At 53.2% G+C, this 60,948-nt stretch overlaps 3 protein-coding genes across 5 annotated transcripts; all 3 read left to right on the plus strand.

The window, feature by feature from the left end:
- Window positions 1-17,176: 17,176 nt before the first annotated feature.
- On the plus strand, window positions 17,177-48,482 carry LOC119102828 (serine protease filzig). The gene is made up of 8 exons (XM_037226280.1): window positions 17,177-17,450; window positions 25,069-25,173; window positions 44,954-45,493; window positions 46,080-46,114; window positions 46,154-46,335; window positions 46,599-46,864; window positions 47,661-47,815; window positions 48,260-48,482. The coding sequence occupies exons 2-8, from the start codon at window positions 25,077-25,079 to the stop codon at window positions 48,419-48,421; spliced, it is 1,437 nt and encodes a 478-aa protein (XP_037082175.1). The 5' UTR covers window positions 17,177-17,450; window positions 25,069-25,076; the 3' UTR covers window positions 48,422-48,482.
- Window positions 48,483-55,970: 7,488 nt separating this feature from the next.
- On the plus strand, window positions 55,971-59,268 carry LOC119103715 (mitochondrial import inner membrane translocase subunit Tim8 A). Of its 3 annotated transcripts, none has more exons than XM_037227346.1 (3): window positions 55,971-56,009; window positions 57,500-57,612; window positions 58,921-59,268. In XM_037227346.1, exons 2-3 carry the CDS (start codon window positions 57,520-57,522, stop codon window positions 59,125-59,127), a joined length of 300 nt encoding a protein of 99 aa, XP_037083241.1. In that variant the 5' UTR covers window positions 55,971-56,009; window positions 57,500-57,519; the 3' UTR covers window positions 59,128-59,268. The 3 variants fall into 3 exon arrangements, with proteins under 3 accessions (XP_037083241.1, XP_037083242.1, XP_037083240.1); XM_037227347.1 differs by lacking the exon at window positions 55,971-56,009 and adding an exon at window positions 56,144-56,262; XM_037227345.1 differs by lacking the exon at window positions 55,971-56,009 and adding an exon at window positions 56,290-56,925.
- On the plus strand, window positions 59,175-60,519 carry Pex3 (peroxisomal biogenesis factor 3). Its single transcript, XM_037227344.1, has one exon. It carries the CDS (start codon window positions 59,198-59,200, stop codon window positions 60,269-60,271), a length of 1,074 nt encoding a protein of 357 aa, XP_037083239.1. The 5' UTR covers window positions 59,175-59,197; the 3' UTR covers window positions 60,272-60,519.
- Window positions 60,520-60,948: the final 429 nt, after the last annotated feature.

The raw sequence follows: 60,948 nt of genomic DNA on the forward strand, positions 1-60,948 counted from the left end.
TACTCAAAGAAGGAATATTTCCTTTGTTTGATAAGGTAGTAAACATGACTAAATCCGTTCTGTGACCTCTGGCATGGCCTGCACACTATATAGTCTCATAACGCTGGGGAAGAAAATATGCGGAGAAGTGCTGCGTTTGAAGCATTGAAGTTCACAATTAAAGGAATTCACTCCGTCTGATTGGTGCCGTGCATGATTTTCCAACTAACATACTTAGTGGTCTAAGGCTTGCAGCGCGTTAGTCAGAGAAAGCCAAACCAGGGCAAAACGGTAACGGGAGGCATGCTATTGGACGCGCTACCGGCTATGCTGTCCGTCGATCCTTTAAGAGAGGGAGGGGGTTAGGTCTGTTGTAGGACTGCTCTCCCTCAGAGCCCCCATTGGTTCCTACCTGTCCGGTCGCGCGCCCGGCGACGGCCAGGCGCCACCAGTGCAGTAATCTGCTGAGGACACCCCTGAATAAACCGCTGAGGTCAGTGACCTGCAGCCAGCCGCGTGGTTGAATGACCATACGACCAACTAGCCGTATGGTCAGTGACCTGCAACCAGTCGTACCTGCAGCCTGTGTGGAGCTCAGCTGACGGTTGAGCTTTGGGTGGCTCCGTGTTCAAGGCAGTTTTATTAGTGTTTTTTTCGTACCCGGCCAATGCTATTTGCATTTAATATTGTGCAAGAATGAATTTTAGCTAAGTGGCCGCTGGCTATGGCATTGCTGTTAAATATTTGGACTGGTGTTGAAGATAAAAAACGGTGAGTTTTGTGAAATTGGACGGAAAAGCTTCTAATTTTTTAACCAGGGAAGACTGATCAAGATTTACTTAAAAAACGTGCCGTCGCGGCGTTATCACTTCGTTTTTAAGATAGGCCAATTTATTTAATTGCAAACCTTCAAAGAATGACCGAAATGGAAACAGTGGAATTGCGCTGCCAACTTAAACTGCTGCAAAACTAAGTAAACAGCCAAGGAGAAATTATTAGCTGTCTGACAACGCAGTCAGCCGAAATGGTCATCGTGTTTAAAGACACGCAGGCAGAAAAGAAGAAAAAGTTAGGTGATGGCCAAGACGCAGGACTGAAAGACCTTTAGTTTGCTGTAAAACAAATTGACGATGATCTTGACTTTCTGAAACGGCAACAGAAATTGGTAGGACCAAGCAAAAACCATTCATGAACTGGGAGTTTTGTGCGGAGCCGCCATGGTAGCTGCTGGGACTGAGCTAGATGCTGAAATGCAAGCAAGACATGCAAGGATGAATTTAGGCAACGCAAGCACACCGAAGCACGGCAATAAACGTACGTTGCAAGAAAACCAGAAACGGTTTCCGCCGTGGAACTCGAATCAAAGGAAAACGAAGGTGGGAAAACGAGGGAGACAAGAACATGCGAGAAGGAAAGGAGCGGTAGCCCAGTTGCTGAAGAAGCAGAAACAACCATCCAACTCACTCTAGGTACTTTTTGAGAGAAAAAACAACAACAAAGGGCATCGACTTAACGTAAAGATGGTTAGTGGAGGAGAAAAGGTGGCAGACGCCGTAGGAAACGCAGATGGCGGTGATGCATGGACCAGAGTGGAGAGAAAGAAAAATAACCCAATGATACGAAAATGTGGAGCAATTCTGATCGGTGAAAGAAACGTAAGCCGGATGAAAGCAGCGGCGATGGGAGAGTTTATTTTCGACCAAAGCGTATCTTTTATTACGATGAGTCATGAGCTTCATGAGAGTTTAAAGAGCGCGGTCACAAGAAATAAAGCGAAGGAAGTAGACGTTGTGGTCCATATTGGAGCCGACGATGTGCTGAATCATAGCGCAGATTATGTTCTGGAGGGCATAAACAGCACTGTCAACCATGCACAGTCCTTGAAAAATATCAAACGAGTCTTCATGTGCTCGCTTGAAGAGAGACGGGACGCTGGCATTATTGTTTATGAAACAGCAAAAACCGTCAACAGTGAACTCAGCCAGCTGTTTGCCACCCATGGAGTAGGTTTCATAGATATGCGGCCAAGACTGATGTCCTGCCTTTTTGGAGGCCTGAACAAGACAGGTATCTATACACATCTGAAGGCGCCAGAAACGTATCGCAGCATATCATCAGCCAAGTGCTTGATGGTTCTTGACGTTGATCTCTGGTTCTGACCAATTTTAGGAGAACAAATCACTTGACTCGAAGCCTTCCGGAAATCTCAGTTTTCTTACAGCCAACGTGAATGGACTTTGTACAACCACTAAGCAAGTTGAACTTGTCATGACGTTGCACAGGTATAAGATATGTGCACCAATAATCACAGAAACCCATTTAGGCAAGACCGTCCATGATAACCAAATTTTCCAAGCCGGATATTAAGTACTACGACGTGACAGAAACTTACTGGCGGTCAACAAACGTAAGGGTGGAGGAGTCGCCATATACATGAAAAATAACTTACCATACACAGAGCCCGAAATTGAAGTCCCGGACGAGCTGGAAATTTGCTGGAACATCATTCGAATTTCGCAACCCGACAGCATCATAATAGCTGGAGTTTACATCCCTCCTGATGCATCAGTCTGTCGCCGAAAAATATTATCTGACCACCTTCTGGAAACACTTGATCGTCTTCGATGCTCAAGGGCAAAAGCAAAAACTGTCTTAGTTGGAAACTTTAACAGAAATTTTGATGCACAATTTTTAGCGCGTCGTCTAGGTCTCTTGCAAATGGTTACGGAACCCACAAGAGGTTCAGCCGTAGTGGACAAGATACTGACTGATTTTGATTCTCCAAGCGCACCACTAAATCTATCACCCATTGGCACGACAGACCACAAAACTATCGTCTGGTTGGCTGCAAAACAAGTAGAACAATCTCAAGGCTATTGCTTTGTACGGCCTTTGAAGGACTCATCCATCAGAAGTTTTGGCAGATGGATTTGCTGCCAGGACTGGCAAGATATAATAGCAATAACCGAAATAGACCAAGCTGCTGCTCAACTAGAACTGCAACTTCAAAATGCTTATAAGGAGCACTTCCCTGAAATTAAATACAAATGCAAGACAAATGAGCCGCAGTGGATAACAAAGCGCCTCAAGGAACTGGTAAACAAACGCAATAGGGCGCACAGTCGTCATAGAATGGACAGACTACAAAAAACTTTGGGCCAAAGTAGGCCTAGAAATTACAGCTGCAAAAAGGGTATGGTACAGGAAACGAATCCAAAGAATTGCTTCTGACCGAAGAGGGTGTTGGTACAAAGAAGTAGCCAGCTTAACCAACCGAAAACCAAAACCATGAAGCCCTGATCTTGCGGAAGCCAGTGACGATGAATCAAAAGCGGAATTAGTGAATCGGTTTTTTCGCAGAAATATGCACAACGTATGGACCGGTGCGCACAGAAGAGCTTCCCTGCTACCTGCCTGCCGATAACATTCTTGTTGAGATACAGCTGTGGCAAGTTGCTTTTCAGCTATCGCAGTTGAGAGAAAACATGGCTGTGCCCACTGGACAACTTCTAGCGCGGCTACTAAAGGAATTTTCGGTGGAGCTGGCCACACCACTTACTCATATTTTCAACCGGTCATTGCATGAAGGGTGCGTGCCATCGGTATGGAAGAAAGCAACAATCACCCCTGTGCCAAAGAAAACATCGCCCGAGTTGCCCGGGGATCTGAGACCACCTCTCTCTCTCTCTCTCTCTCTCTCTCTCTCTCTCTCTCTCTCTCTCTCTCTCTCTCTCTCTCTCTCTCTCTCTCTCTCTCTCTCTCTCTCTCTCTCTCTCTCTCTCTCTCTCTCTCTCTCTCTCTCTCTCTCTCTCTCTCTCTCTCTCTCTCTCTCTCTCTCTCTCTCTCTCTCTCTCTCTCTCTCTCTTTCTTTCTCTCTTTCTCTTTCTCTTTCTCTTTCTCTCTCTTTCTCTCTCATGGGATGTGACCGGTGTTAAGTTCAAAACTGGACGGAAACTGGAATAAGAACGATCAGAGGCCTCAACTGCTGCCTCTTCGGTGCCTTAGCCACCGCGGACTGTGATTGGAGGCTCAGCGGGCGTCGTCCGCGTCTATTGGTCACGTGATCTGTGTCCACGTTGAATGCATGGATGCACCAATCTGGCCTAAATGCCTCGCGGACGCCCCAGGGCCATGGGCGGAGAGTTCAGTACGGTCAGTACAGGCTGGCCAGTTGCCTGTGGACGTTTCTATGACGAAGACTTAGTGAACACCTTTGCCGGAGCCAGGGTGACTGACAGCATGGATTCTTTTTGTGTGCAGCTTGTTGCCCCGAGAACCGGGGAGTTTGCGAGCGGAAGTCCTGCAACATTCTCGCGAGCCATATGACACCTTCGTTCTCACACTTTTCAGCATCAGTGCGGAGGCGCGCCTTAAGATGACAGCAGAGCAATGCAAAAGTAAAGCGCCAACTTGTATTTCCTCTGAGGCCAACAGCCTGACACTTAGCTAAAAGTGAACTGCAGTTCCGTGTCCGGCGGTGATAATCCCAGGCCTTTCTCACCTGTTAGGAGAAGGGATGCGAGAGTGAAATAGGGGAGTGCTGTTGTCATGCCTAGATCTTTGCATCGTGGCATATTGTATGAATGCGTACTACAAAGGGAGCTCAGTTTTAGGTCCGCCTGGACTTTTCCTCCAACCGTCTTTTGTCGGATAGTTTCAATTGTGATGAGCGAAAAATACTCAGTGGTAATGGTGATGATAAAAATTCCGGCTGCGAGCAAAGGTCAGCCAGTCCTCGGAGCCAGGCACGGTACACACGTCACGGCACGGTACAGGTCAGGTCAGGCACGGTACACGCATCACAGCACGGTACAGGTCAGGTCGGGCACGGTACACGAATCACGGTACAGTACAGGTGAGGTCAGGCCAGGCACGGTACACGCATCCGCATGGCTGGCTTCTACCAAGGCGAAAACTAGACCATGGTGTCATTTTCATCTGTGTGCTTCTCGTTCTGAACCGCAACTCGAAAAGGTAGGCCGTTTGGTCAGTCGTAGGTGTTTGTTTTCAAATGACTCTATAAGGATATTTAAAAACATTCGATGTCACGGTAGGTTAGGCTGGTTCCAAATCAGTCCTGCTCGTACTAAAGCCTGGTCTGAGCGTTAAGTCCACGGCCTTTTGGAGCTATCAGAAAATGTTAGCAGCCGAATGCATCGAAGCAGGTTCTGAACTGAACTGTGCAGGTTCAACTCTGAACTGAACTGTGCGGATTCAACTCTGAACAGACGGTCTGCCAGACTGGTACAAGGCAAACCGTCAGTTCTGCGCAGGACCAATACACTATAGGCTGGTAATGGGATGGAACCGGGACCAAACTTGAAAAAGGCCTCTCTAGCTCGGATGTTGGATGGCGGTCAAGTGATGTATGCGGGATGGCTCCCTTGTATAGGTCCCGGAAGCCTGAGCCTCCCATTATACTGACTTGAGGCCCCCTCAGAACTACCGTGAGTCATTTCCCAATACGTATGAGCAAAAAAGGAACTCTGGGCCCGAAGAATGCAGAAAATTTCTCTGAACTTTTCGGATACTAGGCACACACGTAAACACATAATTCTTTTAAAAGGAATTTGATCCAAACCCTTTGAATGGATGGATTTCTCGGATCAGCGTTCACGCTAAGCAGTGCTTGTTGTGTGAACCCTGACCCCTACCATCCGATCGCGCAATTTCAGGCAACGGCAGAATTTAGTGGCGAAAGCTTAACGTGCCGCAATGCTCGGCACGGTCCGTCCTGTCCCCTGACGTCAGCTGACCTCTAGCGCGACCGTTGCCACCGGCCGCAGGCCATACCTGTAAGGACAAACAGCAAGCGCCTAAAGCGACTCGAACCCGCCCTGCCACGGGTGGGTGAATCAGGAGGCAGGCGCTCTAACCAACTGAGCCACCGGGGCGGACAAATTATTAATATGATGTTGATTTTACTTGACCTGTTGGGTACATGAGCGAGGAACACTATTCACATAGATAAGACAGTAGTAATAGCCTTATTCATCGGATAAAAGCCAGGAGAATAGATATGTAAATGGGATGATATTTCGGCAACATGCCTGTATCAAAACGTCTGCTATTTTCTTCGATAAAGGCATGTTGCCAAAATATCAACCTATCTATATTTCCATTCTCTTGGCTTTTCCCCAAGGAATAAGGCTATTACTACTGTCTTTTTTGGTTTTGTTTAAGTTTGCGATTGTTAGCGCATCATTGTGATGTGGATTTGCAACTTATATGCTTGCTGTGTGGGCAATATTGGTTTATTAGTCTAGTTTTGCTGGCACTGAAACATTTTTTTCGAACAGTTACTTGCATGAGCATGCTTAAGGCCACATGGTAGTGTAAAAACATTTTGTGATAAGCCAGCCGGGTCCACTGTCCCATGACTAAGTGCCGGCTACGGGTAAGTCTTCGGCTACATCACGTGGCTGAACGAATCGAAGAGCAAACGCGCTAATGTCATTTCAAGACCGCCACGGTAGAAATCAGGGAACTGTGGATCAACGAAGCGATCCCTGTTTATGATCTAAAATACGGGACAAAATTAATCGAGAGGGACTGATATCATATATCAGATATCACCGGAGCTATCAGCAAGACATCAAAGAAAGAAACTGATGTCGCGAAGGGCAAGTCTCAGCGCAGCTTTCCATTCCAAATTGCCTGCACAGTGTATCAAGAGCAGGTTGCCTTGAAGGACCGATGCAGGCACCGGCAGCTTATCCTGGGGTCATATGACCGGGATGCGACTGTGATTAGGGAGGCGCTTGAGGTGCGGAGGATGGCCAGACAGCTCCAGGGGCATCGTGGCTCGGTCGCCAGTGGGGCGGTGTCTGCTGGTGAATCTGAGTCGCCTTCCCCGCCGGCTGCTGATACCGCGCCGCCTGCTGAGCCGGCGCTGGCTGCTGGTGCTGAACTCGAGCCTGCTCCGGGGCCAATAAGTCTCAGCGCTGGCAAGTCAGCCGAGAACACGGATTCTGACACGGTTCCGTGCATCGTAAAAGGTGGCGACGACGCCGACGGTTCGTTGAGACCACTGTCTCTGTAGATTGTAACGTTAATAATCCGACTAACACCGCTCTGGCGGTTGACAGCTACGGTGCCTCGAATCGCGCCGCTGCTGCTATCATCAACGACTTCCAACAAAACAGCAGAGACGGACTGGCTACTTGAAATCAAATATCGTAGATCCTAAGAAGATCTGATGCGCAAGAAACAGAGCGGGAAAAGAGACTAGCACGTTTAAATGCTGAATCAATGCAACAGTCAGGTTTGACCATCCTCTACTCCGACAGCCGCGAAGGCAGGAGCTACAAGAGCCGCACGCAGCCCCGCAGATGCCGTCGAAAAACGCGTGGTTGTAATCGCTGAACCAGGTAGCCGCTACATGGCCCATTTTACGTCCGAGTTCAGCCGCACCCTGCACTTGTTCAACGAGCTGCACTCCGTGAGCCCGTAGTGCGACGGTCACATCCCTGTGCTAGGCTGCGATGGCACGGCCGTCAACACCGAAACGATAGGCGACGTGTTCCGGCTGCTTGAGCTGGGCACCGAGTCACCCGTACACTGGTTCATCTGCCAGTTACACGGCAACGAGCTGAATTTCCGCCATCTGCTGCTGAGCTTGGACGGCACGGCCGCGGGATCGAATTTTTTACTGAACCTATCGGCAAGACCTGTGCAGGAGAGGTCTGGAAGAGGGGAGTTGTGACATTCAAGCCTAGATCGGGGCCCGTGCCAAACCTGACGGTCGACCTGATTCAGTAGCTGAGCACCAACCAGCAGCTGCTGTACCTTCTGGCCTCCGGCGTTCAAAACGGCTCTGTCCGAAACGTGGCAGCCCAGCGGCGAATCGGACCGTCAAACCACGTCAGGTAAATGTGATAACGCATTTTCTTTTAACTTTTGACCATAAGTATTTAAACTTTATCACGCATCAATTGATATTTCATCTGACCACTTTTGAACATTTACTTAGCATCATACCTTGTGTTGTATTATATCGCATCATTTGCTCGTTGGTTCGTGCTTACTAGTATATTTATTGATATGTACTCCATCACATTTAAGAACTCCGGCTATCGGCATAATTACATACGACAAAGAGGCGCAATATTTTTTGTACGATCTAATGTTCAGTTCCTAACGAATTGCTCAAATATGTTCGCTTTTGTTTTGAGATGGTTGACACTGGCCGTTCGCCTGCTCCTAGCTTATATCTCTGCCGAGACCTCCAGCAGCGCCCTCAAGGACCTCGTCCAGTGCGTGGTCGGCCACTATGTGCCGGTATGGCTCGCCTTCCAGCAAAACAGCAGCTGCGACTTTTGCTCAAGCAACTTGTTCCGAACCATCGCGCTGCTCTGCGAGCTGCCGCAACACACACAGGCCACGGTCCAGCCAGTCCTCCAGCGCAACGGATGCAGGGCCCGTCGGGAACAGCTGCTGCTGAACATGGTGTGGGATGAGAGCCGCATGGTCCTCGAGCAGGCGGTTCCGATCGTCGCGCCGCTTGTGAGTAGCAAACCGAAGGTCTTCTTCAGCCCAGCGTCTTCGCCATCCTAGCGACAAACTTCGAGGCCGTGTGGTACACCGAACTGATCCCCTGGCACGGACCAGTCACACAGCCTCCACTGCGAGATCTCAGCGACTGAGAGCTGCGAAACAAAGTGCAGGTTCCACTGGCCATCTTGCCCTATCTGGTTCATAATAGCAGTGCGACCAGCGTTGCACCGCCGAGGACGTCTGGGTCTGGAGCTTGAGCTTCGGCAATATGAAGAGCCAGGCTCGGCCATGAGCAAGATGTGCACGGGGTCACCCTACCTTCTTCCCCTTCCCTACGCCCGTGGTACAGGCTGCAGAGCTTGCTACATATATTAAGCTGTACACCATGCAGTATTTTCTGAGACATATGCTACGCATGGTTTTGTTTGCATCACGTGAGTTATCTTATAGAAGTGAAGGTCTAGAGCAGTACTACCCAGCACACTAGTACAAGTTCATCCTCAGCAGCACATAAAGTCCACGCCATATGGCAGCCAATTGGGCAATGCCTGATCCGCATATTTGACCTTGGACCGGGACATTTTGTACGACGACTTAAGGAGCGTTCGATACCATCGTTTCCGTACCCAAAAAGTATTTTGTATCGCTTGCCGCCCACGGCTTGGTGTTATCTGCGGCGGCGGGCGCCGCCCAGCATTGGGTGACTGCAACACCGGGCGTCGGTTTACAAATATATTTTGATCGACTCGCGCGTCACGAATTTAAGTTTTTGGGAAGAACTTTTGCCCTGCCATGTACTTTTGAACTACTGCGCCAAGGAATTTCTCTGCCTGCCTTGGTTTTGTTACAGATGACACACCCTACTGCATATGCTCATCGGTTTTTCATGCAATTACACAAGTTGATTAGAGCCAGAAGCTGGAACGCAATATACGCCGTTTTTAAGTAGGGGATAGCCCAGACAAAAGTCATCCAACGTTTTCCTGAGCAGTGGTTGACAGATTTATCAAGCAATCGGTACTGGGTGGCATTCCACTCCCAATTTTATGTCCAAAGACGAGCAGCGGCAGCGGTAGCCGTCACATGTTTGACATCGTGACCCCAAGAGATCCACCAGACGGGCTCACTGGGGTCCAGGTTCCGCAGCACCTCAACAGGCTACAGGCCGTCGATTGTCGGTCAGCCTTGTCGACGTTGGTGCGTCCCAGCTCAGCTTTAAAGGCGGCATTGGGTTCTTAAACGTCCTCTGGCTTGTCCACGTGGACGTGGTTCTTGAGGTCACCCCGCACTCCCAGTGTGAAATCCAGGGGCGACCGGTCGGGTGAGTGAGAAGCTACGGCACGGCGGTCTTAAGCTGATGTAGTTCCAGGGGAATGCTCCACCAACAAAGCCAGTGAACCCCGTGCAGAGTGCGGGGTTGCCCCGTTCTGCTGGAGCCAATTCTCCGTCCTGCTGGAGCCACTGCTCCGTCCTGCTGGAGCCACTACTCCGTTCTGCTGGAGCCACTACTCCGTTCTGCTGGAGTCACTACTCCGTCCTGCTGGAGTCACTACTCCGTCCTGCTGGAGTCACTACTCCGTCCTGCTGGAGTCAGCACTCCGTCCTGCTGGAGCCACCACTCCGTCCTGCTGGAGCCACCACTCCGTCCTGCTGGAGCCACTACTCCGTCCTGCTGGAGTCACTACTCCGTCTTGCTGAAGTCACTACTCCGTCCTGCTGGAGCCACTACTCCGTCCTGCTGGAGCCGCTACTTGTCCCGATTGATCCCTGAAATCTTCCCAAGACCACCCAGAAGGGCATCGGAGCGGTAGTGATGAAGCGCCCTGTGGTGATGTTTATGGGATCCTCGTTCTCGTCATCACATAAACATGCTCCTTATAGTCACCATTTAAGGGCTATGATGACCCTGATGAATTACTTCATTGGTTTTGTTCACATGTTTTTTCAGTGAATGGTCTTTCGAATGCCGACGCATTCTCGGTTGTAAGGGAAATACACTTGTCTCTGTTGAGTAAAACGTGGGTCGTTTTTTGTCTGGGCCACCATACCTAAACGGTAGTTTTCACTCAGACATAGTCTGCTTGCTTGTGCTTACATGATTCGAAATCAGGAGATGCACACATCGCTTTCTACATTTGTGATGCAAGGACTGCTTTCTCAGAAGCAATGGAGCGTGCCGCATTGCAAGTAGTTACGACGAGGGCAGTCACGGCTCTCTACAGATTTTGTCCGAGCATTTCGATTGAATGGATTCCTGGACTGAGCGCCCACGCTAAGCACTGCTTGTTGCTTGAGGCCTGACCACACCATCCGAACGCAAAATTCCGGATCAACAGCAGAATTTGGCGGCGAAAGCATGACGCGTCGCAGTGTTAAGTACGGCTGACCCGGGGTGCCAGTAGTGTAGCGTTAAACACGTCTGCGTTAACCACTGCGCCTCTGGGTAACCAGAAGTACGGGGTTCGATTCCCCGCGATGTCCGTCCTTCCTGCCAGGGCGAGAGGCAGGCGACGTCATATAGCCCCAGCAGCTGAGTGCGTCGTTAAGCCCCAATGACACACTGCACGGTTGATCCTGCCCTCTGACGTCACCTGACCGTTAGTGTGGCCGCTGCCACCGGCCACAGGCCATCAGGCCAAATAGCAAATGGCTGAAGCGACTCGAACCCACCCCATCAAAAGTGGGTTGGTCGGAATGCAGGATCTCTAACCAACCGAGCTGTCGGGCCAATGGACAATTTAGGAAACAGTTTCAAGTGCTGTTCGGCGGTATCTTTTTTCGGTATAGATCTATCTGTCTTCGGCGGCGTATCTTCCACGGTAGAGATCTATCTATCTCCGGCGGTACATCTGTGTGGTGCATACCACACGAAGGAGCCAAAAAATGGAATCAACGCTCTTTTGGGCTGGTGCTCCTGAGTGAAAAATGTCCAAGTGGTCACAAAATTCGGGTCCACATCGGCTTGAAATTAAAAATCGCTCCTCATCAGCAAGGTAATTTTGTAATGAACCGAACAATCGAAAGTTTTGTTTTAATTTCGCCATCATGAACCCAGTTAAAGCGAAAAAATCCGGAGTAAATCAGTTTTGGGGAAGAATTGGTCAACTATGTCGCATCAGCCCTCCTACTCGAAACAAATTTCAGAAAAGATCACCTCTGGAGGTACCTGCATACCTACACCAGAGTCCTGCAGATGAGACATCGTCGCACCGACCTGGCACAACCGAGGATATTAGAGGCCCCCCCCCCCCCCCACGGACCTCGGGCACGCACATCGACTTCACCCTGTTTACTGATGGGTCGTCAGACCATTGGCGCCTGGTGCGCACACGCACCACGGCCGCGCCCGGCACGATGGCCGCCCCGGCCGGGCTGGACGCGCCCCTGCCTCTGTGCAGCTGGCCGGGCGTGCGGCGCGCGCTCACCCGCGGAGCCGGACCCGGAGGTCACCGGGCCGTGGTCACGCCGCGCCGCGCCGCGCCGCTGCACCGCCAACCGCGCTGGGGCAGCACTGCACCGCGGGCGCTGTGGTCCGGCCGGGTCGCGTGCCGCTGTGAGAGCATGGGAAGTGGAGTCGTAAAAGGGAAGAGAGAAGTGGTGGAAAGGCACACGTGCGCTGCGAGAGGGAAGAGCGTGGGAAACTCATACCATAAAAGTGACGGAACGTGTAAAAGAGGGAGAGTGACGGCATAGTTACGAAACCATGGAGTGCTCGGGTTAATTTGTTAGTGCAAATGGAACAACCAATTGGTCACCACCAGCAGAGTTCAGGTCACCATCAGCAGTGTTCAGGTCATCATCAGCAGTTTTCAAACCATCATCTGCATTGTTCAGGTCATCGTCAGTAATGATAAAGTCATCGCCAGCAGTGTTCACACAGTGTTCAGGTCGTGCACTCCTCCGGACGTTGTCCGGTGTCAATTGGTCCTGAAAATGACCTGGGAATATCTGACGTATAACCATGTATCTAACAATCTTCGATAATGCGGTGGCCAGAGCATCAGCGTGCGAATCGGAAGATCGAAGCTTCGGAGTTCGAGGCTGCTCGAAACCTTCAACGCTGTTGTGACACACGCCACAAAACACACGACCATACAAGCATCACTTACTGTTCCGGGTCGTCCATTCGCCTGACGACGGGCCGGGGCAGGTAACCCGGTCACGGAACGAAACGGCGTGTAAGCAATAACTCTACTCTCGGGACGCTAAGTGGTCTGATTACTTATCCCATCAGATTCGACTTGACCCGAGTTGATGGAGAGGCCCCTGATTGTCCGGGCCTAGCGTGCTGCTGGGTTGTTGACGGCTACGAAGTTTGCGGAAGGTTCGACGTGAGCGGAGATTTCGGAGGGGGTGGGAGGGGGGGGGGATAGTGGTTGTGCCAGGGCATCCGCTCCTCTTTGCTCAGTCTCGTTTCATGCTGCATACCCGCCACGCCCCGTTTGTCCGCGCAAGCTACATGCACCGGTCATGAGTGAGCTTAAGTGCCCCCTGACCCCGCGACCCCATCCGAACGCCGAGCACATACACGTACCCCGTATAGGGGTCGCTTTGCGTAGTAAGTCTCGGCGAAGGGCGCAAAGTGCATGCACTTTTACCGAACCATAATCTACTACCCTTCATTCTATGACCCTAAAATGGTCATTACTGGCCGAAAGAGCTCTAATCCGAACCGAACAGAATCGTGCCGGTACGAACCGCTTCTTAACCTGTTCGTCACCGACTACGAACTTGATCTCAGTGTCGTTGACCGCTTAGTCCTTTTAGCAGTGCTCGCATGGATCAGCCAGTCTCTGACTGTAGGCCTGTGCTCGACTCCGACTTTGAGTCAGAGTCAACTGTGGAGTTGGTCAAAATTTGGGTAAGCCAACGTTAAAGTGACTGCGTCAAGAACATCGTTGAGTATGAGCTGAGCCAGGTATTGTTACCATGGTCAGTTTGGAGTCAACTTCAGCTACGAAACGTAGGCGGTTACCAACCAACATATGGATGAGGCAGGACAACAAGAACGTATCACTTTGGGTGCCCAATTCTCAGTGCCCAATATCAACACTTTTTCAAGCAGGCGCAATGCATGCCTTTAGTGGCTATATGCTGTTCCTATTAGCTGGCGTCTTTACGATTCAAGTTGAACAATGTGAAAAGCTGTCTTTTCGAGTAACACACAAAAAAGCGTTCGGAATCAACTCCTCTAGAGTCGGCTCCAAGACTGGGCAATACCTTCATGAGTCAGAGTCAAAGCCGACTAGATTTCTTATCAGACAGCCAAAGGGAAGTTGAGGATTCAACTCCAACTTGTAAAAGTCGACTGCAGTCGGGGGAGAATCAACTGCCATCTGCATACTGCGAGTCACTCGGAGTATGCAGTACTCAGTACTCGGAGCATACTCACTGTGCCCAACCGTAGTCGAGCGCGTGCCTATCTAAACGTCGCCAATGTTTCTTAAGTCCAGCCGCATGATCATCAGCTTAGACAGATAACAAATGTACCCTCGTATTTTATACTGGCAGATTTCAGGGTCCGCGGAACTCCGACAGGCATGGTCTGAAACAGCACAATACAATAGAAATAGGGGAAAAGGTGGCCTAAAACATTATCAATGATATTGGAATGACACAAAATTGTCAACTTTAATTCATTCCGTGAGTGATTCCAAAGAACATCTTTTCAGCCATATCACACGCAAAATGACTGCAGTATTGCCACATCTGCACAGTTTGATTTACGTCACGGCACTGCAACGTCATGGCTCACCTTCGTCCGTCATGCTGGTGCCGCCCGAGTACGCAGAACTTCATGGGCTCGCGCCACCCGAGTACACTGAACTTTATGGGCTCACGCTAAAGCCAAAACCTTGCAGAATTATTGCAGCGTTAAGGACGAACCCCAGACAAAAAGAACGAGTCATGTAAACAAGAATGTGACGTCCTACCTTTCTAGATACCCAGTTGCCCGAAATATAGCTGTTTGATCGGTACAACCACTTGAGCACAAATAACCTCACTGCGGGGTTATTGTCATGTCCCACTCACGGGGTGCCGGTAGTGTAGTGGTTAACGCGTCTGCGTTAACCGCTGCGCATCTAGGAAACCAGAGGTATTGGGTTCGATTCCCCGCGGTGCCCGCCCTTCCTGCCAGGGTGAGAGGCAGGCGACGCCATATAGTCTCAGCAGCTGAGTGCGTCGTAAACCCCCAATGATACACACACACGCATGTCCGACTCACCATGTCGCGGATAAGCCGCGGTAGTCTGAACCGTTAGGCTTCATCCATTGCAAAATATATCCTTCCAGGCCCGATTCATGCATCGGTCCAGGGCTCTTAATCATTCTATGATTTCTGGAATCCTGCACGGATGACCCCAGCCTCATGCGCTCTGGTAGTGCAGGGCCCAATAGACAGGTTGATGAGAGGCTTTTGAACCACATCAGTTCCTTTCTTCGTTCGGATACAGTGACGTGCTGACTGAGATGGTAGTTTGACTGACTGTTGATATCAGTCAAACTACCCATCTATTTGACTGACTGTTGACTGACTGGTGGTGGGTAGCTTTGACTGAGACAACAGTTTGAGTAGTAGAATCAATATCACATTTGTTCTGCTGCAGCTAGCACTGGTCTACGTCTGCGTGGAGCGGAGCGGTTCGTTGGTAAGTGGCAGATATTGACCAGATTTTGCCTCTTTAGAGGGTGGATTTCACGGTCTGGGAGTATTCTGGCACGCTGGCCAAACTCAGCGTGAACGCAGAGTTAGAACAATGCGGACACGCACTAAAAGCCGGGAACATCTTAGAAGACCATACTTTCGCCTCACAGCGACTTCTTCTAGCCATCAGCATTGTTTGGGGCCAAAAGAGTAAAGATATAGGTCACGTGCCGGTCATTAAAATCTGCCAGTGTGTATGGGCCGAGCGCGTGCACGACACGACATCTTCGCATGTAAGGCATTGCTTTTTCTGGCACGAACAGAGCGCTATGACATATCAGCGCTGAAGAGAACGCGAATAGTCATAGAGAGGGCCCATTCTGAACAGAGGTCAGGGGCAGGCATCGCAGGAGAAGTAGCGCCCTTAAGCAGCACCTTCAACTAGCACAACACGAGACGTATGCATGAAAGGATGTGTCCTGAATATATCTCCACTAACAAAAGCCAAATGCATGCACCATTCTGGAAGCTGTGGCCATCGACTTATGTCTCGTTGAACATGTGGACGCCTCAAAACGGCTGCATTCAGAAGCAGGCACACAACTGAACATAGCATGCCATGCATATCTGTTTACAAACATCCAACTGCTCCCAGCAGATGGGCCTGCTGCAGCGAGACGTCGACGTGCCTACGTGTAGTATGTAACGGGTGAGCTGTCATCGATTTGAAGGTTCCGGGCCCCGTGTTCAGTGCCGTCTGCGCTAGGTGATCAGCTCTACTGTCGAAGGGTAACAACCATATTCGAAATTGTTTTCTGCGATGGCGTATGTTTATTATGAATGTTGTCACATTTTCACAAACCCACAAAAGTAAAGTTTACAACGTTAACAACGGCCGTTGGGAATTAACTGCATCCCGTAAGCTGCATCGCACAAATCAAAGCGAGGCTATAAAAAATAATGATCTAAGTATAATATAAGCCCGTCCACAAACTGTTCTTAAGAAAAGATTTAATTCTGCTGCATGTTCAACCCGCCTAATCTACACGCAGCTTTGCAACAATCTTAAGACCGGCAAGGCGATCAAAATAAGTCACTAGTTTGTGCAAATTTGTCCACATCAATACGACACAATACGAAGTCACGAGTGAACGTGCCTTCGCCTAGGCCATTGAACATCGGTCTCACGTCTCTGTTAGAGAGACGTGGACGTTGACCACCGAGACCTATGGACGCTAATGGTCGGACAAGTACGAGGCTCAATTACTGATGTATTCTTCGACTTCACTTTCACCTGGTTGAGCTACACTCGCGCCGACGTCCTGTGGCCTTTTGTGGTGACATGCTTTAGGGTGCACCAATCGCAGAGGCCACTTTGCGTGCTTCCTGTCAGAAGAGGATGTCAATGCAAATGCCATAATTCTAAAGTTAGATATCACAATGCAAATACATGCGACAATGAGAGTGCCAATGCCTTGGGGACGGGGTCGGAAAATCAAACTAAGCTTTTGATCTTTGGATTTTTTTACGTCGTGATGGGTGTTTCACTATTGCCGTATCCATTTGCGGCCATCACACACTGCCTCACTTCCTGCCATAGCGGCACCTTAATCACACGGAACTTTTTACAAGCTGTGAGCTTAATTGCCTGGTATGTTTTTACACTGACACGGTCTATAGGAACAGTCTATTCTACCAGTCAGTCGATTTTACAGGAACGCCTATTTCAATTAATTCATCAAAGAAAATGCGCATAAAGAAAGCAAGGAACAACTGTCGTCGCCCCGGCGCCGACACTCAACACCGTCCCCCACGCAGCTGCGTGCTGTATGTCCCAGACCTTGTTTGCCCGATGGGCGACGACGTAGCGACCTTGCGCGACCGGGGCCGCTTGGGGCAGTTGGCAGGGTCTGCGTCGGCGCGGCGCGGTGGGCGCGGTGACGGACGGCAGCCGCCCCGCGCGCCGCCGCCTCACCGCCCCCGGCCGTCGGCACAACCTACTTTTCATCTGAAGCGGCGTCGGCCGGCCGGCGCCAGTGCCCGGTCCGCCGCCGCCCGGTCCGGTTCTCGCGCACGCCGCCGCCGCCGCCGCCCAGTGACTGTCGGCGACCGCGCCGCTGCGCGCAGAGTCAGCAGCTCCCGTGCCCCAGTGCGCGCTGCCCGCCCGGCCGTCGGGGACATGCGAGGAGCCCGCGGCGGCGCCCTGCCGTGAGAAGCGAGCGGCCCAGCCGAGCCGGGCGGACGAGTGCGCCGCCACGGGACCGACATGCGCCAGGCGCCCTCCGGAGCCGGCCGCACCTAGCCAGAGAAGGCGCCCGGCGCCCGTCAGGTACGTGTCAGCAGCGGGCCCCGGTCAGACCCGTTAGCCGAGTGGCGGCCGGCCGCGGGTCAAGGCCGGCCCGGCGGCCCGCCGTCCTGCGCCCAGACGCGGCTCCCGGCTGGCGATACCATCGCGCCGTGCGCGGCCCCGGCCTCCTCGGTAAGGGTTTTGCGCCAGCCACGCATTACCTCCGCCAGGGGTCATCTATGGCCCAGCTGTCGCGGCTTAGGCGCTGGCGGGGTGTAACATTCCTCAAGAGCCAAACAGGTGCCCGCACGGGGACGGTTCCGGCCGCCGGCGGGGCGCGCCGCGGCGCCGGCCGGCCGGCCCGTCTTCCGGCCGGAGTAATTGGGTCGCCGTGCACGCGGCGCGGCGTGCACGCGGCGCGCCGGCCGCCCAGCGCGGCGGTCGCCGGGCCTGGCGACCGTTAGCGAGGCGGCCGCGGCGGCAGCGCCCGGTCCTTCCGGAGCTGCCGCAGACGGAGCGAAAGGCGGAGACGGCGCCGCGAGAGAACTGTGCCGCCGGAGAAACCGCCCCGTATGGCCGGCTCGGTAGCGGCGGCGTAATCGGCCGGCTGCGTGTCGCCCGCGCCTGGCTGGACCGGGGGCTGGATGGTGTGCGCGGATGTCCGTGTTTGTGCGGGTGTACGATTGAGATGCCTGCCACAAATGCAAGAACCGGTTGTTGGAGGCTAAAAGGAGTTTTGCAATACTACTGTAGTCCGCGGCACAGCGATCCGTAACAATGATTACTGCTGATGCAAGGAATGATGATGATGATGACAAGGAATATTGCATGTTGTTGATCTTTCATTCGGTACCTGCCTCGAGTTCAAAGTTTCATGCAATCCTGGTAACGTCGGTACTCTTAGCCGGAATACACATGAGCTACAGGATCACAGCTTAAGAGTGCATTATTGATAGTCGTCTGTCTCCGACCAAGAGGCACATTTCCGTTTTTTGCAAGAGCGTGCGTAATGATCTCCTGTCAGATAGGTCAAGCTGGGCAGCGCGGACTGCAGCTACAGGCGCTTTCTCTGCAACCCTGGTCATAGCGCATAAAATGGCCGTCCGGGCCACTGTCTCTAACAGTGCGTGCTCGAGGATAACAGCTCCTGTAGGAGGGACGCGCGGCATGTGCCCGGCTTGAGGTCCATTGTCAGCGGTCGACACTACGGCACATGTGCTGCCGTGGCCGGCACCGGCATTGTCCGTCTGTCGGCCGGAGCCGGGCACCGCACGCGACAAGCACGCGCAGTCGGCCAGCAGCTGACGCCGGTGGGCCGACGTCGCCGCGCGCGGAACCCGACGACGGTCGGAGGAGGAGAGTGCTCTTTCGCGGTCTGTCAGTCGCACCCTGACAGAAACTGTTCGGTTATCCCACGCTCCAGATCAAAGTGCAAGTGTCGACTGCTGTCGCTGTCGTGAGTCGTTAACCACAGGGAAACAATGGAGTGCAGGAAAGCTCTATGGCGTCTTCGCTTGATTGATTATCTGAACCAGGCAGGACGCAGCGATCCTATCGTCCGTTACGTAGAAACTTGTTCCTTCTTGACCCATAGAGGTAACAACTTCCGCATGATCGTAAATCCTTTTGTGCTGTTGTATTCCCATTACGAACGATTGTAAACCTGAGGTTCTGAAGTACATGGGGAGAGAGAAATAAAAGTCAAGTTAATTTGAGTATAAACATGATCGTCATGAAAGATGCATTTGGGGCTTGAGACCCTCTGACTCATTTCAGTAACACAACACCCCGCTTGATTCCATCCCACCCTATAGTACTGACCACCAATGTTGTCCTGAGCATGTGGGAATAACTATTCACTATAAGGTCGATAATGGTGTATAAAAAATGGATCTCAGTGTCTCTGGTAAGGTGCCTCAGATACCCGAAACTTTGGACAAGTCCCGCCGGCTATGGCCGAGCCTGTGACAGTAATAGATACCACAAATAGATTCATCACGGATAGTCATTATAATTTGAAAACGGTTGCCACAGGTCCTGGGCGGACATCGCGTCATCTTAGGTCCTGGACATCATATGTCATCTGGAGTCTTAGACACCACTTCACATGGACAGTCACGGGCGGCCCCGCGCGGTGATTTCATGGATTACCACCCACAATTGCTGGTGCTGGACATCACTGCTGCCGACCTGGCTCAAACCAGACCGGAAGAGCAGCGCATTGGTGATGATGCGAAGCGCCGCCATAGGGCTCTGTGCGACGGATTAAGGCCGGCCCAGGAAGCTGTAATCTCCGTTCGCGCGTCCGCCAGCTCGTCATCCTTTCTCTTGAGGAAGTGAAACCGACGCCGGGGCCAGCGTCGGGCAGCGCAGCCACGGCCGTCAGGTGGCCGCGTGCGAGCTGGCGCTGGCCGGCCGGCGCGCGACACACGCGGCGCGTGTGACACCTGGCCCGGCGCGTGACACGGCCGCCGGTGGGGGCCGCCGCTGTGCGCGTCTCAACTGGACTGGCGCGACGGGCGCCAGCCGAGCGGCGCCGCGTCTGGCGCCGTCGGTCGACCAGAAAAGAAAGCTGGGCATGGCGACGGCGACCGGTGGGCGTCGGCGGGCTCTGGCAGCCGGCGGCAGCGGCAGCGGCGGCACGCGTGTAACTCTGCTGTTAATTGGGGACGTGGCTGCATCTCCAATTAACAACAGTGCTGTAATGGGGGATATAGCTGCATCCCCAACATCCCAGAACATTAACGTATGGTCTCTGGCGTCGCACAAAAAGAATGGATCTCAAAATATCGTCTCTCTCCCCACATGTTGTGTAAAGTTTTGTTTCTGCACCTTGCGGCCGCTGCGGCGGTCGGTTCATCGTGCCAAACCAGCCCCAGTCCGGGCATCATGCGCTCCGTGCCGCACGCCGCCTGCAAATCGGGTCGATCCCATTTCCACGATTTCCCACATTTCATCCATTCGCCCACTCGCTATTTCCTGTTGTGCTGTGTTGGTTGGAGTGCATCAGTTGCTATCTCTATGGAGGAGCGTCGGCGGCTGGACGTCGGCTGGTCAGCTGACCTGCTGCCAGGCCGATTCAATGCGCTCGCGCTGGACGCAGCGTCGCGTCGGATCCTCATTACACACGAAGGGCGCGGCGCGGAATTGGGTCGGAACGCGGCGACGGATTTCCGCTCGGGCGCCACTACACGTGCCAGCGGCCGGCGTGTGGCGAGTGCGGGCTGACGGCGGGGCGGGCGCCGCGAGAGGCGTGCGGCCGGTGCGGCCGGCCGGCCGGCTGCAGAGCCGGGAACAGTTACGCAGCTGCTGCGCGCCAGCCAGAGCGGGGCGGAGACAGCGGGCCCTCCGCGTCCGGCACGACGGCGGCGCCGGTGTCGCGCGCGCCGTCCGTCGGGCGGCCTTTTAAGGGAGACGTCTGAAAATGTGCGCGGCTGGCTCTCTTTCTCGGTGTCTTGTACCAGAGAGCAGATTTTGTCAGCCGCCGTTACGTCACCCTTCCTCCCACACCGGTAACGGTGGTGTCAGCCGAGCCACCGGGCTTCACGAGCTGATCCCCGAGGCCAGATGGCGCACCGACTGAGAACGCGGTCCGTGGACACGCGGCTGTCAACGGTAAATCGTGAAAACGGCACTTCAGGCTGTCTGATTAAGGCCAACATTAGCCTGACACCGAGGGGGAAAACGGAGTGCGCCAGTCTTGAGGCAGGAGCCGTGCAAGCACAGGCAGTTCGGGGTGCCTGGGGAGCTTGGACCCCATTCGCCAAACGACACCTGGGGAACCCGAATGACCACCAGCCACGTCAAAGCCACGAACCCGGTTCTTACCCAACTCCCTGCACTTGACTCATCGCTCTGACTGAAGCAGGTCAGCGTCGCTACAACACTGTGAGTCACTGGAATTTATTTGGTGGCTTCCGATCACGTTCACTGGTGGAGCTTTGTTTTGCATTTTACCGGAGTTCGTGCGGCTACAACAACGCACGTGCGTCACGCACCCACACACATCTTCAACGCGGCAGTGACGGCATCCGGGGTGGGTCAAGGCCATCCCTGCCACGCAGCACCATCGATCATGGGCTGTTAGCTTCTGACCGACACCACAAAGTCCCGGCAGCGTCCGTCACGCGCTCAGACGCCCGCCGCTGGGCGCCGAAAGTGCAGCGGAGCCGTAACTCAGGGCAGCGGGGCCGTAACTCTGCGTGGGCAGCGGGGCCGTAACTCTGCGTGGGCAGCCGCGCCGCTCCCGTTAGCGGCCGTGTTTACCTTGCGTGAGAGCGTGCGCCGCCGCCGCCGCCGCCGGCGCCGGACCCGGTTTCCCCCGGCGGGCGCCGTGCTTACGGTACTGGCGTCTGGTCATCCCACCACTCTGCCACTCCGGCCGACGGCACTCTGCGCTCCGCCGACACTCCGGGCTGGAGCGGAGGTGCCCGCGGCCCACTTCGCGGCGGGATAGTGGCTTGTGCCGTCCGACTGTTGTGGTTGCCGGGAAAGTTGGGACCGGCATTGCAGTCTCCGGATAGTGATTGGTGTCGCGTGATGGTCTCCGCGTGGTTCCATTTCCTCACCCAGAAGCCAGCGTGAAATCGCTACAAGTCATGGTCACTATGGCTCCAAGCCTGTCGACCTGGTTCAGGTTAACGGATTGGCTTTGAATGTAGGATTTGGCTGAGGGCGATTTGGTTAAATAGCACGTGCCAGTGCAGTTGTTACTGAGCCTCGACCACTGCTCAGCGGCGTCACATGCGCCAGCGCGGTGCACCAGAGCTGGACGAGCCGGCGCGCGGGCGTCGTCGCAGCCTCCAGCGGCCGGCCGGCCGGCAGTTCAACCCCAACACGCCAGCTCGAAATGCCAACAGTCACGCGAACCACGCCGTAGAATTTGCTTGTGATTTCTGTTTCACTGCACGCCATAATTAAGCAAAAACTGCGTTTCTTTGCACAATGCTATAATCTAAACCTTAATACAAACAAGGCCGCGGGCCGAGTGGGTCTCACTTGACCCGTGCTAGCAAAACTTAACTTACACGGTCCAGCCCAGGGCCCAGGTGTCACGCTCTTCGGCGCATAGCATCTCTGCAAGCACAGCCTCAGGCAATTCTTAGCAACAAGAGCCACAGTTCTTTCAAAGTTGGCGCTGCATAGGCTGTTGGCATTTTAATGCGCACTGTCTTGACGAGCTTCTCTGCAACGTTGCAGCGTCACCATGGTTTTACTTTTCCATTCAAGTAAGACGGAAAAGGGAATGTTTTCGAATTATAAAAAGCTAAAAAAAGCGGATTGAAGCCAGGTTCCCGACAGCACCGTGCCGCATCGACACAACACCAGTCGATGCCGACGGGGGAGAAGATGAACAAAGCGCGTGTGTTGATACCTGCTGACCAAAAGACGCTATCGTGTTGAAAGGATGGATCCACTCGTGTTCGGGAGTTTCTAAAGATTTTTTTTTGCTCACGGATCAGAGCATGCGTGTTAGTTCTCGGCAGCTGAAGCACATTTTACGTGCGTCGGAGGCAGACCGAAAAAAGCTCAATGCCCCCCCCCCTCTTTTCAAGAACAGCCTGAAATGGGACGCGCTGTGGCCTAAATTGAGAAAGACTGGGCTATGAAATGTGCATATACCAACTGTACAGTTTATGTTGAACAATAACCATCCTTGTCATAATTGCCAAAATTGTAGACAGCCCTAATTTCACCATTGCGGTTGTTGAAATTGCCAGGATTTTCCAGGATCAGCGGCGGTAAGCTTCCGATTCAAAGAGATTAAGCTAAATCTTGTTCACTCATGACCATGTGAGCTGCCTCAAAAAGCCGAGCTTTCTCAACATGAACAACGCTTACTTGAAAAAGTCGCTTAGACTCGTGGCATAGCTCTTCGCATATTGAAAGTCAGCTATTTGAAGGCCGCTTATGTAAAGATTATTTTCAGCATAAGAGCTCCCACCTAATAATGGCGAGGGACTTAAACCTCAAAGCCTTTGTTGTTCGCGTCAAATCCTTAACTCATGCTGTCTGAAGATTTTTGGGCGAATGATAAAAATCAGTACACTTTCGCCTGATACACCCACGGAAGACAGATATTCCAATGCAGTGGTCTAAGCAACTAAAGTACAAGTGTGCGTCTATCTGCGTGTGCGCATGACAGGCCAACTGCATGCTTTCTCACGCGTTGCCGTATTCAGTTATGTAGAATTTGGTTAAATCTACAAGCGGTGATATACTTCTACTTTCTCCTCTCACGCTGCAAGGGGCACCTTCATCGTGCATCTTAATAAACTCAAAAATTTAAAAGACTCCTTGCATGCTGTTTGTTCAAGACTGAAACCTGATACGCATCTCAGTCACCGGTCATTTTCAGTGGCCCAAAATGATTCGCAACCTACTTTCCACCCATTTTCTGCCAAATCATCGGCTTATTTGTCTGTTCAAGGTTGTGTACACCCACCTCATGCAAAACCATCAACCAAATCGGCAACACAAAGTTTCTCCGACGTCGCTCTCCTGAACTCACTCGGACGAGCCGGTCATAAAACTGGGCTAAACGAAGGCTTCCTCGGCACGCCACAGTTTAGCTGAAAGCTGACCGATTGCGGTGTGTAACGACCGGGCCCTCGCTCCGGTTGCCGCAGTGCGGTCGCCCTGTCCAGTCCCGGGCGATGACACGAATCACGCGCCGCCCGGCCGGACCAGCGCTGCGTTCTCACGCGACCTGGCCAACCGCGCGACGTCACAGTTCTCAGCCGGTTTCGATTTCGGCCGCGCGGCTTTCGACGCTCGACTGGAATATGGCGACCCGATTTGGCCGACGGTCCGCCGCCAGACCGTGTAACTGAGGCGCCACCGCTGGCTGCGACGGAGCGGCCGCGTCCGCCGAAATAGAGCACTGGGTTGGCGACGATGGACAGGCACTTAGACGGCCGCCGTGATGGCGTGGGGTAATGCGACAGGCGGCCAGCTCCTACTCCGAAGCATGCTTTCTATCAAAAGTTGCAGTCACGTCGTGGGGAAGGACAGCTTGTGGATAGGGCGTGAATCGTACGGGTCTCGTTCTCTGAAGCGTCCTATCTCAGATGAGGTCTCCTGTCCAACTAATCCGTGAACTAGGTCTCTTCCGCATCTCACTGTCGTACGGCTCTTGCGCTGGCTATTCCTTTCAATCCTTTGGCAACCGATCCCACTGGCGTGGGCGCGGTTTTTTTTGGCCTGCCGCGGCCACACAGGGTCCAGTGCTGTGAATCACCAGGACGACGAGTGGAAGCACCGATAGCTTTTCCCACAGCTTTGATGAATCGGCTGTGACGTGTGTGGTGCTGGAAGGCTCTGAGATGTGACCTTTGCGACTCAGATGAAAAAGTCACAAAAACGGGGAAGCTGAATCTTACAAAAAGCTGAACCAAACGGTTAAAACGAATCAAGCTGAGCACACAAATTTTTCCACACCCTTTTGTTCTCCGCAGCGAATGACCAAAACCCAACAATCTTATGCCAATTGCCGGCCTCACCCAAGAGGTTGTGCCGGAGCCGGCGTTTGCGAGCTCACCTGTCGGCGCGTGCCGCTGTTTGCGAGCCCATCTGTCGGCGCGTGCCGCTGTTTGTGAGCTCACCTGTCGGCGCGTGCCGCTGCGCGCGGGGTGGTGACCGTCGATGACCTGTGTTTCAGGGTGCGAAATGCAGCTGGCCTCATGGAGTCACCCGCTGCAGCTGCACTGGCTGCTGATCGCTGCTGCGGTCGCTGCCGTTCACGGCAGGAATCTAGACTACGGAGGTCAGTGGTTTTACCCGCAGGGTCCAGACTGATTGATGGTTATGTGTTACCTATGCGCTCACCGCGAACGTAAGTAGCTTGAATAGATAAATGGAGACATCTCACGCCCGTTTGAAATGGTGAGGCCAAACTCTTCATGTCGCTAACGAAGGTCATGAATTATCGATGCACTTAGATGTGGCGGTGAGTTCATCAGAGCAGTTCAGAAGGCGCATCAGCAACAAATGGACAAAGTGGAGCTGGGTTCCCTCAGTCCAAGGACAAACCGACTTTTATTTAATCTTGTCACCACATTTAGACGTTCACAAAAACTTTGAAATGCCCTGTTTGCGGATACACACTGACTATCGCTGGATGAGGAGGTCTCACAGGCCGTCCTGAGGGTTATCCAAACGATCTTAATTCACGAAAGGGATCACACCTAAATTTTTCAGAGCCGAGTTTCAACATTTGTCACCCTTTCTGCGAGCATTCGGGTGCATCTTGCGACTCACATTTCACAAACCTCTTGGACTAGATGCCGTCAGTTTCATTTCACGTTTAAGCACTGCGTGGCGAACGTCTGTCGTACACTATGCGTCCTGAATGCTTTCCCGGTAGCCCCTTACAGTATCTTGTACTGCGCAGCAGTTCCGTCTCATGCAGGCAGTTATCTCGCATCATGGAAGTGCATGCTAAGTCAACTGCAATTAATTGAAAAGTTTTTATTGAAAGTATGAAATTGTTTTTGTAATGTGAATCATTCCGGAGAAAAAGGAACATCGAAATATGACTGGACTCATGTTCAACATTCTAAGAGGAGATTGAACAGACTTAAACCACCACTAAGCGAGGGAGGTGGATGCCACTACCCGGGTGGCATTCCCGAGACCACGAGAAAAAGTGGAGGGGCAGCGCCGCGGCATTGGCGCGGCTGATCATGCATTCTTCGGGAATGATGCAAAGAAAAGCTGTGTGCTTTATCCTGTCAGGCCGAAACGCCATGTCATGACACATCTAGGCCTGCAGATATGTTTTGCGCCAACTGCCTGCGCTTTTTGCTTTCTTTTGCCGTTTATTAGCGGTAAATAAAGCCTTTGTGTGCAAAATCGATGCAGAATTATGCCCTAGGCACACAGGTCACATTCAATAATAAGCAATCTATCAGAGGTCAACCGAGCTTAAAAACTTATGATGAGCTTGTTCCACCTGCGTTCGTGTCTAGGTAGCTCTCTTGCACTGTACCTGATTCAGAACACTTGGTTGGGAAAACGACTGTTTCTGTCCGGAGAAGCTGCAGCTTTTACCTCATATTCCCATGCAACGTTGACCTGACCTGGTGGGTCACCTGTTGACCAAGAACCAACAGTCGGAATCACTGAATGTCTTGAGCACCAAGTCGTGCTCTGGCATTGTTTTGCGGCTTCAGCTCAGCTGAGGGCTAAATGGCGGCAGGATGTGCGTCACCCTTCGCCAACGACGTCAGTCGAAATAGCTCCCGCACGGCAAGGGTTGGGCCATCTTGAATCTAAACGTGACGCATGCTGTACCCACTGCGCACCACAAGACTTACTTATCACCCTGCCGGCCACGCATAGCTCCCGAGACAACGTGATGGGACTCACACACATGAGGTTCACTTCACACACACACATCACACACACCAGAGTGATTTGATTCGACATGACACAGGCTGCGCCCACCGGTGGGACACAGCGATAACGATCGGTATGCCGCCAGTGTGCCGGGGGCCACACAGCATCGCTTTCTTCGCTGGCGCAACACACAGCTCTGAAATTCGAAAACGGGTCTGATTTTACCATTTTGAACTGGTTTGAGCCACCAAAGGTCACCTGAGCCGACATCCGGTGCCCCTGATCTACATCAGCTTGAGGCAATCTGAACTGTGGTGCTCTCGCCCTGGCCGTAGCGTGCTCATCCGCTTACACAGCTGGAGACCTGTCCGAGCTCCTCAGTCGGCTGCAGTGGACAAAACAGCACGGCAGGCGGAGCTGTGCTGGATGAATGAGTGCAGAACGATACCAATGTGACGCGTCACTCGCTAGTAGTATCTTGAAGTGGCAACGCACGCTCGAAGTAGTTCCAGCGATTATTTTCCATATATCTGCCCTCGGCTCCCCAGGTTATCGTCTGATTTGTCCGCCCCCAGATGCGGCGCGACGGCCAATTATGGTGTTCGTAGCTCATTTTCGAGTGAAATTTGAGGCTCGTCTGAAGCCGCACGGTGGTGACCGGAATGTCAATTACCCCGTGAACTTGTACCAGACCGCGTAATTGACGGGCGTCGAAAGTTGGGAGCTGCCTCTACCGACATTTAGTTTTGACTTCGCATGCTCATTTATGTGTATGTTCTCTGTAGGAGTAGTAAAGGTACGCATGTAGCTGTATGTGTATCATACAAACACGCATCAATAAGATAGTCTGGCCATCGGGCGCGTTTTGCTTTGCTTTGCAGTGCTCGATGATTTACGTTTCCAACCTTTTCATGTTCATGTTCATCTGTTCATGTATTCCGCAGTAGATTTAGGTGTTGAGTATCCGATGCCACCATCGATCTAATCTTTCTCCTTCTCGCTGCAAACCCAAGCTCCAGATTCATTCTAAAGTGATGTATGAAACAGATGAAAGCTTATTTATATATTCATTATTTGGCAAGTGCCAGCTTTTTTGTTACGATAAGCGTATATATCCATCACATGTATCAACATATATCGGCTATGGATACTCCCATGAACTGATTTCATTGCTACCACGCCGTACAATCACCGTACAGCAGTGCCATACACGGACCGTAATTCACACAGCACTTCAGCCGGACAAGCAGCCGCAGCCTGGTTTATCGCACCTACGCTTGAGGTCCACTTCCCGTCAGTCTTCGGCGCGGGAACGGCGGCCACGGCGCCGCAGGAGCCGCCGCCGCCGTCCCAGGCCCGCTGACACAGTAAACGGTGCCCGCGCATGCAATTACGCCATTCAGCACCGGTGCGCCACTGCAAACGGGGTCGTGGTGTGCCTCGCCGCGTCTCGTATGCAGCGCGGAAGCGAAAGTAGCCGCGCTCCCAATAGTGCGCGGCGCGATGGTCGCGGCGGGTCGGCCGGACGGGGGTCAGTCGGCCGGGCGGTGCCGACAAAAAGCCCCGCGCTCGGTCACGCGCGCACCCGGCGACCGGGCGGCCAGCCGCCGTCGCGGCCGTCGCCCGGGGCGACGCTTTCTCTTTCCGCGCTGCCGTGCGCCGCGCGCGACCCCGGATCGATCTTGAGGAGTAGGGGCTGCGGGGAGCTTTCCGCACTGCCGTGCGCCGCGCGCGACCCCAGATCGATCCTGGGGAGCCGGGGCTGCGGGGAGCTTTCCGCGCTGCCGTGCGCCTCGCGCGACCCCAGATCGATCCTGAGGAGTCGGGATTGCGGAGAGCTGGAGCGGCCAGTGACGCCGGGAGGCGGACGGTCCTGGGCCGCGGGCTTGACGTCGGTCTCCGGCCCGCTGAGTGTCGAGCCTGTCACTCGGAGCGGCTGGGAGTGGGGGTAGGGCTGCTGCTGGTTCAACGGCACTGAACTGTGTCCACCAAGCTCAGTCATGCAGTGTGGCCCCTGGCTGTTACATGTGATATTCCAGGTGACGCTGGACTCCACTAGATGTTGGCCCGTCGTACATCGATTCTCCCCCTTGTCACCTTTCCTATACGAATTGGTTGCCTTCAGTGACTTTAAACTGGGCCCCGTCATTTTTGTCTTTTTTAAAGAACAAATCTGAACGTTTTGAATGGAAGGATTTCTGGGCTCGGAGCTCACTCTAATCAGTGTTTGTTGTATGAGCCCTTACCCCTGCGACCCGGTCGTGCAAATACTTATGAACGGTAGAATTTGGCGGCGAAAGCTCAATGTGCCGCAATTTTCATTGAGCAAATGCAATTATTCGTCGCCTACGCCTTCCGCGTGCACTCGTATTATTGTACCGATACTCCTTGCGTTAAAGGAAGTCTTTAACATCTGCATGTTTTTAAAACTGAAATAGCCAATTTGAAGATCATTTAGTGCGGTTCACATACCTGCCTTCTTAAGACCTAAATCTTCTAGTTTCTGAGTTACACGCACGCAAAGATGTGCAGACTAAATCTGCAAACTACTTCAAGGCCATTCAGGCGTCATTCAAGTCTTGCCACCCCAAAATTCACGTAGCGTTGAAGGCCAAGAAGAATGTTCTCGTCGATCCGTTCAGATCTGGCATCTGTGAGCACGATTACTAAACAAAGTGGACGTCAATTGGATCTCAATCAATGTTGGGCGAGCTTCGCAAATTTGAATCACGGATCGCGCCTTGTGCTACAAAGTATAAGGAGTTGGACAGAATTGCTACTTATTACGAAGGTAAGACTTGCAACGGAATAACTTAAGAAAAGCGTCATAACCGAGTATGTAAATACAAGTAAACATCTTAAACTCAAGGACAGATATGCAAGAATACCGCGAGAAAGGGCCAAAACACGAGCGCATAACGATATTTGGCTTAGCGTACACTTCCAGCACCGCCACTGCCACATCTCGGCTAGTTGAAGCACTACACATGAGTGCTTTGGTGGCAATTTCGCTCGCTAGTTTAGCAGCACCTCATTGGCATACAAATTTCCCATGACGCAATCAAATAATAACGTATTAAGGAGCATATTTACTCAATAGAGAAGTTTTGATGTATGGAGCAGCCCTTTCCCTTAAAGTATACCAACAGTTATAGGTGTGGTTATTTTATCATACTTGACGTTTGCTTCAGTATCTTCAAATGTAAAACATTTCGCTTAAACGCCCGACGCGCGACTCTTTCAGATTGATGAATTACACACATTTGCGGTCCATGTCTCACCATCCATCTGCCCGTTTACTCTTTGTTCATTCGAAAAGCCCCCTGCCAATCTGTTCACCCGCATTCATTGGCTAGTTGTTCCCAACCACGGTGCCCATGCCGGTGCATCTGCCCGCCTATGCGGCCGCTCCTCCCCGTCTTCGCCTGCGGCGCCATCTGTCGGGCCGTTCGCCAGCGTTCGCGACGCGGCGGCGGCGGCGTGAGCCGTGCTCCGGACGTGACACGGGCCGCGAAAGCCGCGCGCACCCCGCCCGCGCGCTCGTGAGGCGCTCTCGGGCCGGCCCACATCCGCCGCGGCCGGCCGGCAGCGGCCGATCAGGCAGCAAGCGGGGCGCTCCGCTGCCGGCCCCGCCACCCGCTGCCACCATCCGCCGCCGTCGCCGGTTTCTCCCGGCCGCCTGAGAAACTCGCTGACGAAACGCTGTGTCGAAACGTGGCCGAGTCCGCCGGCCGGGCCGAGCGGCGGCTGCTTCCACCTCTGCCCCTGCCGTCGCTAGAAGAGCGGCGGGGCACGCGCGTCTGCTCTGTGCCCTTCCTGGGGCTGACTGTTGGACAAGCTGCACTGTCCCTGCCCGGGCCGCTCTGTCCCTGCCCGGGCCGCTCTGTCCCTGTTCGGGCCGCTCAGCCCCCTTTTCCTGCCGGGGCCCCGTGTGCCGTCAGCCGTCACTGTCCGTCTGCCCGCCGTTCAGGTCCGAAGCCATGCTCCGATATCGGTGTGCACAGCTCGAAGACAGGTCACCGGATGCGATCCGCCCGATTGCAGCGGCGGGCGGCGCCATGTCTGGCCGCCGCGCCGCGCTGGTGAGCCAAGGCTGCGGGAGGGCAGTCACCGGCCGGCAGCGGCGAGAGTCAACAGGATCGGACTCAGGGGACCGCTCTGTCCCACTTCGCCGCGGCTCGGCAGCGACGCGCCGGCGACCTTTAAGGATGTGCCGCGCGCAGGCGTTTTGGTGACATTCGTTGGTTTTTTTGTTGCGGTTAAGCTGCGTGTTCAATCCCTCCCCATCACCGGAGCTTGGAAAAGGTTTTTGAGAGCGCAGATGAGCAACAGGGGCTATCACGCCAATCGAATGGAGAGGTGAGGTTTCAGAGAAACGCACCCATTTGCATGACATCGGCGCAGGCAGGCACATATGAGACAAATATGTCACATACAAATGCTTCATATCCATGTCCTTACATAATCATGTCGGCTGTTGAAACCTAACCTGACTCCATTCACTGAACAAGCAGAGGCTGAGATTTCTAATACACAAGACCACTTCAAATTGTGCCAGTGATACTGTGACGTAGAGGCACTTCTTATTGGCTCGAACAGCAGTCACGTGCTTAAAATCCGTAACCGTCACCTGGTAACAAGCAGTGGTACGGACGAGTGGATAAAACACGAGCCATACATGCCTTCACGCACCCATGGTTGGATTCCTGAGGAACCATCCACCAAAACTGTATTGCATATTTTGGTATTTCGGTATTGTGTTGCATTGATCCGATCCACCGTCTAGCTTTTTTGTGTGTGGTTCTCCGGCTTTTAATACGTTTTGGTGACAGCCGTGACTGTGACTGGTGACTGCCTCTCTCTATCCCAAGCAAGCGTAAAACATGTGTCAAATTCATCACATCAAACCCAGATTCCTATGATATTTCAAACCCCTTTTTGATATCCATGTTATGCCGCCACCATTAGCCGCGCTTGGGTTCCCGACGTGATCGATACGCCCATCGGTGTTTTTGTCACGATCCGGCGGAACGTACACGACCGTGGATGAGAGATACCATCCGCTTTGTGGGATACGGGTCTGAGTCAGTTACCTGCCAATGGTGCAACAACAGTGCAACCAAGTTAGCGCCCTGGTGTCACTGTGAGCCCTGCATCTCTGAACTGGCTGAGCACAGCCAGGTTGCCCTGGTGTCACTGTGAGCTTGCATCTGATTGGTCTGAGCACAGCCAGGTGCCCTGGCGTCGCTGTGAGCTTGCATCTGATTAGTCTGAGCACAGCCAGGTGCCCTGGTGTCGCTGTGAGCTTGCATCTGATTAGCCAGACGCCCCTGGTGTCGCTGTGAGAGCTTGCATCTGATAGGTCTGCTCTGATCTGTGTGATCGCTGAAGTTGTATACGTGGTTGAAAACATTGCGCGCTTGCGAATTGCCAGAACAATCGTGGGCTGAGAGGGCGTCGCAGCGTCCGACTGCCGCGCTCCACCCTCACATCCCTCGCCCAGCGACGGGCACGTGCTGAACTGGGACTGGTCCCCGCGCCGCAGGGCGGGGCAAGTGCATACAGCATAGCGCAGACCGATACCTGGAGATAAACGAATGACCCCGCCCTTCACACAAACAGCACCAGCGCGAGTGGCGTGGCGGGCCTGCCCCTCCCCCCTTCCAGAGCTGTTGCGTGTCGCGGCCACCGGCCGGACCGTCGGGCTGCGGTGGCCGTCTATCGCTACACACGCCGCCGCTGACCCGGTGAACTGCCCCGGCGCGGCGCTGGCCGGCCACCGCGCGCATCCGGGTCAGCTGAAGCGCGCGCCGGTCTGCACACACCGGTCAGCGGGCCGCCTGCACGGCGAGCCGGCCGCGAGCGCCGCCGATGGCCGCCGATGGCGCCGACGGACCGCCGATGGCGCGCGCCGGCGCCCGGCGCTGCCCAGCGACGGAGGACGTCCACGAGCGCGCGCTCCTCTCAAGGGGGGGGGGGTGAATGAGCGACTTGAGGACTCCGCGCTCCGTGACCGACGGTCGAGCAGTGCTGGGACTGCGAAGAAGAGAGAGAGAGAGAGAGAGAGAGGAGAGGAGATAGAGAGAGAGAGAGATAGAGAGAGCGAGAGAGAGAGAGAGAGAGAGAGAGAGAGAGAGAGAGAGAGAGAGAGAGAGAGAGAGAGAGAGAGAGAAGAGCCAGAGAGAGAGATAGAGAGAGAGAGAGAGATAGAGATAGATCACGATGGAGAAGAGAGAGAGATTTCTAGGAGCAGAGATAAGATCCCTCTGAGACAGCGGATGAGAGAGGACGAGATAAGTAGTCGAAGACGGAACTCCTATCCTCTAATTCCTCTCGACCTAGATTGATCACGAATCAGAGAGAGAGACACTTGAGCAGATTCGAGAAGAAGAGAGGATGACTCTCAGAGAGAGAAAGAGAAAGAGAGAGAGAGAGAGACGACGACGACGACGACGGGCACGTGGTGCCTGTGAGATGGCAAGATCTATCGAACAGATGCATGCATGCTGGGTGCCTCTGGCAAAAATTTAAGTTAGACGAACACTATTTTGTGCAACGTATTGTCAACTGATGCAGCGCGAGGTCAAACGAACCCATATCAGTTTCGCCGGCCGCTTTCTGTTGGGATTCGTGCATCCATCAACGGCAGTGGGGTGCGTGCGGCAGTAGGTTATGCCTTCTGGCCTGACAGGCAAAATTGGCCGTTCATTCCCTCCGTTAGTGGGCCAATGTTGATAGCCTGACTTTGCACTTGTGAAGATGCAAATCTTCGGGTAATTACTGCCATCCTGATGGCCTAAGTTGTAGAAAAACGAGTTCGTTACCGCTCCAATTTACATTTATCGGTTTCATCTAAATACATTTGCACTGCGTTCGTGATAGCTATAATTGCCTACCAGATAGCCGCAGGAAAACACTCTTAACCATGTCCACGCTATCGGCCTAAACGCTGCTAGTTTACTGAGGAATGTTGAGAGTATCACGTACTATGATTTTTCCGAATCTGCCATAACACATGGGCGCCGAGCATCCTAAGGCCGGAGATGGTGATTTATCTTCAAGTATCGGTCTCCGTGCTGCTTTACTGGAGATCATTCGTTACTGCCCATACCAGTTCCTTTGCTGTCAGACTGCTGTGTCCTGCTATCCATAGCATTCCTTTTGCAGTTGTGCGGGTTTCATTCAGTTCTGTAACTGCTACATGCAAGTAAACTGACATACCCATCTTTCGATTCTCCACGTTCGCAATGATTTAGCATCGCGGGGCACTTAGTCTAAAGTTGAAGACATGAACCGATTTTTTTTCGCGCTAACACGTGACATATTGTGCTTGACACAATCATGCTATTAGATCGCTCATCTGACGTACGAACTCATCAACAGCTAACGGAATATTGTCTTTTCACTACAGCGTGGAGCGTACCGACGCGACTCATGCATGTCAGAATCATTCGCTCAGCCACCGGAACCTGGCAGTTCTAGATTGATGATACCGTCTCGCGCGGAAGTCAAGACCGCCAGCGTCCCGTTGGCGGATGGCAGTCACTAGGCTGCTGTCCGAGCGGCCGGCAGACCGTCATCCCACCCAGGAAGAGAGATCTGCCTCGGAAACCGCGACGCAATTACAGATAACGGGGGCGCGCAAGGCGATGATTCATAGACCCTAGAAAGGCCACAAGGGCATGACCGTGTCAGCTAACGAAGCTTCCGCGAAACGCCGCCGGGGTGTGCCCTGCTGACATGCTTGGGAGAGGGGATCATTTGCTGCCATACCTAACGGCTCTTTTGGCGTGAAACTAGTGTGAAGCTCCCATGGTGCCGCCAAACGCCTTGGAGTGTGGCGGGCTGTTCATAGCTTGACCATGCTTGCATGTCCGCCACAACTGCCCGGCCAACCTTGCTGCCCGCCTCTCAGCCCGGGCGGTCTGTGACGTGGGCCGCGGTCGGCCGGACGCCCTTCCAGTCGGCCGCGGTGGTCCTCTGTCGGTCGCGATGCTAGCCGGTCACGGTCGGGGTCCCTCTGCAGGGCCGCGGTCGGCCGGTGGGACGGCGCGGTCAGGTGCGCGATGCTAGGGAGAAAACAGTTACGTTGAAGCAGCCTGTCTGGCGTAAAAGTTGCGCCGCTGGCAGTGACGGACACAAAGGAGCGGCTTTTACTCGCGCGAGTCTGCCTGGGCTGGCTGGCGACCACGCCGCGCGGAGAAAGTGAGCGTTACATTTGGCAGCTCTCTGTCTCCGCCGGCCGCCGGCTGCTGCCCGTCTGGACGATCAATCTCTCCTCTCCCTCCCTCCCTCCCTCCCTTGTCCCTTCCGCCATCTCCTCGCACTCCAGATGCGCATCCAGATTTTTTGATAGCTTAATGAATGAAGTCGCGCACTTTCGCTCTCTAGAGACTGACAAGAGATGATTTGTGATAACTGTTAGCGTGTCGGCGGTTTGGTAAACGATACAATTACTGTCCGGCAGTTCCGCAGTATGCATTGCAATGGGCAATAGTGGCCTAGCTTGTACCAGGTGGATCAATCAATTTACGCTTCAAAATAGTTTCATTTCCGTGACATGCCTTTCCTTGAAATGGTGGGTAAGCCAGCATCAAATTTCAAATACAGTTACCAATGGCATCCTGGATCAACTTATTCATTATACACATAAAAAACACATATCAAACATTGCTTTAGCTGCTCTCTTAAACCGAGCTGAAAACGATGCTGCGTATGCAGTCAAATTTGCTGCGATTAGACGAGCATTTCAGTTCGGTGGTCTCTGGTCATCACCGCGTGTTCTTTTGGGAGGAATGCAAACATAAATGGTTGGACGCGCTTTCAAGACCAGCCAATGTCAACGAGCATGACAGGACACTGTCCCACATACATGCCATTGGTAGCCGTGAAAGTCCTTCGTCCCGATTCATGAATAGTTGCGCGCAGACTAGCCTCGTGGTCTTGGAATAGGAAAGGACAGTGCCCACTGCAGCCACACAAGTGTGAAAGCCCCAACCAAATCGACATGCTAAATACAGACTAGTTAACGTGACTGGCATTGTGGAGCCGCGTTGGCGAGAAACGCGGCCAAGCCGGCCGCACGCTGTCACCGGAGGCAAGGCAGCATCACCAACTCAATATAAAGGCTTAGGTTGGCTTCAGTAAGGAACATTTTAACCGAAAATAGCTAAACAGGTTCGCTACCATTGCAAACGATCGGCATGGAGAGCACATTACCCTGATAAGCGCCGATTGCCCTATATAAGCGCCCTATAGCCAGTTACATAAATGCTCTAAAATCAGCTCCCAAGCACACAGTAAGTAGAAGAGGAGCAGAAACGCTGGCCACGCCAATCCTTCTTCAGATAATCCAAAATACATATAGGTGGCTTAATTCTACGCAAGACAGCCGCAAGTGCACGGATGTCCCCGCAAGACAGCCATAAGTGTGCGAATGTTCAGTCTGCACTGCTGGAATCAGGCCGGTTACTATATGACGTCACTGTACGAACGAAAACGGCACACAATGTCCAGAAGCAAGATGGCAAAGAAGGTGCTTTACATGATCTCGAAAGGGACATTGCCGGTATCCTACGACGAGATCTCATGCTGGGTCTCAGGACATCGGTCTACTAGAGCTCCACAGCTCGGACTTGATTTCCGCAGGACGCATCCATGCAGGTGACGCGTTGTCCTCACCACCCACACAGGGACAGCGGACGTTCCCAGTCTTCCGCAGAGACTGGAGGAGGACCGCCACCAGCGCGCGGCCGGCGCCGCCCTCGGAGGAGCCGGCGGTGGCGGGCTCTCGCCTGATCACTCGTCTCTCGCCGGCTCCCGGGCGGTTTTGGTCGCGCGCCAGCTGAATGCTAATGGCACGGCTGGCGCACGCTCAGGATGTAGGCCAGCTCCAGTCGCGCCGACGCCGAGCCTGTGGCCGTGCAGCAGGCGCCGCCGCTCCAGCGCCCGTACACGGCTGGCCCGCCGGCGCATGGCGAGGCGGAGGGCGTCGCCGTGAGCATGGCGGAAGAGCGGTCATTACTGTGCGCACGGACGGGGCAGGAAGTCAGTTTACGCATGGCAGCGGCAGAGATGCCAGTCAACACAGACAGGGAGCGTATCACACCTCTGCTGTCATGTGAGAGGCGCGGGAGCTGTCATGTGAGGAGCGAGGGGTGCCAGTGTGCACGCGGTAGTGTTCAGTGCGTGCTCGAGAGAAGCACAGAGGCCTGCTGTGTACTGCACGTATGCCTTGTCCACGGCACACGACTGCGTACACGGACTACCGCGTTCACATTACACATGAGAACATAACACGGTGTAGACACCGCAGAAACCGGTGTGAGCGCGAGAACACGATATAGGGGCTGGACATTCAGAAGCAGAGCATTCGAATATTCGACGGAATATTCGGATTTGGCGGATGCTTGTGCATGCATTCGGAGTGCCTATGGTCCACTGACACCGAATTCAAGTTCTCGGGAGAGCAAACTACGTCGTCATTGTTGCACGCTACTGGTGTAGCCGTCTCCCATACACCAGCAGTTTCCGTACAGCCCAGAGTGGAGCATACCGCTGCCGGTCTCCCTTGTGGAAAGCAACCATGAGCAGAAATATTGCGGGGTTGGTATCAAAATCCATACAGTATGGAATAAATCATAAAACCCGGGAGGGAGTGCCGCAATTTTCCACTGAGGGAAGACAAGAATAATTTCGATATGCTCAGTCTTTTTACGCTGACCTGGACTCACCGCTTTTATAACGTGAACGAATAGAAAGAGGCGTCAGTGCGCCCGATCCCCTTGCCGAAAACATACTCGGTTAAAACGTTCATCTGAAGATATACTTGGCTTATGACATACAAATTCTGAACATTGGAATGCACTGCCCGAACACAACTCAAAGATTTTCATACCAAAATCGGACAGAATACTTGGCAGCCGCAGCCGCAGCAAGGTCGCTGTTTAGCGCTCGCTCAGCGTGAATGAAAAAGCGCCATGAATTCAGCCGACACTTGAACTGTGAGGGTTAGTGGCCGTCTCTAGTGATGGGCACCGCAGGTGGTCACAGCATTCCCTGACTGCACACCGGTGTCTGGCACGGCACTCGCGTGTCTTAGTGTTCATGGTGTCTATTAAAACCTCTCGCTGTGACTTGTTTTGCTTCTCGGCTCTCCTTGCATACCACGGACGACCTCAAACACGTGCCCACTGGGAAATATTGGCTGCGCCGCTGCACAGCCGTGTTTGGCTTCGCCCCCAGTCGCGTGCTGCTCACGTGGTGCCGGGTGTCGCCTGGCTGGCAGCCGCGCACGGGTGCAGGTCCGCAGTTACCGGAGGGGAACACGAGCATTTCTGGCTAATCGGAACATCCGGGCAAACCCACTGGATCCGTTACCTTACGTGGGAAGTGTTGCTGCCGCTTGAACGGTGTGACGTTCTCTGCCCGTGTACATAGCTTATGGCAACAAATGATGCAAAGTAACCCAAAATGTGGTATCTGTTGAGCACAGCTCATTGTGTGCCATTTCACATTCCATGAATGTGAAATGGCCACCCGCTCAATTATGATTCCTCTGATTCGGTACATCTAATAGCGTAAACAGGATGTCCCATATGGAGTAAAGTCTAAGGTGCAGCATAAAAGAACTACTTAGTCGTGAATGTCGTGATATTATTTTTGATGCGTTGTTTCCTGATAAAGCCATGGTACCAAACAATTATATTCTGCCTCGAAGGCCCACACCGCAATCAAATGACGCACCTTCATTTCACAGTTTCGAGGCTTTCGCTGAATCTACAGGAGCCGTGTTTTCTCCCACTGCATGATTGAAAAGAACATACAATTTTCGCACAATTACTGATCCCTGTGTCTGATTTCTGGTTCAAATCACCGTCCAAGCCTGGTATTTGCCTCAGTGGCGGTCCATGCCCGGCTGATGATGAAATCAGCCGTCTCGCGCCGGGCAGCCGTGGCTCGCCAACTGGGTTAGTGCCGGGCGCTGAAGCGTGGCGCGCGCCGCGCCGCGTCTGTCGCCGTGCGCCACCACTGCCGCTCGCGTCGGAACGGTACCGCCGCCGCACCGCCGGCCGCGCCGACGGCCCGCCTCGCCCGGCGGCCGCGCTAAACAGAGTACGCTAAATTGACGTCATCAAGCTCATTCATCGGGCGGCATCAGGTGCGGATGCCAGCGCGCGTCGGTGGCCGCGGCGGCAAGTGAGATGGAATGGCTGGGGAAAGCTCAGGCTTGACGGTTATTTGACTTGGTTGATGGACAACAGGAGCCTGTTCAGCGCCAGACGGTCGGCACACATGCCGCGCCTCTACCCCAAATCACGATCGAATTAAAGTGAAATGAAAAGCACGCGCGTCGAGGTGTTCGGATTTCTGCTGTGTGGCTTTGTGGCGGGGGTTTCCATGGATGTACACGTGGGGGCCCGCACCTGACATGCGTCCCTCAGGGCCGAATTAGGTACATACGAAATCAATGCCAGAGTCTGGATGATATATTTCAGCCTTGCCGACAATCTCGAATGCATTGCATTGCAATAAACACGCTAAGAAAAGCTCACCACTAGCCAAAAGTAAAACGCCAGTTTCTCTGTCACTCTGTTTTCTTTTAGCGCAAACCAGCTCGATATCTAGCAATTTGATTGTTGCGCACCATTTCATAAGGCATTTTTTTCATGGTGCAGGAACCTTCATATATCTCGAATCGCCTTATGGGAGGCATATGCAAGATATTGGTGCGAGGAGCACAACAGCAATTTTAGGCATCGGCCTAACATTCGAGAAAAAAGCTCAAATGTGGAGATATTTCCATCATGATTTGCATTTCCATTATTATTTTCTTTGGGTTAAGGCGTTTTTTGAAACACCGTTACAATGGTGCTTGTGACCAAAAACAAAACTGATGTATTTTCCTAGGCCCATTGCGTCTAGATATCGGTCATACCCAACGAACTTGTGTACTACGTACGCACAAACGCGTAACATACGCTACCGACCAATATCTAATTTTTTTGTCTTGAGGATTCTCTTTGTGCGGTGAGGATTCTGCAAGGTTTTGCCCTTACCATGGCCCCTATGAGAGACGCGTACGTGATTGCGGTGCTTCCATCACGCCGGTGTTTTAAAAGGGAGTGAAACGACCAAAAACAAAACGCGAAAGTGACGGTGTTTAATTTCCTTGGAGAGCGTTTGGCTGAAAACGTGCTTTTTTGAAATCGTAGTCAGCTGATTTTCCTTGGGAAACCCAAAGATGGAAAATATGCCCGGAGTGCGCAGTCTTTTTAAACATGACATCATCATGAGAGAATTGTAGCGACCAAATATCTAACGAGACAGGTGACCAAATAGACTTCTTAAAATAGTTTCCAGGAAATGTTTATAAGCATTTAATTTTTTGCTACATGCATCTCACATTGTTTCAATTTTTATCAAGCGAAATGTTCTGCGTTCAGATTTGGACTTGATATACCAGGGGACAGTAGACAGGGGACGGGACAGGAGACAGGGGATTAAAACAGACTGTGTAAAACGCTTTAAGAGGCCTTTTATCTCAGGTCTTAGGTTCAAGCTCACATAAGTTCCTTATGGCTGGCTGCGTCGCCAGACATGGGAGGATTATCTCTATTGCTGAGTGCATGATGAACTGCAGGGAAAGACATTTACACCGCGGACAACATGATCCCGTCAAATAATCATGAACGGCGCATTCGACAAACTATACGCCCATATTTGAGCAGGGGCCAAACTTGGCACTGTCCTGATCCTTCACCCCGTAGGCCGAATTGTAAGCCGCTTACAATTACTCCAGAAGGTTGACAGACTTCTAGAGAAGGAAAAAATCACAGAGGGGTGTCGCTGCTGCCGGACGTAATAAAGCAAGAAAAATGAAACAAACGGAAATACCTATATACTTTTGGCGTACGTTTGCAAATTGAGCTAACCGGGTGGGGTGTCGCTATCTTTGTTTTTGGGGGGCACGTTTCTGGGCAGCGTCATCTGGTAGGGAGCTCCCCTTGGCGTATGAGAATATTGGCCAGATTAACTGCATGCAATGGTGATGGAAAGCGATGTGACATATACCTTTCCCATCATGATATGTATGCAGCTACAAGAGCGGCCGAACTGAACGCCGTGACATATTCTAAGCATAACTTTGACTTATTTTGCGAGCTCAAATGCATGGGCGTAACCGAATCTATCATACACGTCGCTCTCAACGCCTGTGACAGCCTTGCATTGTGCCTTACATATAGGGCCGATTAATTATGCCTGGCCCAGACATTATGATAAACTGTGCTCACGCTGTGCTCGCCGCGTATCCTTTGAGCCTGAGCACAACTGACTGCTTCTTTAAAGGAATATTAAACAGGACTTGATTGTCGAAGCTTCGTTCGATCAGCTGTGTTGTATTTATAACAGGCGGCAGCCTGTGGTAAGAAGCCTACACCACGACTCTGTTCAGGCTTGCATGGCCGAGATTGCGCTGTAAATACCCAATCACTTGTGGGGCAAGTCAGAACATAAACAAGTAACACAGTAAAATCCCTCTCTGACACCGATATCCCAGTCTGCTCTGTTATCAAGCTCGCATCATAAAGTGACCCTCCATTGTTGCCTCGTTCGATACGGTTGGCCCAAGTGAAATGCCGGTCCATTTATGTAAGTAGGTCGCGACTCGAGGTGCCTCTCTCCCCCTCGCTGTGCTGGTTGGCACCGCCTGACGGATCTGGCCGTGCTGGTCGGCACCAGGCGTGCGTCTCGTGCCGAGATCGGACTCGACGCGCGGCCCCAGTGAGCCACACGTGTGCACCGTGGGCGCGGGTCACTCAACGCTAGCTGAGATGCTGCACCGCACTGATCTTCCAAGTAGCTGCGAGGCGAAACGAGACCAGTTATTCATGGCTTAACTGTTTACATAAGGTTGCAAACTATGCGTCACATACGGTAGGTGCGACACGTGACGTTGCACGGTGGAATAATGGGCTGCAGCTTGGGGAAGGCGTCTGGCAATGAGGAGCGGGCCTCTGGCTCATAACACTGTAAATCATGTAAATGAAAATGCACGCTGCCGAATTGACGGCGCTGAGTACAGGGCTTGTTAAAAGCCTATAATTCTCAGATAACGTATGTATCGTGCTTTTTGTGCGCACAATTTGGGTGTATCTTGACTGTCTAGCTTGACTCTTGGCCTTCGAATTTCAGCGTCGCGGCATCCGTAGCTGAGCAATGACACTCGATCAGACGGACCCTTGACATGTTGTCTTCGTGTACGTCAATTCGCGATTGTCATTCGCCTGAATTTGTGCACCGCTGGTAACATCGGATACCATCCGCGCTCGCATTAAAGGATATGGAGGTCCGCGGCACTGCACTGTGCATACGCATCTCACGTCTGACCTCTCTAACGGATACATACTTAGGCCAGCCGGCTAATGGTGTATTTCAGATGCCTGCGTGGTCTCGGGATGCGTCATTCAGATTTTCACATTCCGCATGCATTCAGATGTTCACATTCCGCATGCATAATTGCTTTTCACACGTTTGCAGGCTGTTGTTGGTCGCTGGTATCGTTCCCACCCATGGTGTGTTTTTTTACTTTTAGAGATTGTGTAAGGATGCCTGTTGCAGATACTGAACATTCACGAAGGCTTAAATCTGTTGAGCGCAGCCCCGTAGAATATGATGACCACTCCACGTTAAGACAACCTGTCAACCGCACCCTCTCCTGGAGTATGCATTTGGACATTATCTGGTTGCTTGGAAAAGCGAGACAGTGTGCTGTCGTCTCGGAATCACTTTTTGTTTCCGTAGATGCTCCTTTTCCTTTCAAGGGCAGAGCAGACTTGGTTCAGCACCTCGGTGTCTTGGAAAGAGATGATCTCATGTCTGATGAACGTAACAGTCTGAACAAACCCAAATAACTTAAAAGGCACGGCTCATGGCCGGGTCCGTCTCAAAATCTCCTTTAGAGGGAACTGCTGGGGATGTAATGTCCAAGTAGTTAGCGCCTTCCACTTCCACACAGGGACACAGCCTAAAACCCCGTTTGCGCCATAACCCCTGAACCTTTTACTGGCTGGCGCTCCAACAAAGGGTGCGTGATGACGTGCACCACGTTCCCGTTGTTATATATAAGGAACGTAAAAATGCTGAGGTCTCAACTTCTAAGTGAAAGCTAGAAAGTGAGAGCCTGATAAAAAGTGATGGGTACGTAAAGTCTAAATCAAGGCGAGGTTAGTAAAACATTTAGAAATATTCCCAATCAACTGCTGACGTGTTCCCATACCTGAGTGAGACCTGCCTCGCATCTGAGGCCCGGCGCGTCCGGTGATGCCGCTGATTGAGCTGTGGCTGGCGCAGGCCAGATGTTAACGCCGGGAAATGTCCCCAATCGTCATAGAAACAAGGACAGTGTTTGGCTTCTAATTGCTTTCCAATTAACGTTTCTTCGGCAGTTATCTAAAAGTCGGAAGACGTGTGTAATCGGCGTGCCCGTTGGTCCTCTTCGATGCGGCCGGTTGCGGCGAAAGCGGAGGATTTTTCCCACTGTCGCGCGCGCCGGCACCCACAGTCGGGCAGCGGGCTCATTGTCAATGGATCTGGCGATCAACGCATCCGGGTCGCGACGCCTGACACTGTCGGAGACCGGTCCGCTCCGCCTGACACTGTCGGAGACCGGTCCGCTCCCTGCCGACACCGGCCTGTCGGCCTCCGCTGCTGCCACCTACCGCCCGAACGACGAAAACCGCCGAACTGCAGGTCCCTTGCCAGACAAAACACGTGAATAGATGTGTGTTGGAACTAGAGTTATTCTGAAATCGTGCACCTGGTGCGGAAAATTGACAGAAGAAGTAGCAACGCGGTGCATGGCTCATAAAAGGGCAGTCAGGAGCTTGTCGCTTTCCTACTGACAATGTTGCAAACGACTCAGGGATAACACGTACGGTTTTGCTAACGAAGGGCTATATATGAAGCTGAAGTCAACATGTGCCAAAAATTCAAATGGGTGTGCAGTTTCACAGCCCGGATTGCTCACTTCCACGCGAGGGAGACGCGCTGGTGCCAAGTGACGTCACTGATCCCTACCATAGTGTTGTCACGAGACCAGTACATGCTCAACAGTCAAACGTTCACACATGTCTCACATGCGGCATGTCCTGGTTTGATCCAAATGCAGCATTTTTTAAAATCCCAAATGCAGCATCAACGGCACAGTGTGCCCCAGTCGTTCATGGCAGAGTGCAGCTTGTTCAAAACTGTTGGTAGCGATGGGGAAGGTTTCTTTCCGTCAAGTCTGTGGTTTCATCGCTTTGAAAGGATGTGTCTGGAGAACATTCCCTGCTGCGAATTTAGGGTGCGTTTTGAAACTTAAGGGTCGAGGACAGAAACCAGCAGGTGGATTTCCGGAGAGGGACGGGGGTCGCTCGCAACTGTACATCCCCTCTTCATGGGTTCCGCCACAGGGGCACGAGACCACTAAATTTTGCGTGAGTCAACATCATGCTATTTACATATATACAGCGGCTTGCCTCTGACACGGACACCAATGGTTGGTCTTTTTAAAAGGCTCTTATCAAATGGTGCCATCTGACGACACGGTCCGCGATTGCTTACCTCGGCGACAGTATTGCGGCGCCATGCAGCATAATCAGAGGGTTTAATCTCCACGAATATTGAAATAGTACATCACTTTTGCGTGAGAGCGAATTGAGGGGACCGTGTCTTGAGTCATCGAGTAGTCGGCAGTGCGTTGGTTATTTCAAAACGCCCACTGAACATCGGATTGACGCGAACCATTTTCGGCGAGGTATTTGCAGAGGTTCGAGATCGGATTTCCTCGCGCTGCGTCAGCGGGCTAACGCAGTCTTGTCAGTCTGCCACTGTAGAAAGCAACGAGCTGCACCGGCAAAGCCGCATAATTTCATCACCACCAGCTCGAGGCGTGACCCATCTGCTCACGGCCTAGCAGCGTTTCAAGACCGGGCCAACCGTGCTGCCGGCCCAGGGTTATCGCGCTTTTCACGTACATACTCCGCCTCCGCCGCCGGAGAGGGCTGGCGGTCGCCTAAGCACCGTCCTGTGGTCTGTAATTCGGCTGTGTACCTCCTGTGGTCCGCCACCTCTGACTGTCGGTCCCCTGTCCGCAGAGAGGTCTGCCGCTGTGTCCATGCTCCGGTCCGCCGCCTCTGACTGTCGGTCCCCCCTGTCCGCAGAGAAGGCCGAACGTCGCCTGACAGCGCCCCAGACGTACGAGATACGGCCGCTGCCCTGCACCAGCGCCAAAGGCGAAAACGGCACTTGCATGTTCAACTTCAAGTGCTACCAGCACAACGGTCTGGTCATCGATACGTGCATAGACCGGTTCATGTTCGGCGCGTGCTGTAAGCTGGACCCGAGTCAGCTGACAGTGGCGCAGGTGGTGGCAGGCGCGGCCACCACGGCCGCGCCCACGGGCCTGGTCACGTGGTCATCGGTGACCTCCGCTGGCCCAGGTGGTCTCGATCACCGGACGCCACCGACGACAGCCACCACTACCACCAAACCTACCACGCCCAAGACGAAGAAGACGGTGAAGACGACGCCCAAGAAAACGACGACGACCACCACCACGACGACCACGACAACGACGAAGAAGCCGACGACGAAGAAGCCGACGACGAAGAAGCCGACGACGAAGAAGACAACGACGACGACGACGACCACAACAACCACGACGACGAAAAAACCGACCCGGAAATGGGACTACAAGAAGCGTGAGTATTTCTTACTCTGAGTATGATAACTGATCGGTCGGGCATGTATTGTGCCCACCAAGCCTGGTGTCTCATATAGTCCAGCACATGTAAAATGAGCGTAGACGTTCAGGCACCCCTTACTACCAAATAACAGGGATGCGGGCGGATAAGGTAAAAACACTCGCTTTCTGATGATACGGATGTGGCAATGGGGTGACTAGGTAGACCTTGGTAACGTTTTATGGTTTATAGTCAGTATTTCGTGGCTAACGCCACATATGATGCTGCTCCCCCTGGAGCATCTCGGAAGCCAGCGCACATGTCCCTCACGTCTGCTGCTCAACCGTCCCCTATTCCAGTGCACACAAGTTCTCTTCCCTGAGTCATGCCCGCCCCGAACACCCACCAACGCCACTTGGCGTTGCCTATTTCATTTGCACTTGAGGATCCATGAACTCAGTCAGTCAGCCGTTCACACAAGAAGCGCGTGCGCAGCGGCGCGTGCGTACGGCCGGTCCCTGCCCCTCACTTCAGGCGCCGCGTCGCGCCGTGTGGCCGCCGGCCCGCCTCCTCTGACGCGCGGCCTTCTCCCCGCATCGGACAGACTGCGGCGTGATCCCGCTGGCGTCCGGCCGCAGCGCCGGCCGGCGGGCCGCCGCGGCGGCGCGGCAGCTGACGTCGACAGACCGGCGGCGCCAGGGCCTGCGCATCGTCGGCGGCGAGCCGGCCTACTTCGGCGCCTGGCCCTGGCAGGTGATGGTCAAGGAGGCCACCTTCCTCGGCCTCTTCACCAAGAACAAGTGCGGCGGCGTGCTGCTCAACAGCAAATACGTGCTGACGGCCGCTCACTGCCAGCCCGGGTGAGTTGTGGCGGTGGGCAGCTGCGAGGGGTGGACAGCTGTCGTGACGAGGCCTGAAGCCTGCGCTTTGTCGTGGCGGGGAGGTCTGACTTTTTATAACTACAGTAAAGCCGAAACTGGCCAGCGTTTGGCCAGCTAAGTCTGACTGCAACGTCAGGGAAGTGTACGCTGTCCACCTGTGTTTGCGGTAAGCACCACCTCACCGCCCGGATCACGGTGGCCCGAACACCGCTGACCCCCCCCCCCCCCCTCCCCCACGGCAGGTTCCTGGCCACCCTGATCGCGGTGTTCGGAGAGCTCGACCTGAGCGCCACCTACGAGCCCAAGAGCTCGTACCAGCGCAATATCCGGCGCATCGTCGTGCACAAGGGCTTCAACGCGCAGACCTTCGACAACGACCTGGCGCTGCTCGAGATGGAGAAGGCCGTCACCTTCGACGAGCACATTGTGCCCATCTGCCTGCCGGCGGCGTCCGAGGTGTTCGAGGGCCGCATGGCCACTGTCACCGGCTGGGGACGCACCTCGTACGGTACGACACCACTCGTCGCTGCTGGATGGAGAACGAGTAGTGCGGGGGCTGGGTTCCAGCGACTGGGTGTGGCCGAGCTCGGTGCTGGCTGTTCCAAGACGTGGGCCGATGCTTGCTGCAGTCAGGCAGAGAAAACACGCGCGGCCATACGTTAGCAGCACGAGGGAGGCAACGCGGCGTGAGGTGCTCAGGGGTTTCCTAACGTCTCATCTTTTGGACTTCACGATAATTAGGCGTCTTTTATGTAAGATGTGGCATGATGGAGCCCCGCATTTAATCTCGTTTGTCAATATGGCGCATTATCTATATAATTCGCCTATTATTATAATTGGGGGAGGAAGATTACATTGGCGGCTCCAAGAGGGACGTCCCAGAGCAAATTGTTGCCCTCAATTGAACACAAACAATGTGTTATTTGCACAATGCTTCTCGCACGCACGCAACGCCGACCCGTTTCCCTTACTTTCAGGTCAATTTGTTTGGGATTTTGGCATTTCAGACATCACTGATGTAGAGTCAATACCGTATGAAACATGCCAAAATTGCTTCTAGTCATACGATGTAGATTCTACGCCAGCCAGTCAAGTCAGTCATGAAACAGGAACGACGCAATAATTAGGTAGCGTTTAAGTAGACAAGTAGCACTGCAACGACTGTGTAGCGTTTAAGTAGACAGGTAATACGTTTAGCCTTGGTCGAATTCAGGCACTTGACAGTTGGTCAGCTCTGGTGACTCCTCGCCGCCGTCACCTATGCGCCCCGTCTGCCCGCGTACCTGACCTCGTTACCGCCGCAGGTGGGGACGTGCCCTCCAAGCTGATGGAAGTCGGCGTGCGGATCATCACCAACGAACAGTGTCAAGCCTGGTTCGATGAGTCGGGCCGCAGCAAGAAAATTCGCGACGGCTTCCTGTGCGCCGGCTACAAGAACGGCGTGATGGACTCATGCGAGGTTGGGCACACCGCCTATCGGTGCCAGAGCCAGAGCCTGACTCTGGCTTTGGCAGTAGCTGTGACTATGTTTCCAGGCCGGCAGCATAAGCACAGCTGTTGGGTAGTGTTGTCAACAAGAGTCCGTGACAGTCGTTTAGATACCTGCTCATATTTGGACCAATGAAGCGCGTATTTGTCTGAACTGAATTTGTATTTGTCTTGATGTGCCCCTGGATTGACTGACGTTCAATTTACGCTTCCACGTTAGGCATACCGGTGGCAAGGTATGAAATTGTCGGGATTGCCATTGTCGCCCGGTTCTCACTGCCTTGGTCGCTGCAAACGTAAAAACGCTGGCCTGCATAGTGGAAGCTGACATGACCGGCAAAGTGACCCGATGCGCCATCCGCTGACCGCGCCTCTTCACGAGCGCCACTGACACGCCTCCGCACGTGCTTTGCAGGGCGACTCGGGCGGCCCGCTGGTGGTGCCGCAGGCCGACGGCCGCTGGGTGCTGGCCGGCACCGTGTCGCACGGCATTGAGTGCGCCCAGCCCAACCTGCCCGGCATCTACATGCGCATGCCCTACTACAGAGACTGGATCGACAAGCACATAAACAGCTAATGGCTGGCGGGCGGACGGCCGCCGGCCGGGAGTGAGCGCGCGATGGGGCGCCGGGCGCGCCGACGCGACGGCGAGCGCGCCAGCTCGGCCGCCCGGCCGGGACGCGGCGGGCCGGCGCGGACCCGCGCAGCGCGAGGCTGCGCGGGTCCGTTGGACGAGCGTTGGACGAGTCCGTTGGACGAGCGCGCGCAGTGTCGAGGGCCGGACAGGCGGCGGTGCGGTGGACGGCGCCCCGCCGGACCGATGCAGGCCGCCGGCCGCCGCTCAGAGCAAGTCTTTCCGTCGTGCGCGTTGAGCGGACGCAGCTAGCGGGTCGGGGCGCCTGGCGCGGCGGCGAGCTCGGCCGCGCGGCGCCGGTGAGGAGCGGCTCAGCTGAACGACACGTGACCGAGCGAGAGAGCCTCGTGCGGCCCGAGGCGTCGCCGTCGGGGTCCGGCGGCAGTGAGGACTCGCCCCCGGCGCCGGCCGCAGGGACCATGCGCAGCGCGACGCGCGGGCCGCGGCCGTGTGCAGAGTCGGCGCGGCGGCGGGTGTCGCGCCAGGCTCCGTCGTCCCGCAGGCCAGACGGCGGCGTGGCAGGCCGGCCGCCCGCGCCGACCCAATCAAACCGATGTCCTGCGCGCAGCCACGTGTCAAGGTGCCAAGCGATTAGCGCGTGACGGAGGGAGCCCCGTTGTTGGGTGGAGAGGGCGGACTGGCAGTGCGGCCGGCACCCGTCGGCCCATTACTAATTTACCGTTTGTTATCCCAGTGAACTACCACCCTGCTAACTGTGGCTTTGTTACCGAGTAAACGAGAACGAACGGCCAGCGTGTCTGACCCGGCATGTGAGTGGCCCCCGGTGACGGCTCAATTTCGGCAGCGTGATGGATGAGGAGGCGCGGTACTCTCCGGCGCTCCGCCCACCGAGGCCGCCAGCGCCTCCCCGTCTGGTGGAGATTGGCCGTCAGCCCCATCAGGCGGGCTCTGTTTTCTGTTCTGCCCAGTGAAGTTCGGTAGCCGCTGTTGCATATGAGTGACCGTCGTACTGGTGAACAGAGACCGGCTGTGTGCCTCCAGTGTCTATACTGTCGAGCGTAGACCCTCCGTCAAGTGATTTGGCAACCAGGAAGCCACCGTTTGGTGAACACAAAGGCCGCGTGAACTTTGGCGAAGCCGTTCTCCAGCTCGACCGTGGCTAAATGGAACACAACGAGAGAGCAATGCTTGGGCATTACTTGGATTGCCCTAGTCCCGTTAACCACCTGACATGTACATGACATTTAAAGGCGGAGGCTTCAGCCCCAGAACCTTGAAGGTCTCTGTGCTTAGCGATTATAGATTATATGTATTGGTTGATCGCAGATTGGGTGCAACTCAACTTAGCGGCACACGATATCGGCATGAATGACGCTCCCTTGCTATCTGGGGGTCTTCTCGGTGGTTGGGACTATTGGGCAAAGGCGATAAAAGGTACAAAAACCGCTGGCCTCAACGCATCAACGCCAGAAAACGGCCGTGCATTGGCCCAGAGACGCGCCAATGGGGACTTTTGGCTGGTTCTCAAGAGCTGCATTACATGAGCCCCGCAAAAATTTCGTTCATCGATGATGTAGTGGCCCTGGCGCCGTGCTGTCGCGGACAGCCCGCAGTCAGTCAACGCAAGCTACTTTTTTGCAAAAATCAGCACATCAGATGTTTTCGCACACTTTGCGTGACACGATAGCGCAACCATTGGGACGGTGGAATAACCGAGGTGAGGACATCCCCGTCCAACCCCCAACCACCTCAAGGCGGACGTGCAGGATCCTAGTCAGTCGGCGATCACGCTGCTCCAACGCCAAGTGTGTGCGGCTCCCTACGCGCCAAAGCCAAGCTAATGTGGCAGCCTTTGGTCGAAGGATGCTCTCGCAGGACCGGCGATATTTCGAAAAGTCATCGGTCTGCCCTGGCCCCGTGATGCCGTCGCAGTTGTTTAATTTTATGCGATTTTCATTGTATTATATATGCAGTCATTTCATCCACAATTTAGCGATGGAACTGAGAGTCAGTCGGGGCTGCTCGCCGCCGTTTGTGTCCTCCGATCAGTCCAAAGCCATGGGCAAAATGATCCGTCAGCGACGCGTTATGACATTCGCTGAACTGGTGCGTGTACTGTCCTCATCTCCATACAACGAGCAAGACAAGGCAAGGCAAGAGGAGACAAGGTTGAATTGACACAGCCGGCATTCCGATGAGCAAGAAAGCACTTCCAACGTTGGTGATGGCCAAGCATAAAAGTGCACAGCACAGCACTGCAAATGAATTCAATGAAAGAAGGCAAAACTAAGCACTAATGTCGAACAGAAAGACATTTGAGTGCAGCGTTCTGTTCCAAGCACCTTTTAAAACATACAAAGATCCGGAGGCAATGCAAGGCATCAAGGTGGCCAAATGATTATGGATGAACAATGATTCTCACACAACATACAAATCCGTAGTCGTCCAAAGGTTCTGGGATGTCCCTATCGATCCATTGTGAAAATGTATCCCAGGCGCCCTTGCGGCTTAACCCACAATGCAGTGGACGGTCACTGGCACTGCAGTAATGCCAAACCAAAGAACAACCCAGCGAACACCAGGCACACACCTCTAAGTTAGCGTGAAAATGTGATAGCTCAGGGTACCTTGGTCTCATCTTCACAACAGTGAGTTTTGCAAGACCGCAGATAGGCAACCACTTAGCAGGAAATATCGAATATGATTCTCACTCACGCTGCTCCCTATATTCTTCCACGATTTCGCTGGGCGCGGCAAGTATGCCCTTGAAGTGAAATAACATTATGAGGAGCATTATTTGTAGCAAACCTCAAGCTGATGATACGACTTGTTGGCCACAGCTGCGATGATTTCGAGTGTATCCAGGCTTTATGTAACGGGATAATTTTGATCTCAGGAAAAGCACGTACAGTGAACCGCACACACCTGTCACTTCACGACTCCATCCACGCGCAGCGCAAAACAGTATGAGAACCGCCGCACGATGCCCCGGTCGATGTGCACAAAAGAAGTCGTAGGTTTGTACACATGTATGAGGTGAACCGCTGTTCATTTTGTTATTTCGACCTGTCAACTGATTATGAACGGTTAACAATTTGAATGAATAGCTCGAGAAACAAGTGATACTTGCGACCACTCGCGAAGGTAATTTAGGCGCCCAGCTTCGCGTCTTCCTATCAAAAAGCAGTGGGGACGCAGCAAGAGTGTTGGTGGGAGGGGGCGGGGGGGGGGGGGGCGGTCACAAGGTTGACAAAGGATCATTGATGGCGGAGGACCCTCCCCCATAACGTTATCACCGTATTTCACCTGTTTGATTTCGAGGGGTACGATTTTTTCTTTTTATCTTAGTTTTCACTTTCTGTAATTGAAACAGAAAGCAGAAGCTCCCGGAAGATGTAATTCTCTTCTCTTTTTGAAGTCAATAAACTGAGGGACGAAGGCATGAAATGAATGCATGAAAAAAGCCGCCGGTTCTACTCATTGTACGATGGTTCAGTGGGCTCGTTCTGTAGCTATAGCACTCCAGATGCGGATAATAATAGATATTCAAGATGCTGAGGATCCCGTAACCGTAGAACGTGGGTGGAGATGGCTTTAAAACATTGTATTGGCGTGGCCAAGCCAATTTCGTCTGGGAGTATTCCACTGTCCTTCCGAACGAAGAACTGAAAAAGTCATACAACATCCTTTTTAACATGCGCCCTCACAAGCCTTGAAACGAAACACACGACGCCCGGCGTTGCAGTCTCCATGGGCAGCGCGGCGTGGACTCCGTGGTCGACATTGTGCGGCGGCCAACGGACGGACGAAAACAATGGCGGATCTACCAGAGGTACCTTTGAACTCTTAAGAACGGGAATCTGTACGACGGCAGTTTGGGGGCATATTTCACCCGCGGAATTTTCATATTGATGAACGGTACGAACTAGCATTTACAACACCGCCGTGCGATGTTGGAATGTGGTGATACAGCTGGAAAAGTAAATATAGAATCTCTAGTTTTCCTGTTGCTGTTTCTAGTGAAAAGTCAACCAAAACAATTCACAGATAGAATATTTATCTCGGTCTTATCTTTTAATGGCACAAATCGATTTCGAAAGACTTACGGATGCATTATTTCATGCCCACCGTTTTCGCGCGCCAGTCGCCCGTCGCCCGGTGTTAGCTGCCACGGTCAACGCCGCTCGGTTTGATGGAAACCGCAACCCCTGACATCGGTTTCTTGCTCCCAAAATTGCGATTGTGCATACCCACAGATTTATGGCATTTTTTACCAGCCAATTTTTAGGTAGAATAGGCGTCCTCGTTTTGGGATTTTAGTGGTGCAATAATCTGCGCCGCTGCTAAGCCACCCCTGGATGTTCGTAAGCCGACGGTTGCCGCTGTCCACGCCTCCCCACAAGAACGAATTTGTATTAAGTAGCCCATTGGTCAGCATACGAGCCAAACGATGTTAGCGCACGACCTGGCACGTTGTGACTCCGGTACATCCGAGATCAACACGCACTCATGTAAGCCACAAAGCTGGGATGAAGCGGGTGACCGGGACTTTGGCGGGATGGTAGGTTCGGTCGGGCACCATGGACGGCTGTATCCCTGTGCATGGGACTGGCATATCATATGCGGATATAGCGTAAGTCCCCGTGCTGTCTCCCGTGTGTGTAGGGAGCCCCCTTAACCGCGGCACCCCACCTCCATCTTTTTACCGGAGGATAGCATTTCAACGGAGCAAAAACGAAACCAGATGCATTGATAATGCGCCCAAATTGGCAGGGATCCCACGCAGCCGGCGAATAACATTGACAAGGGCCCGCTGAAAAACAACCTGGGAGCCTCCCCCTCCCCCACGGCCTTAACTAATCCACACAGACTTCACACGTTCGGCACCCCACCACAATCACTTCAAGCACAGACATCCGCTGGTGCCCACTTCACTCCACTCATTCTTGGCTCGCACGGCCGGGCCGGCCTGCGCTGCTTCCAGGGCACGGCCCCCAGCGTGCCTCTGGGCCAGATCTCGGGGGTGGCGTCGCCGGCGATGGTGCAAGCCCCGTCCGCTCTCGCCGCTGACGGCTCCTGTGCGTCCCCCTCTGGCCCAGTTTTCACGTGGGGTGGCGCTTGTGATGCCAACTGGAGTGACAGCGGCGCCGGCGCTGCCGGGTTCTCGGGACGGAGCGGCAAGCATCTTCACAACATGCCAGACAAACATTCCTGGGCATGTTGTTTCGCCGGTGATCTGGCTCCCGCGTCCATTAGCGATGACGTGATGGACCATTTCGGAAGATGGGGCCGCCGCAATGACCGTTCCGGGGGGAGGGACGGCGGCTTATCCACCTGGCCGGGCCACACACACACGGTTTCTCCACGCAGAATCAGTCAACCGCTGGTGCAGCTTTGTTGATGCGGGCCGATCGGCTGGAGCGGCGGACCAATCCACATTCATCTCTCGGCCATAACGGTTGTGTTTGGCGCGGCAGCGGGATTCCAGACCACGGCCATCTTGCTTGCTGACCCCACTCCGCCGGGAAGCCCCACCGATCCCAGACGGGCGGCGTCGAAAATGAAACGTTGGCAAATGAATGCCTGCATTTTCAGGAAACACCGGCTGGCCCTCTTTCACTTTTGACCGTATTATAATCCACCCTATTGAGCACTAAGAAGAACCCTTCTCTTTTCCGGATAAAGGGCTAGTGGATAGAACGCTAGGGGCACATCTTTCCCGGTCAGGGGCTGAAAGGTCATTGCATTCCAGCGCGGGATGCCTACCGGCTGCCATTCTGGTGACACGGGACGGAGTCGAGGATGATTTATTTCTCTTAGAAAGATAAATTACACATTGGTACCCTCCCTAACGCGCGAGGCCCTCCGAATAGGGAAGTTGGCTCTAGGTCGACGCGGGGCCCTCATTGACACAAAAATATCACTCATCGCCGCAGCAGGTGCAATAGTAGGCACAACTTGCCTAGTTTGGCTCAACGGGTCCATGTCTGAAATAGGGCGGAGGGCCCCCGTTAAGCACTGTGGCCTCTGACTGACACAGGGCCCTTCAATGGTCTCATTGTTGACTCTCATCGTAAGTTCTCGTATTTATTTAATTATCAGGGGGCCCCAACGTTTGCAAGAGGCCTTTTGGCATTCAGGGGCACGGCCCTGTCCCTGTTCAGCAAATGTTCCCCTGGCCGACTCAGGGCCCCTGGCTGACGCAGGACCTCCGGTTAGGCCCTGTGCGCACCTGACTGACACAAGAGTCCCTCGTTGCTTCAGTGGCCCGACCAATGCCTTGTCCTTGTTTAGGAAATAGGAAACGGAATGGACTGTTCGGTGTTGGCGGTCTTTGGCTGAAGTAGAGACTCGCACTGTCCCAGAGGTCCCCAATCGATGCAAGAATTCATCTGACTAACATTTGAGAGCCAGACTCTACGGGCCGGGCCCTCAGTGTGACCGACAGTCAGCCCTTCTGGTCCTCTAATCGGGCCTTGACCACCGGTCCCAAGGATCCTTTCGGGCCCAATAATTTTAATGTTTCCGAAAGCCCACACGTGTTTTGCGAGCGCCAGAACATGCATCCCTCATGGTGCTTTGCCTGCTCGCGCATACGGCCTGGCTTAATCACTTCATGTACACAAGTCTAAGAGCTACACGATAACGATGTTCCTTGGCCTCTTGACCTCAGTAGCCACATTCGTCGCGGTACATTTTTACGGACAGTTGCTTGCGATAGTGTTACATGCCGGTGACGCCGTGTGTTTACTTTCCCTTGGTTTCTGACATATTTAATTCCCATTCCGATACTCATTATACTTAGGTATCCAATTAAGAACACAGCTGAAGTGTTCTCTTACTCTTGCTTTCTAGATTGGTGTCGAGTTCTTTCCACTTGCTCGGAGGACCACATGCTGGTCCTGGGGCTCATACGAGGTACGGTGCCGAGCCACGCGATGCTCAGGGACCCTCTTCTTTGAACTAGAGCTCTTCTCCTTTCATCTCATTTGCGGAGAGCTATTCATTCTTACTGGGATCCTTTCTTTTAACCTGCCCCGGCGCTCTTGATCGCAAAGGGGCATTAATTCATGACATTGGTCTTCAGCATTTTTTTTTTTGCTCAGAAGTCTCTTTGATCTGGCCGGGGTCCTATATGTTAACCTGCCGAGGCACTACAGATCGTTCAGGGGCCCGCCACGTTGGTCTTGGGTTCTTTTTGCTTGCTCTAAAGACCCCATACTTGCTGACGGGAGCCTCTTTGTTGCCCCCCCCCCCCCCCCCCCCAGCACCCATGACCGCTCAAGGTCCGTCCCTATTGGCTTTAGTGCTTTAGCCTACATATATATATATACATATATACACATATATGTATACGCATATGTACTAATTTCGTTTTTTGATGACAAGCTGACGATTGTCGTCACCTGGTATGCCCTTCGCCTTCAGACGGTGGATATAGGCATAGATAAGCATTCACTTCACTGTTTCTTTTGGTGGTCGCAGTATTTTATATTATCATTGAAGGACGATGTTCTCGTCTACCGCGCCATTTCTAGGATCTTCAGCGTTTTACAATCGCTGATCGGAGGTGCGGGCTGGACCTGCGTTCTGGCCAAAAATAAGAATGGAGAACGCGCTTTCTTGACATTTAACATAGTCGTTTTCACAGCAATACCCGTTTTCACGCGATTTAGCCCCGCTGTTGGTGTGTCGGTTCATTTTGGCATCTATGAGCGACGGGGATGCGAGTCGTTCCCTCGGGCGTCATTCTTGTTATATTTATGAATTTTTCCTGCACCTCCTGTACTTATTTTTACCATCAAAGTTCGTCCACAAAAACAGTAATATATTGCTCCAATTGATGAGGACTGATGTGTGTGGTACTGCTTTGAAAAACTCATGGATATGGTCAAAGCTGGGTTATGTTCAGACATTGGCATTTGGTATTCTAGTTTACTGTGGTATGCTGTCTGCTTTAATGGCTATCATCATCCATTAATTATATTATGTTTTGAACTTGAATGGAGAAGGGAAGTTTGACAGTGCATAGCTGAGACTGCACAAATGGCATGCCACTCTGAACATGTCTGGTATGGCTAAGGACATTGTAGCAATGACTTCATACATGTACACTAAATCCCAATGGCTCAGCATTTGGTGATTGGTCACAATCAATCCAATCTTTGAGTTCACTGCATAGAGAGTCAGTGTTTTCTGGAATTGTATATGCCCCACAGTGTATTTCAGACAGACTTCTAAAAGTAATCACTTCACTGATTATTTTAATTGCAAAATTCAAAGCAGTGCAGCATGGCCTAACTTTGTGCATGTCAGCAAAGGTTTAGTGCACCTATGTGTCATTGGCAAGGACAAAGCAAATGGTTTTCATACATTGGTTCATAGGCAACACATAAGAATGGGAGAGGGTGGTATTGTCAGTATAGGTATGACTTGCTAAAATGCTCCAGATTAACTAAATGTAGTATGAAACAGTCTTGATATCAGTAAGTGCATTGCTATTTTTTCTTGCTTTAAGCCCCTTATTTCAGCCTTTGGTATCATTTAATTACAATGCATAGGATTTAACCTTACTCCTATTACTAGCCCAGCTTGAATTAACTGGCACATACATCTGGGATGTGGCTTAAAGCTGATTATATACAAATGACAGAGATAAGAAACACTTTCAGCTGATTGCATGGTGATGTCTTAAAGTGCAGAATCACCACTGGCCTGGTAGTAGTGTTGTACAGGACCATAACCAAATATTGGAAAGAGGCATAAAAGTAACTCACAAGTAGTGAGTGTGGCAACAAGTGGTGTTGGGTCCAACAAAATCAGCACCTTGTGGTGATGCCATGGTCATCCATATATACTGCTTGTAGACTTTTTGCAAAACAGTGCAGATAGTGAAGTTAGTTCATTTGCAAGGTGCTACAATTCTGTATATTATGATCTGTATAGTAAACATTGCCAGAATTATTTTGTTTTTATGTAGTTTTGTAATATGCTACAATTCTGTATCATGATGTGCATAGTATACACCACCAGAGTGATTTTGATCTTTATGTGTCTCAGGAAAGAGAAGGTGACAAGCTATGAGTGACAGCTTGGGTGCTGGCCTTGATGGTGTAGCAGATCCACAGCTGAGGAGATTTATTGAAGGAGAGACTCACAAGCAAAAATTCCAGGTAAATACAGGCTTCAAATTGAGTGCAGCAAGTATCAATTTATCACATGGCAAATGGTGTTCAGCTGAATCATGATAAAAATTTGGAGCTTTTAAGCTTTGAGTCAGTGGAAAACATCTTGAAATGTGTGAATGGGCAGCACAGTTTTTGTTTGGTAAACCAGACCAGCATACATGTGACATATTTTATGTTCATTTTAGGTACTATTTGTTTTTTACTAGAGGTCATCATCACTAAGTTGTCGACAGCACCAAATCATTGCTCTTGAATGCTATTGTGATGTTTCTAAGGCCTGAGTGGGCTCATGAAGACATAAATGCTTGTATATCAAGGAAAATCATGCTTAAGATGCAAGTTGTTGCATGTGTTGGAAGCACTAGCATGGAACAGTTCATTCTAGTATTGAGTTCATTTCCAGGAGGTTATCTATGGTTAGGGCATATTGGAATGATATCAGTTGTTCTCATTTTCAGTCTAAAATAATGCCTTCTTAATGAAAGCTAGTGTTCACTGTATGCTGGCATGCTTTTAAACATGAGCCAATGTTGGTGTTGTTATCAGGTAGTGCTCCAGGTTGTATGTGGTGTTCTAACTTACCTTGGGTGCTAATACTGACATCTCTAGCTTGATGGTGAATGTTATGATGTTTGCATTTCACTGTGTCAGTTAAGGTGAATCCTTGCAGCACCAGGGTGAATGCAGAAGTGGCCAGCTTCCTCAGCTCTGATAGGTGGCCTAAGGAATGCTTGGACTAGACTGGAAATGATGCAAGATTGCACACTTATGTTAGAACCACCTTGTTTTGTTTAGTGGATAGACTGTGCATAATATTCCTGGCATGCGCTTGATTAAAAACCTGCTTCATAGACATCACTGCAAGCAAACCAACCCATAAATCAATGTCATTGTGAAGGACCAGACATGTTGTATTGATTCACATGTATTGCAACACAATACCTAGAACACACCCACTTTTCCATCAGCATGCAAAACATCCATGCCATAGATGTGTCAGACCAACCATGCATACCCATAAATTCTGTGCAGCCTATTGACTCTAAGGTACATTGCCTAGTAACCCATGTTTCTGATCTGTACTTTGTGGCCCAAATAATGGAGATAACTAAGCTGTTGGGAAGCAGTAAGCATCAATACACAGCTAGCGAACAGGAGCAGCTTAGAACCCAGGTGCCATTAAGTTTCACAGCATGTTTTGTGCCTTGTCCCGGTCGCCTGGCTGTGTGCACTGGCCACGCCCTGTCGATGGCTGACGTCACGAGCGTGACGTCATGCGCGGCTTGCGGGCAGGTGCTGGTGCACGGGCTGACGGACCAGTGCTGGGACAAGTGCATGGTGGACCGGCCCAGCACGCGGCTCGACAACAAGACCGAGACGTGCCTAGTCAACTGCGTCGACCGCTTCCTCGACGCCTCCAACTACATCATCAACCGCATGGAGAAGACGGCCGGGCTGGAGCTCGCCGCGCCCGCCACCCCCGATTTCATGCGTGACTAGTCGCCGTGCGGCCGTAGTCTGCGTGTAGTGACGTAGCGCCGCTGTCTGCCGACCACCGGCGTGCGCCGCCATGTTCTCCCGGCTGCGTGGGTTCGTGCGGAGGCACCGCTACAAGCTGGCGGTGGTGGGCGCGCTGGGCGGCGCCGCCTACCTGCTCAAGTGGTATGCGGAGCGCCGGCTGCGCGAGTGGGGCGACGGCGAGTCGCAGCGCATGCTCGACAAGGTCAAGAAGCAGGCGCACTTCGAGAGCACGCGCGCCACGTGCGCCGCCAGCCTGAGCCAGCTGGCGCCGCGCCTGCTCAGTCAGCTGACGCGCCTGCTGGACTCGGACGCGCCGCTGGAGGCGCTGCGCACGGGCGCGCCGAACAAGCTGCAGATGTGGCGCGAGCTGAAGCGCCTGGCGCTGCAGCGCGTGGTGGTCTCCGTGTACGGCGCCGCCTACCTGGTGGTGCTGCTACAGGTGCAGGTGCACGCGCTCGGCGGCTGCCTGTACGTGGACAGCGTGCGCCGGCTGCTGGGCGAGCCGACGGTCGAGCCGCTGGACGAGGCGGCGCAGGAGCGCTGCCTGGCCAGCATCGAGCACCTGCTCACCGCCGGCCTGCAGCGGCTGACCGACGAACTGGCGCCGCTGCTGGCGCCGCTGGCCGACGCGCTGGCGCTCACCGACCGGCTCGGCCTGGAGGGAGTGGAGGCTCTGCTCTGGCGCGCCAAGTCGGAGCTGGACGAGCGGTCGCACGTGCGGCTGGCGCGCTACGCGCTGCCGGAGCCGGCCGAGGCCGACGGCGCGAGTGCAGCAGCCGCACCGCCCACCGGCCGGCTGGCCCAGCTGGCGGCCGAGACGCGCGACCTGCTCGACACGGCCGAGACGGAGGCACTCGTGCGAGAGTGCGTGCAGGCCGGCTTCGCGCACGTGCTGGACCAGCTGGTGCCGGCGTTCGTCGGCCAGGGCGGCGGCGGCGACGGGTTCGTGGCGCCGAACGCGGCCACCCTGCCCGTGGCCAAGCTGGTGCCGGCACTGACCAACCTGCCGCACGCGCTGCTGCGCACTGGACCCGACTCGCTGCCCTGGCTGCTGGCGAACCACCACAAGGTGCAAGTGCTGGCTGCTAACGTGTACGAAAGCTTCAGCGAGGTGACGCCGTGAGAGTGCGGCGCGGCCGCTCCGGTGGCGGCTGTCATTGCAGCCGAGCCGGCGTGGTGAGCTCATAGCTGCGTTCAGTCATGCGGCCCGGACGAAGAGGGGTTATGGTTGCTCTATCGGACCACAGTCACGCCGTGTCACTTTTTACAGTGTGTGGCACGGGCGAATCCTGTGTGGTTGACGATGGGAATTATCAGTTATCACGTTGGGGTGGTGTATGTATGATCTTTTAATATATGCCAGATTCTGAAGGTTATCTGCAGCGAACGCTGTTCAACAAAGTGAAACGTGTTGCAGTGTGTGCCTTCTGGAGGAGCGCACATGTCGCAAATGCAGATCCGGAAATTTTCGTGCCAAATTTTCCACACCTGAATGTCCGTTCACTGTACTGAAGGTATCGGTATGGTGAGATAACCGTCTTCCATCCTGCTGGCCGGGAGTGGCTTGGTTGTCCGTCTCAGGCACAGAGGTGGACCGCGCTGATCCGTCCCTGCATCCATACGCTCCCATCGTCAAGGAGACGCGCGCCGTCAACGTGGCTCTTGTAGGCGGCCCTGTGGTCGGGCCTGGCTCAGAGACAGCACGCTGGTAATTGTTATCGAATGTGCGCTGGAGCAATATGCAAACGTTTGGGGCTAACATCACTTGGACAATTCCAATGCGCTGCAGAGCCCCCCCCC

Source organism: Pollicipes pollicipes, unplaced genomic scaffold, assembly GCF_011947565.3.
Source record: "Pollicipes pollicipes isolate AB1234 unplaced genomic scaffold, Ppol_2.1 Scaffold_5724;HRSCAF=6776_pilon_pilon_pilon, whole genome shotgun sequence".
Lineage (NCBI taxonomy): Eukaryota > Metazoa > Arthropoda > Thecostraca > Pollicipedomorpha > Pollicipedidae > Pollicipes > Pollicipes pollicipes.

Bases quoted from the DNA above. Each gene is read 5' to 3' on its own strand.
- LOC119102828 (XM_037226280.1), top strand. From the start codon at position 25,077: ATGCAGCTGGCCTCATGGAGTCACCCGCTGCAGCTGCACTGGCTGCTG. The intron at 46,115-46,153 runs GCCGGCCGGCGG...CGGCAGCTGACG, and splicing joins CGCTGGCGTCCGGCCGCAGC to TCGACAGACCGGCGGCGCCA. The intron at 46,865-47,660 runs GTACGACACCAC...TTACCGCCGCAG, and splicing joins CTGGGGACGCACCTCGTACG to GTGGGGACGTGCCCTCCAAG.
- LOC119103715 (XM_037227346.1), top strand. From the start codon at position 57,520: ATGAGTGACAGCTTGGGTGCTGGCCTTGATGGTGTAGCAGATCCACAG. The intron at 57,613-58,920 runs GTAAATACAGGC...GCTTGCGGGCAG, and splicing joins CTCACAAGCAAAAATTCCAG to GTGCTGGTGCACGGGCTGAC.
- Pex3 (XM_037227344.1), top strand. From the start codon at position 59,198: ATGTTCTCCCGGCTGCGTGGGTTCGTGCGGAGGCACCGCTACAAGCTG.